This window comes from Medicago sativa, chromosome 5 (genome assembly GCF_051527215.1).
Source record: "Medicago sativa cultivar Bolivia chromosome 5, Bolivia_mono, whole genome shotgun sequence".
Taxonomy (NCBI): domain Eukaryota; kingdom Viridiplantae; phylum Streptophyta; class Magnoliopsida; order Fabales; family Fabaceae; genus Medicago; species Medicago sativa.
The window spans coordinates 47,144,002-47,212,415 of NC_140753.1; the positions used below are offsets into that span (position 1 = coordinate 47,144,002).

At 34.6% G+C, this 68,414-nt stretch overlaps 1 protein-coding gene, 3 long non-coding RNA genes and 1 pseudogene across 5 annotated transcripts; 2 read left to right on the forward strand and 3 right to left on the reverse strand.

The window, feature by feature from the left end:
- Positions 1-24,071: 24,071 nt before the first annotated feature.
- Positions 24,072-25,062, reverse strand: LOC146922493 (uncharacterized). The gene is made up of 2 exons (XR_015012484.1): positions 24,944-25,062; positions 24,072-24,433 (listed from the first exon to the last, which is right to left on the reverse strand). It is a non-coding gene; the product is annotated as an uncharacterized LOC146922493 (long non-coding RNA).
- A 3,487-nt stretch (positions 25,063-28,549) lies between these two features.
- LOC146922494 (protein terminal ear1-like) lies at positions 28,550-30,600 on the forward strand. Its single transcript, XM_085710838.1, has 4 exons — positions 28,550-28,955; positions 29,049-29,159; positions 29,281-29,440; positions 30,057-30,600. Exons 1-4 carry the CDS (start codon positions 28,636-28,638, stop codon positions 30,225-30,227), a joined length of 762 nt encoding a protein of 253 aa, XP_085566964.1. The 5' UTR covers positions 28,550-28,635; the 3' UTR covers positions 30,228-30,600.
- A 13,061-nt stretch (positions 30,601-43,661) lies between these two features.
- LOC146922495 (uncharacterized) lies at positions 43,662-44,973 on the reverse strand. The gene is made up of 3 exons (XR_015012485.1): positions 44,817-44,973; positions 44,202-44,722; positions 43,662-44,092 (listed from the first exon to the last, which is right to left on the reverse strand). It is a non-coding gene; the product is annotated as an uncharacterized LOC146922495 (long non-coding RNA).
- Positions 44,974-54,412: 9,439 nt separating this feature from the next.
- On the reverse strand, positions 54,413-60,315 carry LOC146922496 (nitrate reductase [NADH]-like; annotated as a pseudogene). Its single transcript, XR_015012486.1, has 4 exons — positions 59,242-60,315; positions 58,683-58,823; positions 56,968-57,200; positions 54,413-55,972 (listed from the first exon to the last, which is right to left on the reverse strand). The product of XR_015012486.1 is annotated as a nitrate reductase [NADH]-like (transcript).
- On the forward strand, positions 54,427-57,196 carry LOC146922497 (uncharacterized). Its single transcript, XR_015012487.1, has 2 exons — positions 54,427-56,236; positions 56,383-57,196. It is a non-coding gene; the product is annotated as an uncharacterized LOC146922497 (long non-coding RNA).
- Positions 60,316-68,414: the final 8,099 nt, after the last annotated feature.

Consider the following 68,414-nt stretch of genomic DNA (forward strand, 5'->3'; position numbering starts at 1 on the left):
ACGGCGTCGCGAGTGCGTTGTGCGGGAGGCCGTATGGAGTAGTTTCCGGTGAAATTTGGTTGTTGCGGTGGAGTCTTACGCCGGTGAGAAGGATTGGAATTGAGAGAAGTAGTGTTGGAAAATTGAGAATTCCGATTGGATGATGAAAATTGATTGGATTGAAAAAGGTGAATGAATCGGTTGTTGAATGTGATGATGAAATGGATCGGTTATGATGGAAATGGTGATGAATTTGGGTGGTTATGGAGGTTGTTATGGTGGTTGAAGTGATGAATGTGGTGGAGGAAAAGTTAGTTAGGGTGGTTTGGGTGGTGGTTGGAAGTTTGTTAGGGTGGTTTTGGTGGAGGAGAGTGGTGGAGGAAGTTTGTTAGAGGTGGAGGGAAAATTGAGAGAAAAAGTTTTGTGAAAATGATTGAAAAATAATTAGTGTAAAAAAAATGATTAGTGTGTTGAAAATTGACCAATCTTTGACTTATATAGGTGATGTGGTAAGCTTGGACCAATGAGACAATGCCATGTGTACTTGGACTTGTAACAAACTCTTAAGGACCAATAGCATTTGGACACGTGGCACTTGGACTCTAACAAACTAAAAAAGGATTAAAATGCAAATAACAAAAATACAAGGACCAAAATGGAAATTAAAACTAAAATTGAATTGAAAAAAGTAAATTGAAAATTAACGTAAAGCGAGACGATTAAAAACAACGAAGCGAGACGGGAGTTTTTATGTGAAATGACCAAAACGCCCCTAGGGACTCAAAACGACTAAAAATGACTCAAATGTAATTTTAAAATGATTTTTTAACAAGGGATTAAAGCAAGAGTTTATACAAGCGAATTAAAAGACTCAGAGACAATTTTTAGGATTTAAGCGGGGTTTTGGCACTTGAAAAGACTAAAATGCCCCTAGGGGCAAACTCGACTCAAAATGACTTCAAATGCAAATTTTGAACTGGATTTTGACATAGAATGAAACAAAGACTTACTCAACCTATTTGAAAGGAGTTAAACAAATTTTTGACAGACTGAGAGAAATTTGACATAGGAAATGACTAAAATACCCTTGCATGTGAATTTTGCAAATAACATTGAAATAAAATGCGAGAGAAAGATGCAATTGATCGAGAGACATATCAAATGACTTATAATGCAAGAAAAGAAGAATTAAACAAGTATTTTTAGGTCCAAAATTAGGGTATAACAGCTGCCCCTATTTAAGTTTCTTTGTCCGGGAGTCAAGAGACGAAGTCTTAGAGTTGACGGGACGAAGATACTTAAATATTAACATTTGCACCGCTTTTGGACATAAAAATACGTTTTCGTATTTTCAAAAACATGAATGCCATGCAACATTTCATTTATGAATGCAAGACAATCAAACCGGAATCTACGGCCGTGTCACACCACCAAGGGATTTATAGACATCAAGGTAGAAAGAATGGGCAACAAATAGACAGGTACGAGCTGCTCTTGGGATCGAACTTGGCACTCGACCGGAAACATAGACATATAGGCGGATACAAGCTGTTCTTTGGATCGAACTTGACACTTGATCGGAAGCATAAACATATAGGCAGATACAAGCCGTTCTTTGGATCGAACTTGACACTTGATTGAAAATACAAACAGATAGACGGACACAAAGCTGTTCTTCGGATCGAACCGGCCGTTTGGCTGGAGCTATAGACAAAGGGTTGATACAAGCTGTTCTTTGGATCGAACTTGCTTGTTGGATTATCACCACGTCACGTGGGAAGGTGCAACCGTTCTTTTAGATCGAACTTGCCGTTTGACCGATAACAAAGCATAAAATTTGGTACAAACTGTTCTATCGAACTTGCCGTTTGACCGATAACAAAACATAAGCCGGGTACAAACTTGTTCTTCAGATTGAACTTGCCGTCCGACCGATAACAAAGCATAAGCCGGGTACGGATCGTTCTTCGATTGAACTTGTCGTTTGTCCGGAAGCATAGGTATAAGCAGGTACAAGTGGTTCTTTTTGGATCGAACTGGTACTTGACCAGAACAAGATACAAATTGAAAGTCTAGTTTAACAAGATACCAATTGAGGGTAAATTGTCATCGACTTGATTTGCAAATAGACATGACCATTTTTGTTGGCCCAAGAGTAAATTGACATTGATTTGGATTGAATTGAAAGTTGAAATTGACATTTGACATTGGCTTGGAAATTGAAATTGACATTGACATTGACATTGACATTGACATTGGCTTGGCAATTGACATTTGACATTGACATTGACATTGACATTGACATTGGCTTGGCAATTGACATTTGACATTGACATTTGACATTGACATTTGACATTGACATTGGCATTGGATATTGACATTTGACATTGACATTTGACATTGACATTGACATTGGCATTTGACATTAACATTGACATTGACATTGGCATTGACATTGGCATTTGACATTAACATTGACATTGACATTTGACATTTGACATTGGATATTTGACATTGACATTTGACATTGACATTTGACATTGGATACTTGACATTGACATTTGACATTGGATATTTGACATTGACATTTGACATTGACATTTGACATTTGACATTTGACATTTGCATTTGACATTGACATTGGATATTGACATTTGACATATGACATTGACATTGACATTGAAATTGGAATTGAAATTGGAAATTGACATTGGAATTGGAAATTGGCATTGGAATTGGAATTGGAGATTGACATTGACATTGTCATTGGACGTCAACATTGGAATTGGAGATTGGAAATTGCTTCGAATTTGACAGTTTGACATTGAAATTGGAAATTGCTTCGAATTTGACAGGTTGAAATTGAATTGAATTTGGAATTGGAATTGAAATTGAAATTGAAATTGGATTTGACAGTTGGAATTTGGATTGAATTTGACGAGTTGACAGTTGAAAGTTGGATATGCAACATGTATGTATGGTATAGCAAGATTATTGGATGTATGAGCACATAAAATGCATGATTATGCATGTATGAATGCTTGGAATGCATGATTGGTTGGCAGTTTGACAGAGAAGTTTCGCAAAGGCAGATGAGACATTGGAAGATTGGGCACGTAGTGGCTCGTGTTGCAACATATTCACGGGGAAACCTCTTTGGAGAGACCGTCGTTGAGAGACGTATCAAAACCATGGCCGAGGGCAATAAAACTTGAAAAGGAGGACCCTTGGAAGGTTCTTGGATACAGGTCGCCGCTGCTAGGCGTGTCGGTCTTTGGGTAAACATTGGATGTTCGCATCCGTGGTCAATGCTTTTTCAATATTTCATTCTTTCCATTTTTCATTTTCAAACCCCATTTTTGCTCGAACCGCCCTTTCGGGTTTTCGATTCACCGGAGTAAAGATTCTTTTCATTGCCCCATTTTTGCCTGAATTGCCTTCATAGGTTGTCAATCGGCGGGGTGCTCATTTTTGCCTAAGCCGCCCTTTCGGGTTTTCAACTTAGCGAGCTTTCATTTGTATTTTTTCCATTTTTTTTCATTCTGTTTTTTCATTCTTGCCATTGACCACGAGATCATCTGGGAGTAACTCGCTTGTAACATGTATTGAAATAGACATTGCCATTCATTCATTCATGCATGTTTCATTGAAATGTACCCTATTGCTCGGGTTTGCTTTCAAAATAGACGAAAAGATTTTCAATTTTCAAAAGATGTTTGTTTCGGTCATTAACATTAGCAAATAGAAAGAAAATGTTTTGTATATAGCATTGAAAGTAGGAAGAAAAATAGAGTTTCAAACAATAGAAAGGCTCAAATTGATGTAGAAGAGTGAGAGTCGGCCAAGGGCATGACTTCACGGATTTACAAAGCTTGGAAAATGGTAATTTTATTGGTTGGTGATACATTGAACACGATGACCGCTACATTTCATAGAAATTTTGAATTCACAAGTACGAAGCCTCGATGAAGAAGATCATTGACGATTGCGAGTATGCCCCAAGGGGTGATGGTGATTTGCCGGATATAGTTACTTGTCTTTTATCAACCTCATTTTTGCATGAACCGCCCTTTCGGGTTTTCGGCTCATCGAGGCGCTCATTCTTGCTCGAGTTGCGTACAATCTCGGCGAGCTTTTTCATTTTCATTTTTTTGTCCCTAACTTTTGCCTGGATCGCCCTTTCGGGTTTTCGATCCACCGGGAAGCGCATTTTGCCTAGGCCGCCCTTTCGGGTTTTCGACCTACCACGCTATTTGTTCTTTTCTTTTTAGACAAAGTATTTCTTGACTATATCGGCATTAACGGGATTTGGGAGTTCAACACCATCCATGTGTGTAAGAATCAAAGCACCACCAGAGAAAGCCTTCTTGACAACATAAGTGACCTTCATAGTTAGGTGTCCACTTGCCCCTTGGGTCGGGTTGTGACTTATTCTTCTTTTCAATACAAGTTCGCCTTCCTTGAATTCCCGAGGTCGGACTTTCTTGTCAAAAGCATTCTTCATTCGCACTTGATACAACCGTCCATTAGCCATAGCATCCATACGTTTCTCTTCAATCGGATTCAATTGATCATACCGACTTTGACACCATTCAAATTTCGCTTAATTTTGCTTCCATGATTACTCGAAGAGATGGAATCTCCACTTCCGTAGGGAGAACTGCTTCCATGCCATACACAAGAGAGAAAGGGGTTGCCCGGTTGAGCCGCGCACCGTAGTACGGTAACCATGCAAGGCAAAAGGTAGCATTTCATGCCGGTCTTTGTAAGTAGTGACCATCTTCTCGAACAATCTTCTTGATGTTCTTGTTAGCGGCCTCAACCGCACCATTCATCCGAGGTCTATAAGGAGAAGAGTTGTGATGCTCAATCTTGAATTCTTCACATAAAGCTTGCATCATGCTATTGTTCGCATTGGAGCCATTGTCGGTGATGATTTTGTTGGGAACACCATATAGACGGATGATGTTATTCTTGATAAACTTGACAACCACTTGCTTGGTCACATTTGCATAGGAAGCAGCTTCAACCCACTTGGTGAAATAGTCAATTGCCACTAGAATGAAACGATGTCCATTGGAAGCCTTCGGTTCAATTCTTCCGATCATGTCAATGCCCCACATAGAGAAGGGCCATGGGGAAGATATAACATTGAGAGAATGTGGAGGCACATGAACCTTGTCGGCATAAACTTGACATTTGTGGCATCTTTTGGCATGTCCGTTGCGGTCACGTTCCATGGTTATCCAAGAATAGCCGGCTCTTAACGGCTTTCTTGACATGGCGTGACCCGAAGCATGGGTCCCAAAAGTACCATCATGTACATCATGCATTAACTTCTCGGCTTCTTGTTTATCAACACACCTCAACAAGACCATATCGTAGTTCCTCTTGTATAGGATTTCTCCGTCCAGAAGGAATTTGCTAGCCCATCTTCTCAAAGTCTTTTTATCCCCGTTGGAAGCACCAGATGGATATTCGCGATTCGCAAGAATTGTTTGATGTTGTAATACCAAGGCTTTTTATCATTCACATCTCTATCGGCTTGATCTGGCATGTTTTCAATAGTAAACACATGAGCGGGTCTATCAAGACGCTGCACTTTGATTACGAGGCACATCATTCCGGTGATTGACACGAAACATAGAAGACAAAGTAGCGAGAGCATCGACCATTCGGTTTTCATCCCGAGGGATGTGGTGCAGCTCAACTTTTGTAAAATATGTCAACAGACGTCTTGCATAGTCACGGTAAGGGATCGGCTTCTCATGATGAGTCTCCCATTCACCCTTTATCCGATTAATAACAAGTGCAGAATCTCCATAGATGTCAAGGTGCTTAATTCTCGGATCAAGGGCTTCTTCAATGCCCAAGATGCATGCTTCATATTCAGCTATGTTATTCGTGCATTCAAAGGTTATTCGAGCGGTGAAAGGAATGTGGTGCCCCTGCGGAGTCACAATGATGGCTCCAATTCCTTTACCGTAAGCATTAACAAGCACCATCAAACACCAATCCCCACTTGCTATTGGGATCCGGCCCTTCATTGATCGGTGGTTCTTCACGGTCTTTTGCTTTCGGATACATAATCTCTTCATCGGGGAAATCAAACTTAATTGGTGGTAATCATCAAGAGGTTGGCAAGCAAGATGCTCAGCAAGGACGCTTCCTTTGATTGCTTTCTGGGCTTTGTATACAATGTCATATTCGTACAACAACATCCGCCAACGTGCGATCTTTCCGGTAACGACGAGGCTTTTCAAAGGTGTACTTGATTGGATCCATTCGGGATATCAACCAAGTTGTATGATTCACCATATAATGACGCGGGCGTTTGGCAGCCCAAGCTAAAGCACAACAAGTCTTTTCAAGTATCGTGTACCGAGTCTCGCGGTCGGTGAACTTCTTGCTCGGATAGTAGATAGCATGCTCTTTCTTACCGGTCTCATCTTGCCGACCGAGAATACAACCCCACCGAATCGTCTAACACCGACAGATACATAATCAAAGGCCTTCCTTCCATCGGCGGGACAAGGATAGGTGGCTCCAACAGGTATTCTTTAATGCTATCAAAAGCTTCTGGCATTCATCATTCCATACAACAGCTGATTCTTTACGAGCAATTTGAAAATTGGACCGCAAGTAGTAGTCATGTGAGATATGAATCTTGAAATGTAATTCGGACGTCCGAGGAAACCTCGACTTGCTTTTCGGTTTGAGGGGCCGGCATTTCTGCGATGGCTCGGACTTTGTCGGGATCAACTTCAATGCCTCTCGATCGACAATGAAGCCTAGCAACTTTCCGGATCGTACACCAAATGTGCACTTGTTAGGATTCAACGGCGGCTTGTACTTTCTCGCCTTTCAAACATCTTTTTCAAATACACAACATGCTGCTCTTCATCACTTGATTTCACAATCATATCATCAACATATACTTCAATTTCTTTGTGAATCATATCATGGAACAAAGTTGTCATACCCCTTTGATAGGTAGCACCGGCATTTATCAAGCCAAACGGCATCACTTTATAACGAACGTTCCCCACGGAGTAATGAAGGACGTCTTTTCTCTATCTTCGAGTGACATTCGTATCCGGTTATAGCCAGAGAAACCATCCATGAAGGAGAATACTTTGGATTGAGCAAGATCGTCAACAAGCACATCAATATGAGGCAATGGGAAGTTATCTTTTGGACTAGCTTTATTCGGATCTCCGTAATCCACGCACATTCGAACTTTCCCATCTTTCTTTGGTACCGGTACGATGTTGGCAATCCACTCGGGATATTCGAGTTTGTCATGAGGAAACCCGCATCAATTTGCTTCTGCACCTCGGCCTTGATCTTAAGAGCCATGTACGGACGAGACCTTCTCAATTTCGTTTGACGAGGAGGACATTCGGAGTCTTGTCGGTATCCGATGTTCCACAATCTTGGGATCTAGACCCGGCATATCTTCATAGGACCATGCAAAGACATCTGGATAGTCATGGAGAAGCCGAATGATCTTCCTTTTCACTTCGGCTCAAGTGCAGCACCAATCTTGATCTCTCGCTTGTTCTCTTCGGTACCCGGGTTGATAAGCTCAATCTCTTCCCGGTGAGGGCTGAATGGCTCTTCTTTCTTGCTCAAGCGGTCGAGTGATCTCATATGGTATCTCTTCATCATCATCATCCTCATCTTCAGCTTCATATACGGGGAATTCAAAATTTGGAGGAACCATAGGGTCACCGTGTTCAACGGGTTTATTATGGTTCAATCTGCATAATATGATTGGGATGATTTTAGAAAAAATGTTTTTCATGCAAACATTTTTGAAATTAATAAGAAAATACGGATGTTTTGGTTTTTTCGGCATTACCATTATTTCCAAGAAAAATGCACTAAAAAGTAAAAAAACAAAGAGTCGTGAGAAAAACGACCACTTTTTATTGATTAACGGCAATGCCGAAACAAACACGCCCTTACAAAGATATCACTTTCGCCTTGGGCGGAAGCGAAAGGATTGTTATTTTGAAAACAAGAAACATGAGCAACAAAACACATTACATGGAAGCATGCATGACTAAGGGAACATCAATGGCTTCCCAATTTCTCACGGTGCCTCCCCGGTACAACAAATGTAGGCACATGGCTTCTTTCGGCGGCATCTTCGGTAATAGCATTGATGAACCCAAAGACCGTAGAAAGTTCCCTTTGAAACGAGCAGATGTCGGGGAGAATCCAAGGCCCTCTTTACGCTTGTTTTCCGAGAATCCGAATCACTTTGCCCCGGCCCGGCGGCTTGCCCCGCTTGAACAGGCCTTACGGGCGTCCTTTAGTGAAGCCATGCTAGCACCGGCCCTCCGGGGCTCTGCACCCTCCACGGTCGAGGCCTTGAAACGACGTCCCTTCGGCGGACCCCGCTTCAACACAAGAGAACGATGATACCTGGCTAACTAGATATGCTTCTTCACCATGCACGGTGACAATCTTACCATTCCTCATGAACTTGAGCTTCGATGCAAAGTAGAAGTGACCGCTCCGACGTCATGGATCCATGGTCTTCCGAGGAGACAACCGTAGGAAGCATTGATGTCCATAACTTGGAAGGTAATGCGAAATGTCTCGGGACCAATGGTAATTGGCAAGTCCACTTCCCCGAGAACATCTTTGCGGGATCCATCGAAAGCCTTAACCAGATAGCCGCTACCCCTCGGGGAGATCCCATGATGGCTCAATTGCCTTAGTGTGGATTCGGGCATTACATTCAACGATGATCCGGTGTCCACCAAAACGTTGGATATCATATCAGACCCACAAGTGCACCGAGATATGTAGAGCCAAGTTGTGGTGCTTCCCTGCTTCGGGGAGTTCATCATCACCGAATCCCAAACTCGTTGCAAGCGGTAATATTACTCACTATCCCATCAAACTGATCCACAGAGACTTCGTGATCAACGTAAGGTTGCTCAAGTATCTTCATCAACACCTTCCCGTGAGCTTCGAGCTCATGAGCAGAGACAAGATGGATATCTTTGATGGGGTTTGTAGCAGCTGGTCAACAATCTTATAGTCACTTTTCTTAATAAGCCTCGGGATTTCGTCCAGTTGGACTCTTCAATAGATTGGCCTGCTGGGCCGGTGTTCTTGTCAACGGGAGGAACAACCGGTGGAGTTACCGTGGCAATGGGTGTAACTACCTTCTTTTGAAACAAGGGTGGACGGACTTTTCCACTTCTCGTAGTTGTAACTTCACTAGCAACATTATCAGCGTAGCCGGGGATACGAGAGGCACCTCCACTCCGTTCTCAATCATGGTTGCATTGTATTTGTAAGGGATTGCTTTTGTAGAAGTATATGATACCGGACTGGTAACACGATCACCAAAGGTTCAACATTCCTTGTATGAGATGCGGTTTCAACGGGAGAATCATGGAACAACGGCACAATCACGCATACATCACCGACGATCAAGTATTTGTCATCCATCGGACCACTGGATATCACCTTGCACGACACAATGTACCCCCATAGGATTCCGAAGACATTACGAACAAGAAGTATGATCATGTTTGAACAGAGAAGCTCGACAAAGTTTGACATGTAATGGCACCAAGGGAGTAACGACGTTGCGGACATCCAACATGGGATCCTCTTGAGGAGCGGGAATCCTTTCAAAAGCCTCAATCATATTGACGGCGGCATGGTTTGGAAATGGATTGCCGAGGACATGAGGAGCATTATTCTCAAAAGTCAACCGTCCCTTTTCTATTAGGTCTTTCACAATATACTTCAGAGCAAGGCAACCCTCAACATCATGGCCTTGAGCACCCCGATGAAATTCACATGTTAGATCCTGTCGGAACACAGGAGGCAATGGATTAGGCGGAGGCCTGCCCGGTCTAGTGACACGGTGTCCCTTGGCCGGTAGAGTTGGGAGCGGCTCACCGTACCGCATTGGTATTGGTGGAAAGGAAGGTTTGGGTCGGGGACCCCGTTGCTTTCTTCTTGTTGTTGTTGAGCGGAGGCTGTTGTTGCACTTGCCGTGCGATGGCATTGACGGGCACCGGTGGTTGGCCCGGTGGCGAGAGGATATTCTTGGTAGAATGGCGGGAAGAAAGGATTCTCGAGAGTACCGCATGTAATGATAAGGCATAGGTAATTGTGTGGCGGCTGCAGATGGGTTACGAGACACCATCCCCACATCGGATTCTTTCTTCTTATGATGACCATTACCATACTTCTTTGATGCCTTTGTTTGAAGATTCACCTTTCTCTAGGACAATAATACCATCTCGGACGGCCTCCTCTAGACGCGTTCCCATTGTAACCATATCGAGAAGTTGTTTGGGGCAGAGACTATCATTCTCTCCTTATATTCCTTCTTCGGAGTCTTCGGGAATGTACGTGTTAACTCTTCCTCATCAAGTCGAGGAGAAACACGGCAGCTGCCCCTCTCCACCTCTCGAGCATATTCTCGGAAGGTTTCATCTCGATTTACGAGACAAGGCTTTAAGAGAGTCTCTATTTGGCCTCGGACGGGTATTGAATTCATATTGACTCTCAAAAGCGGCAGCCGGATCCTCAAAAGTATGGATGTTGTCTTTGCTCAAACTAGTGTACCAATCGCTGCATCATCCGTCAAGCTACTCCGGGAAGCAATGGATCATTAGTGCATCATTGTACGCGTAGTTAGCCATCTTTCGGACATACCGGATAACATGGTTGTGCGGACAAGAAGTTCCATTGTATTTGTCAAATTACGGCTCTTTGAATTTCTTAGGAACCTCAAATCGGGACACCAAGCATAGATCACGAGCTTTAGCGGGAGCACCATTGTTTCCTCGGCTAGCCTTGACCTCACGGAGTTCTCCGGCCAACTCCATCAACTGTCTTCTCATAGCTTCCATTGCGGGATCTTGTCCACGCGGAGTATCGACATCAATTACCTGTTGCACGGTGTGTACAACGGGGTCGGTAACAACGGTAGTCACCCGAGGCATAGCAGTGGACACGGGAATCTGTCCTTGACCGGCGAAACCGAGACACCGGCAGCGGTATTAGGAGAATAGTAAGCCGAGAGACCATAAGGACGCCCATTGGGCATAACAAAACGAGCATCGGTAGCCACGGTAGATAGTGGGATAGACGGAATTGCTTCGGTAGAAGCGGGACAGATGTGGCTGGTTGTTCTTGTGCAGCCAGCAAAGTAGACATAGTGTCATGAGCCTTAGCCAAGTCTTCTTTCATAGCAGCCAATTCGGCACGGAGCCGAGCATTTTCTTCTTCAAAGTTAGCCATAACCCTTCTCTTGTGAAATCTTGTTTGGTGAATTCTACCTGGTTGGTAAATCTTGCGACCACGAGCCACTTTTCGCATCGCGGCGGACAAAACCAGGAGGCAATGTGCACGAGAGAAGCTTTTTATAACCAATGAATGCATATGATGCATGAAATGTGTAAATGCATATGCAAAAAGATTCTTTTTACGTGTTATCGAAGGGTTTTTAGACAAATTAGAAACTTGTAAACATTACTAAACAACGATTAACACGAACCGGAAACAAATAACCAACATATAGTTTTTACAAGACGATTCCCTTTGAAATGCTAAGCCAAGGGATAGACTTTAAAATGTAAATCAACACAAAATGGAAATAACAACAGGAAATGGAGATCCTCGAAGCATAGGAAGTGGAAGCATCATCCTCGGACTCGGACTCATAGCCGCGGTATCGTGCATAGAAGTCACGGGCACCCCTAGCCCTCTTGGAGTCTCTCATAAGCAACCTATCTTTCTCTTCAATCTCCTTCTTAGCCTTAGCTAACTCTTTCTTCGGTGTCAAGACCTCATGAGTCTTCTCGCTCATCCTTTCCATCCAAAGTCATGATCAAGTTCTCGGCCTCATAGTATCTAGACCTCCACCGATGTTTCTCCCGACTCACCATAGCTAGATGCTCCCGATACATCTCTGGGTAGGTGGGAGTAGAGGCAAAGGCATGGTAGGAATAGATGCAGACACATATCTCATAGAAGGGTAAGGCATACCAATCTCCTCGGCTTGGTTTATCACCCACCGTGTATAGGCCTCGTGAGCAATACCGGACCTTACACCCATATGCTTCACCTCTTTCTTCCGAAGCTTAGTCCAAGCTTGCATGAAATCTTCTCTAATTCCGGTGGGAGCATTGGAGTAGTGAAAGAAGTAGGGAGCTGTAGCGAGATTGATGGGCTTATCTTTCATCGGAAAACCAAATTGTCGCAAAGCAAGTTCCGGTTATAGTTGATTCCACCTCGGGAACCAAGAAGAGGTACATTAAGAAACTTACCACCACCAAAGATAATTTCCTTAACCCTAGAAGCCGGAGTGAGCCAAACCACTTCATTAGGAGTGAGAGCCATAATCCTCTCGTGAAATAGACCAATTCCTCGGATTGTCGTGGAAAGGCTGCGGAAGGTGCGAAATAAACCACCTATAGAGGAGAGGCACACAAAGCAAAGAATATATCCACGACCCTTGCCGGTACGATCATGAATAGCATGGTATGTGTCGGCTAGCGAGTAGGAACCGGATTCTTGGAGTGGAAGATCATAATAGCATTCATGTCCACGAAGCCATCAAGATTCGGAAAGAGAATAAGCCCATAGATGAGAAGTGCAAGAATAGCCTCGAGAGTGTCACGACAAGTGGTATTGAGGTTGGCTTTCCCAAGAAGATACTCGAAGTGAACCCTCGGATATGTGCCTTAGTAACAAGATTCTTGGAGACATCGGTGGTCTTGAGATGGAGATCTTTAGCAATAACCAATGGAGGAGGAGGATTTTCGTGTCTGAGAAAGGTACCCCCTTAGCAATAGATAAACCCATCAAGGAAGAATAAGCCTCTAGAGTAGGCGCCAGGCGAAAGTCACAGGGAAAGTAAAGCACCGATACTTCGGATCATAGAATTGCACTAGAGTGTGCACAAGCTTCTCATCCACATTAGTATGAAGAATAGGAAGTAAAACCCCGTAACGACGTCGGAAACCGGTCGGATCCTCAATCTTGAGTGCCAAATCCCTCAAACTAGCCAAATCCACTTCCTTGAACTTGTAGGACTTAGTCATCTTCATCCCTACAATGTTTACAAATTCAACTTGTCTAAGCCCTTCGATAACAATGCATGGAAAAAGTTTATGCATGTATGCATGTATGCATGAATGCATGATTATGTTCAAGTTCGGAGAAAACATGGTGGGTTGAGATTCAAAGTCGAGGAGTCATGGGTGGACACGGCGTCCGGTGAAACTAGGGCTTTAGGATAATAGTAACCGGGTTCTAAAAGGTTCCCAAGTTGCAACCTCTCCGAAGCGTATCTCATGGTGTCACGAGACAACACTCGCTCCATGATTATCCGTGGAAGGTCTAACTTGAGTGTAGTATCGCGTGACGACTAAAATTCGAGACAACACTCGGTTTAGCCTCCGCACTACGTCCTAGAAAATGGCCATGGATGGGTTTGGTTATCTACGGTTCATAGCGTCATAGAACAATTAGAAGTAAAGTGCCTAAACGCGACAACACGCGCCGACAACATCACCCCCAAAGAAATGCCTCGGCTATGTGGGATTGATCGCATAATCCAAAACACGAGGCAACCCCCGGAATGAATTGTCGATTATATCCCTCCTAAATCCTAAGTTCACTCAGCCCGGGTGCAGGACTTTTGATATTCTCACCCCACACGTTTGCAAGAATTTAAACATTTATTCACATAGGAAAGCAAGTAAAAGAAGCAAGTAAAAATACAAGCGCAAGCGTGGAAATAAAGACTAGGCGTAACTCTCGAATCTCCCCGGTGAAGTCGCCACTGTTTTATCTTGGTTTTCGGGTGTCAAACATTGATTACGTTTGAACCTTTTAAACCGGTGATATCTTATTTTTTTCTTGGGAAGGGAAAAAGTAAGCAAAACCCTTGAGAATCGAGGTCCGGGAGTTGTTTTCGCTACGGGAAGGTGTTAGGCACCCATAACGACTATAGTATCCTATAGGAACCGTCTTTAATTTCTACGCGCGCGCTCTATTTTTTAAATGCTATTTTGAAAGTATTTATTTAAACCTAAGGGTATTCTAAGTGAAGAATTTGGAGGGAGAAGAATGTTTTTGGATTTTTATTTTAGTTGAATTGAAGGAATTTTGTTCCTTGCCTACGTACCCGTTTAAGGGATCAAATCCACCGTAGTTCTCTTCCAAAAATGTTTTTGTTTTTGTTGGTTGATTTTAAGTTTGAAAATGGAATTTGAAGAATAGAAAGAAGCCTCAAGGGCATGAGATTGGAAAATTGTGAGGTTGAATTAGTCATTTGCAAAAGAGGTCAAAGTATGATTATTTTCATTGGATTTTTGATTAAGAAAATAAAAGGAAAATTCAATGGGATGTTGGATCCCAAGGTTTATTTGAAAAAAAAAATTTGAGTGAAGTTGTTCACATTTGTTTGGAAAATTGGTTTTTTCTAAGTATAAGTCCCTAGGCATTCACCTAAACATACAATCCTAAACATACATCTAAACATGCATATTCTAGCTATAGTGGTGTGTGTGCATGTGTCGGTGCATTGTGTCGGTGTACATCTTTAGAGTCCATTGTCCTTTACATCATGCCCTAGATACATTCTATGGTCTTTGCAAAAAAATTTAAAAGGGCATAAGAAAATCACAAAATTCCTAAGCTTTTACATACTAAGTTCTTGTAAGAAAAAAAAATATATAAATTGCAAGAAAGTTGAACTAGAATATGAAATGAGATGAGCTTATGGGACACATAAGAAAGGAAAGAGTTAGTAGCATGAGGCATAATAGAATGGTGATTATAAGCAAGCAAGATGGTACTAACAAGATGACAAAAACTTAGCAAAACAAGTAGCAAAATATGCCTAAAAGTTTACCACAATGACAAGGCAAACACGTGACCTATAATCCTCATATCATGACCACTTCACAAAGTGTTTTACTTCAGTTCCAATGCAAGAATTATGAGGACATATCAAGCCAAGCCACATAGTACATTTTTAGGCATACTTTCTACTTTATTTTCACAAGAATACTCGCATTATTTGCAAGACAAGAAAGCACAATTTAAACACACAAAGTAATAAAACCATAGACATTCCCAGGGGTGGACCAATCACAAAATCAAATCTCAAGCATCCGCATCACGTAGCAAAAGCAATGCATGATCAAAGTTTGGTAAGAAAAAACTACACAAGATTTATCAAGAAAGAGTTGGCAAGAAAACAAGATGTTATCACATTTCAATCAGGATTAACATGTAAAAAACATCAAAACAACTAGGGATATCAAGAAATGCATTGGTAAATTTTTTTGGATTTTTTGCATGAAAATTAAACGACATAGTGGTTCGTATAGCAAAACACAAGTGCTCCGATAGCAAGAGAACAGGGGAAACGAATTTAACCATGAAATGAGGCCCAAGCCCAATCCAAAATGCAGCAATATGGGTTATGGATCAGGTATTGGAGCGGGTTAATGTGCTGATGGGTATGGGTCATGATAAAAATGCTACTAATGAAAAAACACATTGCTTGTTGTAAAAAAACGTGAGAATGGCACCGAAACTCAATTGTCCTCTCCTCTCTCGCACAACAGGAACACGAAGAAGATGAAGGGGAGTGTTCCGGCGCGGTGGCCGCCGGCCAAAGACGGCGGCGCCAGCTGCGTCGGACGTTTAAACTTCTCTTTTTCCGGATTCTTTTATCAAAAAACGATCCTCTCCTTCCCCTTTTTCGAATTCGAAATCAATTTACGGTGAAAAGGAAACACGCAACTTAGATCTAACCTTGAAGCCACACACATAAAACAAGAAACATACATACCTTCCTACCGATTCGGAATTGATTTGGAGCTCTTTTTCACGTTTCGTTTCGGATCCGATGTGCGGCTTTCGGCCACGTTTGGTTGTGGTACGAACTCGGTGCACTCCCTTCTTCTTCTTTCTTGCTCTAATCCGATCTTGCCTCAAGTTGAGCTTCAGCGGCATCAATACACGAGATCTTTGAGCAGCTTCGGTATCAATTTCGTCATCGGTGAGGCGAGATTTAGCTTTAACGGTTTCGACCATGCGCTTACGATCTCTTTCGAATAAACCTCAAGAATTGTAACGCTATTGTTGCCCGTGGAAGTAGAAGCATCAGCGACGGAGAAAGCTTCGTCCTCGATCCGGCTAACGGCGGCGAGAGCTTCGTCGGCGGATATTGTGCCGTAGCGTTTGGTGAGGACCGAGGGAGTGGAAAGTGTTTCGATCAAACGGTTTTTGACGGCGTCGCGAGTGCGTTGTGCGGGAGGCCGTATGGAGTAGTTTCCGGTGAAATTTGGTTGTTGCGGTGGAGTCTTACGCCGGTGAGAAGGATTGGAATTGAGAGAAGTAGTGTTGGAAAATTGAGAATTCCGATTGGATGATGAAAATTGATTGGATTGAAAAAGGTGAATGAATCGGTTGTTGAATGTGATGATGAAATGGATCGGTTATGATGGAAATGGTGATGAATTTGGGTGGTTATGGAGGTTGTTATGGTGGTTGAAGTGATGAATGTGGTGGAGGAAAAGTTAGTTAGGGTGGTTTGGGTGGTGGTTGGAAGTTTGTTAGGGTGGTTTTGGTGGAGGAGAGTGGTGGAGGAAGTTTGTTAGAGGTGGAGGGAAAATTGAGAGAAAAAGTTTTGTGAAAATGATTGAAAAATAATTAGTGTAAAAAAAATGATTAGTGTGTTGAAAATTGACCAATCTTTGACTTATATAGGTGATGTGGTAAGCTTGGACCAATGAGACAATGCCATGTGTACTTGGACTTGTAACAAACTCTTAAGGACCAATAGCATTTGGACACGTGGCACTTGGACTCTAACAAACTAAAAAAGGATTAAAATGCAAATAACAAAAATACAAGGACCAAAATGGAAATTAAAACTAAAATTGAATTGAAAAAAGTAAATTGAAAATTAACGTAAAGCGAGACGATTAAAAACAACGAAGCAGACGGGAGTTTTTATGTGAAATGACCAAAACGCCCCTAGGGACTTAAAACGACTAAAAATGACTCAAATGTAATTTTAAAATGATTTTTTAACAAGGGATTAAAGCAAGAGTTTATACAAGCGAATTAAAAGACTCAGAGACAATTTTTAGGATTTAAGCAGGGTTTTGGCACTTGAAAAGACTAAAATGCCCCTAGGGGCAAAAGCCGACTCAAAATGACTTCAAATGCAAATTTTGAACTGGATTTTGACATAGAATGAAACAAAGACTTACTCAACCTATTTGAAAGGAGTTAAACAAATTTTTGACGGACTGAGAGAAATTTGACATAGGAAATGACTAAAATACCCTTGCATGTGAATTTTGCAAATAACATTGAAATAAAATGCGAGAGAAAGATGCAATTGATCGAGACATATCAAATGACTTATAATGCAAGAAAAGAAGAATTAAACAAGTATTTTTAGGTCCAAAATTAGGGTATAACAATGTCGTATGGACCTTTGGTGAAGATTAAAGGTAGTTGTTCTTTGCAACAAGGAAAAACGACGCTAAGACTTTTTGGGATTTCTTTGTCTATTGGAAGCGGCCCTAATAATGCATGTGGTGATTTAGGGCAAGAGATAATTACCTGGGATTTTCAGATTTTCTCTTCACTTCCTTGATATCTCGGTTCTTCTATGAACACGGGAGCACCAACAGAAAATTTCTTAGAAAAATTGATGGGGTCGTCGCGTTTGATAGCCTTTGAGGAAGAGCTTTCTGCATTCGTCATGGTATGAAGTGTTTAGTGAATGAAACGACGAACGTAACGGTATGGTTTTTCCGGGAAAAGATGAAATTTTGAAAAAAAAAAAGGGTTTCTTTATTGGAGCTTCTTTGCGAAGGAGAAGAATGAACGAGTAAAAGGGGAAGGTTTGAAAGTGAGAAGGTAAAGGTAAAAGCTTCATGTTTTATAACCTTTTGATATGGACATGTGTCAACATCTTGCGCCGACAGTTTTTTACAAGGTGGTAGTTCCCAATGACTGGAACGTGTCCCACTAATTATGGTGGGGACACCAAAATCTCCTTTTTGCATTGTTCTCTAAACGGATGACGTCATAGACTTCAAAATCTCGATTAAATTGAAATGTGTCCATCGGGGTCGAAACATCTTTCTCTCCCTATCAAGAAGGTGAGTCGAAAATGATGTTTACGGGGGCAATTTGTTAGCCTATATTTTTGAAGGCTATCATTAAATGCAATCAAAGAGAGTTGACCTTGTCACCGAAGAAATAAAGATTGTTCTCGGTCTTTATCGAAGTTGGACTTCTTTGGGAGCACGTGCTTCGGTTCGACGGTCGAAACCTATCGAGGAACGGTTATCGCTTCGGATAAGGACATGCAACGGTCATTTTTAAAGGCGCGTTCGAAATTCAAACTGGATGGATAAGGCTTGTTAGTTTTTCTATAGTTATAGGTTTGAATTCGAATTTAGGTAGTTATTTCTATTTGTATAAATAGTAGTTTTTCCTAAGGAACAGTGGTCACATTTCAATCATACAAAACTTACACTCAAATTATACGTATGGAAGCAAGAAACGAGTCACAAGTTGCAATGTATGAACATGTGTACCAATTTACATTCAATCAATGCAATTTAAGTTCTTTTTCTTAAATGTCTTTACAATTTACTTGTTCTTTTTTGAACAATTTACTTGTTTTTACTTAACAAAATTCGATTTGATTCAACTTTGGGTTGAGTTCGATTGCTTTTATCTTTCTTGTTTACTTAATCTTTTAAGAACATTATAATTTCCTGGAAATAACAAAGCACAAATATGCTTCTAAGATTTACCGGTTGATCTTGCAAGTAACTATTTTTTAAACCAGCTTGTTTACCAAAAATCGAGTGTAAACAACGAGTCACAAAAATCTTAAAAAAATAAATAAATATTGTTTCGCCAATACGTTTGATAAATAAGATTCAATTAAGATCATCTACAAAATAGTAAGTGATATCAAGATTCTCGGCTCTTTGATTATGTGGAATATTTGGTGCACAAAAACAAGTTAATTTTTTATAATTTTCAACCAAACATGCACTTGACGGTTGCAACTATTTTTTCCCAACATCTTCGTGTTCACCATGCTTTTGGTACTAACCTCTTGGATACTCGTACTCATACTTCAAGGATGGTGAGTTGGTAACATATGGCTAAGGGCATCATGATTCTCAATGTTGATGGAAGCGTATTTACAAATTCATGAAAGACGGAGTTATGGAGGTATAATTTGTAAGCACGATGGAAGTTTTCAACTTGGTTTCTTTGGTAGTGTTGTTGGGATCTCAAATATCTTAAATGTTGAAATTCAAGTTCTATTGAATGGTGCAAAATTGTGTTGGAAGGCGGGATATAGAAATCTCATATGCTACTCTAATTCTCTTCATGTGGTGCGGTTGGTAAAGGAGACTACAAGGTTACACCACTATGCAAGAGTCTTAGAATTCATTAGTTTTAGTGTATCTTGCTAAGGATTGATATATTTCTATTCGTCATATCCTTCGAGACGAAAATTTTTGTGTTGATATTTTTGTTAAGATAAGAGCTAACAATTTAGATCATCTTACTACTTTTAATGAACCTCTTTCGCGTTTATCATGGACTTTACTTGGTGATACTTTAAACATGTCATTTCCAAGGATTTAGTTCTTTTCTTGCCATTAAAATTATAAATGATAGAATTCTTTTTTTTTTTTTCAAAAAATTCATATAACTATTAATTTAAATATTGAGTAAAAATTGTCTAGTTTGATTAAAATAGGTAAAATTGTTTCGATATTAATGTGTGGGGGTATGATTCTTGGATACTCCCTCCGTCCCGAGAATATCGACCCATTTACTAAAAAAAAGTGTCCCAAAATAAGCGAGTCATTTCAATTTTTCAATACAACTTTCATCATTCTCAATACAATATAACTCTAATTAATACTACTTTCATCATTCTCAATTCAATATATTCCACTTTCCTCTTTATTTACTACCTCCGTCCGTATAATTGATCTACTTTGGTTTTTCACAGTTAAGAAAAGTGTATAAATAAAGGGGAAAGTGGAATATATTGTATTGAGAATGATAAAAGTAATATTATTTAGTGTTATATTGTATTGGGAATGATGAAAGTTGTATTGAAAATTGAAATGGGTCGATTATTTTGGGACACTTTTTAGAAAATGGGTCGGTTATTCCGAGACGGAGGGAGTATACATTTTTCTTAATACGTATAAAGTAAACTGGTTCGAATATTCGGGGCCAGAGACTAACATTTTTGGCATCTATGAATATCTATATCTAATGTAATCTTAGTAATGATTGTAATCTAAAAAATGAAAAGACGCACATTTAATGCCTGCATCTGTTACAAGACGAAACGAAAGCTTCTTCTGCCACTCTTGCCCTGACTGTGTATGTTCACTCTGCTGCTGCTTGCTAGCTCTATGCTTTTTGCAGCCACCCACTCTCGTTTCTTGAAAGTTGAAACTATCCATTTTGGTTTTGCAGCTACCTATTGCCTATTGGGGAGGGACAAAGAGTACACACATTGTCGCCTTTCTAGAATGTGTGTTAGAAACAAATTTGTACACTATTTTTTGTTTTTACTGAAATCTAAACCCAAATCAAATCCAAGTAAAACAAAGTTACAAAGTGTGTGTTTGGCAACACGTTTTTAGGCTCCAAAGGTGGTTTACTTTTGCCAAAAGCCATTTTGCCCATTTTCATGTTGTTTGGATGAATGAAAAAGCAAGTTTGGGAAACGTGGTTTTTGCTCCAAAACGCAGTTTTCCTGAAGCTGAGATTCGGAGCTTCTGCGGCAGATTCAACAATCACGTTTTTCTCTGAAAGTGTAATTTACCTAATTACCCATGTTCACATAAAATTATTCTTCACTTCACCCAAATTTCCATTTGCATGTTGCCCTTTCTCTCTGGAATTCACAGCGATGCGGATCTATCTTCCCCTTGGTAACCTTGAGACTGTCACAGAATATTGAGATGGGAAAAGAATATTGAGAGATATGGGGAAGGAAGTCGATTTGGTAGAAATTAAAGATACATACAAGAAATTGAAGGATCTATAAAATGGAGATCTTGTTTTTTTAGAGAGATGGAAGGAGCTGTGAGCTATGGAGTGGCAGCCGTGGAATGGGGTTGATTAGAAAAGAAACTGAAATGTATCTTTTGTTGATAATTGTTTTTGTCAAATTTTTTGAAAATATATTAATGTTATTTTAATTGGTGCTGAAAATATATTAATTATAACTTCTTTTTTTATGGGATTTTAAAAATAATTTTTGAAGCAATAAAAATGAGATATTTAGTTTTAAATAAAATTAAAAGGATGCTTTAGAAAAATATAATTAAAAGGATAATTTGGTCATTTTACATTCAAAATCAATTTTGATTCAAATTATCCAAACAACATCAACTCATAAGAATCACTTTTAAATAAGTTTATCCAAACATAAATCAATTCACCTCAAACTCACTTTTAACCAAAATCAATTCTCTCAAACTCAATTCTATTAGAATCAATTCTCGCCACCGCCATACCAAACACACACAAAGAAAAAGTAAAAAACATTGTTGTTTGATAGAAAAAAAATTCTCCCTCCGTTTCAAAATGAGTGTCGCTTTAAGAAAAGAATTTGTTTCAAAATGAATGTCACTTTCAATTTCCAATGCAATAATAACTTTTTCTTTTCAATTGTACCCTCCAATTAATACTCCGCATACTACTTCCAAAGTATTACTTTTAAAACTAACCAATAATTAATAAGGATAATTTGGTAAAATAACCATTCTCTTTCTTTTAATCATTGCATTTCTTAATATGTGTGTAAACACCTAAAATGACACTCATTTTGAAACGGAGGGAGTAATTACCAAGAGTTAGTAGGAAAAACAAAACTACCATTAACATGAAAAAATGCATGTCAATAAACAATTTAAATAAAAAATTATTTAAAGAATTTCTTTAATAATTTATAAAGAAATCTTCTTCAACACTGTTATTTATTTACAACTATTTTTTTTTTTAAAATTGAATAATTTAAAGTAGTTTATCAAATTGTCATGAATTTTTTTATCCGTATGTACTCTCTGTCTCTCATTATAATTTAGTTTGTTAATTAATATTTTATTTATTGTTCGGATTTAGACTGTAGACCTTCAACTATTTTTCCTTAACTCAAACTAATTGAACTATAACTAATTGAACTATCACACCTAAAATTTATTTAACTTTCGTTATGTATTAATTATTTAAAGAATTTTAACCTTTTTAAACAGTATTTTATTACTTAAAATGTCAAAAGTGACAATTAAAAAGGAATGAAGTATTATTTTTATGGAAATTACTTTGTGTTGTATATGCCCTTGATGGCATTTTATTTAAAATAATTTTACTCTTTTAAAAAAAATTAAAATAATTTTAAATTTTATGAATTTTACATTTGTAAAATACTACTCCCTCCGTCCCGAATAACCGACCCATTTTTTAAAAAAAGTGTCCCAAAATAACCGACCCATTTCAATTTTCAATATAACTTTCATCATTCTCAATACTATATAACACTAAATAATACTACTTTTATCATTCCCAATACAATATATTCCACTTTCCCCTTTATTTATACACTTTTCTTAATACGTATGAAAACCAAAGCAGTCAATTATACGGGACGGAGGTAGTACTACTATCCTAAAGGGTATGTTTGGTATAGAAGAGAAGTTGTGAAGAGAGAAATAGGTAAGAGAGAGTATGAGAAGAGAGAAAAAGGTGAGAAATAGAGTAGATTTGAGGGGTTGTTTGATATAAGAGAAAGATAAAAGAAATAGAGAAGAGAGAAGTTTTGATTATATCAAAAAGTACAAAAATACCCTTGAGATTAAAAACTCATAAAAATAATTTAATTAATACACGTTATTATATTACTTTTTTTTAAGATAGTTTAGTTATTTTAATTATCAATCAGTTTGACAAATGTAATGTTTTAATAAAAAAATGAACTCACAGGTAAAGAAACGGAAGAAAAAAACACCCACCCTCTTAAGCTTGTTTTATTACCAAAAATCTACTCCCTTATCTTTTTTCATGTAATTAAAGCAAAGCAATTCAAGAAACATGTAATTAAAGCAAAGCAATTCAAGAAATTAAATAAGATAAAATCTGGTAATTAAATCGGAGAAGACAAGGGGATGTAGCCACCAGTCTTTAAAATTTCTGCAGAGTTTGAAACATGAAGAAGACAAGGGCAAATATGGAAATTTGAAAAAAAAAACCCCTTTCTCAGCCTTTCTTCGCTCATGTGAAGAGAAATAAAAACATGTGGGTCCCACGTGTTTTAACTCTCTCTCCCCTATTTCTTTTGTCTGCCAAACAAGAGAAATTGCCAACTTCTCTTCTATCTCTCTCCCCTCAACTTCTCTCTCCCCTAATTCTCCTCTACCAAACACAGTGAAAATGAGAACTAGCAGCCGTAGCTAGGCTAATGCTTTGTTTGGATGACATAAGAAAGTGAAAGGAAAGAATGAGGAAGGAAAGATTGTTTAAGGAAAGAAAAAGAGTAGAAAGAGAGAGGATTGTTTTGGTTGTTTGGAATGAGAGAAAGTGAAAGGAAAGAAAGGTGAAAACTTTCTCTTCCCTTGCATGGTTCAATAGAATGTTGAAAGGAAAGGAAAGTATATATTTATGAAATGACAAAAATATCCTCAAGTAAAAAATAAAATGGTATAATGAATAAAATTAGAAAGCAAAATAGAGTAACCTAAAACTTTGAACATAGAAGAATACTTTTTTTTACACACAAGAATACTTATTAAAAAAATAGTAAATTTATTAACAAATAAATATCCACCTAAGCATTATTTCATCTTACAATTTAGTTTTTATTAAAGTTATGTAAGGTTATTATTACCCGGAAAAAAAAAGTAGTTACCGTTAGATTTACGAAATATCAAGTTTGATGGATTTTTTTTTTTAACTAAACCAAAGGCATGCATTTAAATTTAAATAAGCCACAAACAGGCTATGGAATGTAATAAGGTACGCTGCGGCCTTCAAAAAAGGTTCCCCAATAGTTGCATAAAAAATACTAATCTTGATTGTTGACCCAAATTTCTAAGAAATGTTTTGCCTGCAAACAAAATATAGATTGTAGACATTGTACATAGAAGTCGAACGTAAAGAAAGCTGCTCAAATGTATGTAGCAGAACACCTAGTATATAAATTACTACAGCAGCGACCAAATCCGCCAAGGACTTTGACATCAATCATGCAGTGTTCCCAATATATCATCATCTCCATACGTATAATACTCTTTGTGATCAAGCTTCACCTCATTTTCCTTTAGCACTTTGTCATGGATCTACAATCATAGTCACTACCCAAGATTAGCCCCTACATGACACAATGCATATGTATGAGCAAGTTATTTGTAGTAATCTTCAACACCATCTACTAAAAAGAACAAAAATAATAATAGCCAATGTGAATGTTGAAACAAAAGGCAACAAAGACGACGCCGTAACACCCCTAAAACCCTTGTCTCACAATCAGCACAAACACCCCTAAAACCCACCACCGACATGGCTGGGCCCCCCCCCCCAAAAAAAAAAAAAAAAAAAGGCCAGGCGGTCGCTACAAAAGCCCGAGAAAACACCAAACAGCAGTGCACAGACGCACTCTCTCGCACCCCCACGGCCCTAAAACTATAACAAGAAAGGCACCCGAAATGCAGATCTGAAGGTGAAAAAACAGCAAGGCCCAAAACAGACATCCATAAACAGCCAAAAACCCAGACTATAGAAACCAAACTACCCGCACCTCTAGCAGCCAGACACACCCCACCACGGCAAAAACAGCACAAGGCATAGTAAATGTTTTATTCAATTAGCATAGATAACATACCATATTTATCATAGTAGATGTACCCTTTGGAGTGCATACAACCTTGTACCAAAGTGTGTAGAAACACATTGATATGATCACTTGCAAGTACAGAGCATATGATTGCATATATTAGGTTAGTGTAATACCATAATTAGATAAATAAAGAAAAATAACTCGGGCTATTTATACATACCTTTCAAAGCACCTCTCCGACACCAACATCTACCAATTTATCAACATATAACATCATTAGTGTAAAACCAACATGGGTAGCAGACTTCCAAGCATACTCAAAAGAAGTATAATAGCAGAGGCTTACCATACATCTTTAGCAATACAAAACTAATACTTACTTTCTAGCTACTAGTCATATATTATGACATCCCAAAAAGTTAGTGGTGATAGAGCATCATAAACTATTAGGCCATATGATGCCATAAATATATACAACACCAAAAGAAGAGTGCACATCCACAACCAATGCTCAATCGCAATTCCTTTTCAGTCATGCACACATACATCCCAAAAAAGTCATTCATGATAGATAGATAAATATATATATGATAGTACCCAAAAAAAAAAAAAAGAGCAGTACCACTGCTCTTAATCAAGCAAACCAGCATCATTCATCATTTTAAAGAGAGCTTCAGCTCTCATATGACGAGGTACCCCAAAAATCTTACGTTTTTTGTGCTCATTATCACACAAATGATCATAAAACTTCATGCGATAATCATCGAACACTCTCAATTCATCTAAAAGTTCCCATACATCAGATTCGAATAATGACGAGGTCGAGTTTGTTGCACACATTGATTCAATTTAGTATTTAAATCAACATAAACAACTAATCAAGTAAAAGGTAAAAGAGATAATTAATTCACAACAATAATAACATGAACAAACTAAATCATTAGAAAAGATCTAACAAATGGATTTAATGATTTATTTCATGCTTGGTTCTTTTAGTTATAGAGTTAAAAAGCATCAGCAGATGTATGTATCTGACTTCACAGAATGAGAATGAATAAATTGTAAATAAATCACGGATGGAAGTTTCCAGTAAAGTGGTCCAAGCGCTGTATTTATTTCTGAAGTGTTATCATCCATGTGAGGGTATATATGCAGAAAGAAGATTCATATAAGACAGAGATTAATGACTATGCAAGTTTGCAAATGGAGTGCATAAAATGTGGTTTGTAATTTTGACATAATGTTAGCAACAGCATGTGATGAGGTCTAGGCATTTTTATCTAATTTAGGAACCATTTGGATAAATAGCTTAATTGTGTGCTTACTGAATAAGTGAACAAAGTCATAATATTTTTGCAAGCTCTATCAAAACTCACATAAGTGTCTATAACTCTATGTCATAAGATAAGTCCAAATAAGCTATAAATAAGCTCTATTAAATACACCCTTAATGGGAATATAGAATGAGCATAATAGATGATAGAAAATTATGGTATAACCTAGTAGCTAAGACATTTCTTTTGAGATGGCATATGGGAAAAATAAGACCAGAAGGGAACATTTACAGTGAAAATATCATGATTATAATATAACTTTCACTGTCTTTCGCCAACATTTCATCTTTTATAGATCTTTTTTTGTTTTAGCCATCATGAACAAACCTTTTAAGGTATTCTTTATGATGGTTACTACAATAACAAAAGATGCTTCATTTGAAGATAATTCAATACATATAAAAGAAAGTAACAGGCACAAGTGAAATAGGCATGCGACAAAGCCAGACATGAAAAAAATAAGAACAGAATATTAGGAAAAGAATGCAATCTCTGGTTACAGTAATCAAGACAATTGATGAATTGTGGTCATCTTGATGATTGTTTATAACTTCGGTGTATATTTTCTTGTATAAGTTAGTTTATGTTAAATGAAATCATAATGAAATTTTAAGAGTATCATCGATTTTAGAGTTGGGTTATTTTCTATTGCCATCAGTTCGTAATCCTACTTTTACTAACGAGTCGGTTATTTGATTCGCTTCCTTGTTTAAATTAACAAAGACCACATCCATCAAACTCTGCATGTTTTTACATTTTATTGCTCAAGAATCTCAGATTAAATGGACACCCATCACTACACCCCACCCAAATGTTAAACCTTTCAACCAATATTTATTTTGAAAGGAAAAGTAGACTGCAAAAACAATTGCCTTAAACTCAGATTCATTTGAGTCTTTTAAACCAATTTTTTTTTTTTGAATCAGCCAAATTTATTAAGTCTAGCCGGTGTAAGACACACCGAGCAAGAACTAAAGGGAACAAATACAAGGTGCCGGAAATATGCGGAACACCACCCACACAAAAACGTCCCGTATACAAGAGGAACCTAATCCCAAACAAATGCACTAAGCTGCTACCCTCCCAAAGAATAAAATTCTCCTTAACTTCTGCAACATAGCAGAACCGAAAACAACAAGGAAGAACAAAAAGAAAAGTGGCGCCTGACATAAGGAATTGCATAACAGAGATAAGAATAAACTGCCAAACAATCCTACTGCCAACACAAAACAGCAACGCACACCATCCCAAAAACAAACCTCCTATAGCAGCTTCAATAAGCCTAAAGGAACCAATTGATGTCACAAACATCAGCTTCATCTCATCACCTAATAACACACCAGAACACTACCTATAACAAATCTTAGGCCTAAAAACATTCATAACCCCATTCTAAGTTTGATAAAAAAAACTCCAAAACAACAACAATATCTTGTTTCATGTTGCCTTCCCAACATCCATAATTTACCCAAAATGAAACCACCATGACTTAATATACCTAAACTGAAGTGAAAAATAGTCAAAAAAATAGTTACCTAAATCAGATTTTCTTTGAAACCCAAAACATACAAATTATTTTTTCTCACTTCATCCCAAAAGCATTCAAAGTATAATAAAATGAGGGGAGAAAACATAGAAGGAATAAAATTTCATCAAAATAAAATCAATTTCATGCATAGAAGATAATGAAAAAAACACACTTAATTCAAAATCAAAATTTTCAATAAATAAAGGAATACCCAAATGGAAGGGGGGAAAAACACAACCTTGGATTCAAGAGGATGGAACGATTCAAGAGGAATTCAAATAAAGGAATTCAAAATCAAAATTTTCAAAAAATAAGAGAGTTAGAAGAGTACCTTACAAAACAATGAGTTACAGATTGATAGCAAAGAAAAATGGAAGCATGCAACGATTCAAGTTGATGGAACGATTCAAGAGGATGGAACGATTTGGTTTCATGAGAGAAGCTGGAGCATACATGGTCACTTTTACAATATTGTATTAGGATTTAGGGGCACTTTTGTCTTTTCACCCAAAAATTGAGTCCATTCTCCCGCTTTCCGTCCAATTGAGCGCGGAAAGGTTTTTTGGGTGGGCCCCAGCCAAATCTTTCTTTCCACAACCTTTTTATAGTTGTACCAAACTGCAGAAACTTAATCCTTCCATCATCTTTCCCTCCTTTCACTATCTTTCCTTATTCTTTCCCTGGAAACAAACACAGCCTAAAAGTATCATTGTTATAGGTCATGATTAATTCAGATGTGATATATCCAAATCCCATAACTTACTTTCTTCTTGTACGCCAATGCACCGCACGCACAGTACAGAGCCACAGTCCTTCTATAAAGACCTTTTGCTTCTTCACTTTCTCTCACTTCCCTCACAAATAACAATATAATAATGACTCCACCTTCTTTCATCATCTTCCACCAAAACAACTATCTCACCAAAACCCCTTCCATTTCCACAATGCAACAACGCATTTCTCATCTTAATCCAAATGCTCAACCATTTTTTCCACAAAACCTAGTTGTTCCAATGCATAAGACTCATCAATCAAGAATGGTTTATGAACCAAAACGAACTCGGATTCAACAGAAAACTACTAAAAGTACTCATCATCGTGTTGGAACTGTTATTCCATTTCCAAAAACTATTGAAGAAGCTAAATCATTACACATTACCACTGTAATGATTCGAAACATCCCTAATCAGTTTAGGTAATTAACTATTCATCTTTTTAAACACTGATTTTATCCCTAATCAACTAGGGTAATTTCTATCTCATTTAATTTTGGTTTGAAAAATTTCAGGTTTGATAATTTGTTGATGATTCTTGATGTTCATTGCTTTGAAATCAACAAGAATGCAGATCCTGCAGATTGGTCCAAGTTTGATTTCGTTTATTTGCCAATGGATTACATGTAAATGAACATTCTAGAACCCTTTCCATTTTTTTTTGCTTTTCTTTTTTAATTTTTTTATTTTTATTTTGTCTTTTGAATAAATTGTTGATTTATTGTTTTTATTGCTGTTGTTTTTTAGGAAGCATGCTTATGGAAGAAAAATGTCTAATTTAGGGTATGCATTTGTGAACTTTACTACACCTGCTGCTGCTTTCAAGTTCTATAAACAGTTTAATGGATTTGCATGGAATGTCAGACTGAATCGAAAGATCTGTGAAATAAATGCTGCTCAACATCAAGTTAGTTTGTTATTTAATTTGGGTCTCATTTCATGAATTTATTTATTCCTTTATTAATTTGATTATTTTGAAATATTTAATTGTCTAGTGTTATTTGTACTTTCTAAAGTAGTTGTAATAGCAAGTTAATGATACTTCTAGATTAAACCATGATTTTAGTCTTATGTGCTACTTTTCCGTCACAAATTATATTTATAATTCATTTTGAAAATTTCATATGATTTAAAAAAAAAAAAATAAACGATCAATTTTAGTCTTTAAAATTTTATGAATGAAAATTAGTTAGTTGATTTTAAAATGAAAAAGTAAATTTACTAGATTACCTATCAATAATATTATGAAGAAAGATAAATTAAAAATTGAAAATTAAAATAAAAATAGTATAAATGATATAGAAAAATATAGTAGTTTGGTTATGAAGGATGATTTGGGATAAATTATTTTCCTCAAATGACTTATAAGAAGTATTAGCACAGCTTATAAATAACATTGGTTACTTATGAAACATCTTTTAGTGTATCAACTTATAACATAACACTAGTCGCATTAATTTTTTATTTTTTTTAACTTGATAATACTGTCATTTTTAGTTATTTGTGTTTATTGTTATCTGCAGGGCAAAGAAACTTTGATTAGGATTTTCTCCCAAAAAGTATTCCGATGCAAGAGCCCAAAATTTCTACCAATTCTATTCTCACCAGTGCGTGATGGTTTCAATCGCAGAATGAGTGGAAACTCTCTTGGAATACATGTTAAGGGATTGCCTTTCGCAGGAAGAAACATATGAACTAAAACCAATGAAACACCGAAGTGTTCTCTCTAGATTGTTAATGTCTTTAGCTAATTGTGACTTGGGTAGTTGGGTTTCTTGTGGTAATTAGGGTTAATCTGCTTGGGCCTGTTGTTGTTTTAACCTTGTATAGTTTGGACCTATATGTGGAACAGTGTCTTGTCTGAAGCTACCCGTGTTTTCATTCTCTCCCTAGAATTGTAGGGGTTACCTTATGCTATGATACAATCTGGGGTGAATTGGAAACATGGGTTTAAGAATTGCTCTATTCACATAGGGTAATGTCGTGATTTCTATCATCATCCTTACTATTAATGTAAATTGTAATGTTTCCGTCGTATTTCTGTGAAATCTTTGAGTTGTGTTTGTTGGTAGTACAGTTAAGGTTTGTGTGTTTCCATGTTAATATTCAGTTTTGCTTTGACTTATGAATAAGGTGGTGATACACAATATTTTCTTTGAACTAACTGTTCATTGTTTGTAGCACAACTTAACAATTTCTTGTCCTAAATCAAAATGTGATTATTCTGATTGGAGAAATGATATTTGTACAACCATTTTGCAACAATTTTTTGACATGACTTTTACCATACCAAATACTCACATTATATTTTTATTCTCTCTCCTCATTTTTCTCTCTCTATTATTTTTAACTAGTAGAAATAGAGGAAAAGAAAGTTGTTATTGAAAGTTATCATCAATGGTTGTTCATATATCATTGCTCTTCTGATTGTACCAAATCAATAGAATCGTTTCGGTATATGCTCTTCATTTATTTCAATGGAAAAGGGAGATGCTGTGTCCTCTTTTTGTCTATTTATTCTTTGACGGCCTTGGGATGAGTTCCTACATATTCATTCAATTCATCTTATGGAAACCTATTTTTCTCATAACATTCTCTCACATGAACAAATTGATTTTGACCAAACCCAAACAATGCCAACATTCCTCGGTGACTAATGTTGAAGGCCAAGAAGATAACGCTTGTAATAATTGAACCGTGTGAAATATTGGTACAATTAGTTATGTCGAATATGTATAATGTGTTTTCTGTATAGCAACTCGGAAAATATGTGTGTGACCCTAGTCATATACTTAATTAAACACATAAATTAATGGATAACTAACAAAATTTCTTTAGGTGGAAAGGAAAATAATTTAGCATTTTATTTTTATTAGTTTTCAAGTTGTGTAATTTTAGATGTTTTGACGTATAAATATCAACGAATATCAATATGTATTTTTTTTACGAATATCAATATGTATACATAGTTAAAATACTTCATCCGTTCACTATTACTCCCTCCGTTTCAAAATGAGTGTCGCTTTAGAAAAAATAATTTGTTTCAAAATGAATGTCACTCTCACTTTTCAATGTACTATTAATTACTTTTTTCCAACGGTACCCTTAATTATTACTATCCACACAACTTCCAAAGTATCATTTTGTACTTTAATTTATAATGATGACAAATGCACCAATAACTAGCGAGGCTATTTTAGTAATAGTATCATATCTTTGTACAACATTATTGCATTCCTTAATCTGTGTGCAATTGGCTAAAGCGACACTCATTTTGAAACGGAGGGAGTATAAGTAAAATTTTATTTTTAAATACATTGAATAATTAATGTATTTGGTCTTTATTATAGACTATATGTATTAATTATCCAATGTATCTAAAAACTTATGTTTTGCTTATAATAATGATCGGAGGGAGTAGGTGATTTGTCGAAAAAGGTCGGAGTTTGAACCTCGGACCTTATCTATATTATGCATCATTCCTATCAACCGAGTTAAACTCACGGCGACCGATGTGTGTGCGTATAATTTTTGCATAAACATTTTTGTTATATTTGAATATCTATATCTAATGTAAATCTTAGTAATGATTGTATTCTAAAAAATGAAAAGACGCACATTTAATGCCTGCATCTGTTACAAGACAAAACAGAAAGCTTTTTTCCTGCCACTCTTGCCCTGAATGTATGTTCACTCTGCTGCTGCCACCCACTCTTGTTTCTTGAAAATTGAAACTATCCATTTTGGTTTTGCAGCTAGCTATTGCCTATTGGGGGAGGGACAAAGAGTAAACACATTGTCGCCTTTCTAGAATGTGTGTTAGAAACAAATTTGTACACTACTTTTTGTTTTTACTGAAATCTAAAACCAAATCAAATCTAAAGAAAAAATAATTAAAAAAAAAAGAAAAACTTCATGAAAATAACCAATTTAAATAAAAAAATATTTAAAGAATATAATTAATTTATAAATAATTATTCTTTAAAAATGCAAGTATAATTTGTTTTTTAATTTGATTATTTTAAAATAGTTTATCAAAATGTCATGAAGTTATTTTATTCGTATGTACTATCTCCGTCTCACATTATAAACACTTTTAAAAAAATATATATAAATATAAAGAAAGGTGGTTGTAATACCGTGTTTCTTTGATAAGGAAAAATATATATAAATATAAAGAAAGGTGGTTGTAATACCGTGTTTCTTTGATAAGGAAAGTAAATTATTCGAGTTGGATACGAATCATAAGTACCGTGTTTAAGACGAAAGGAGTAGTAAATTATTCGAGTTGGATATGAATCATAAGTACCGTGTTTAAGACGTGGATACGAATCATAAGTACCGTGTTTAAGACTTCTTTGATAAGGAAAGTAAATTATTCGAGTTGGATACGAATCATAAGTACCGTGTTTAAGATGAAAGGAGTAGTAAATTATTCGAGTTGGATATGAATCATAAGTACCGTGTTTAAGACGTGGATACGAATCATAAGTACCGTGTTTAAGACGAAAGGAGTAATATTTGTCTTTTTTTTTTGTGGTGGCCGGGGTTCGAACCCCGGACCTTGCATATTTTATGCATTGTTCATACCAACCGAGCTAAGCTCATGAGGACGAGTAACATTTGTCTTTAAAATAAAGGAAAGAATCTTCAAAAAAAGGAAAAATGTTACTCCTATCTTGATAAATTAAACAAATTACCGTGTTTCCTAAATAAATTAATTAAATAAATTAAATAAATCATAAGTACTAAATGCTTGTTGGTACCATCTCAATATTTAATTCAAACACAATGTTGGATAAAATCATATCACTGTTTCTTGATTCGTATCAACCTAATTTTGGGTTGGTTTGACTTGATTCGTTTTAATGTCTATGCTCTTTTCAATCGTATCAATCTTCATATGAAAACCACTTGATTCGATTCAATTAGTGGTTGAATCATATCAATCTTCATAACTCCATATTTTTCCTTTTTCACATGTACGAATCGAATTATACAGAGTGTGATTTGAATCATGTCGTTGTTTTTGCCACAAATATTACACTTATCACTCTTGCATATATATAGCTAAAGAAACTTTGATTAGGATTTTCTCCCAAAAACTATTTTTAAGAACACTTGTAGGATTTAAGATCTAGATTGATAGGATGCTATATAATAATTGTAAGTTTGGTTTCCTTAAAGGATCTTGGTGGAGTATCAAGGATCTAAAGCAAAATAACGTATTTTTCACCTGCGAAGGAAATTGTGGGGGTTATTTCTCAAACAATTGAGGTTCAAAGAATCGAAGCGATGCAATATCATAGAAGATTTATTAGGTAAGAAGATCGAAGGATTGCATGAAAGCTCGAGATTCGATGAATTTGGGATTATCCAATTTCAATGAGGTTTGAAGATTGGAGGCTTTGGAGTGATTACTTAGCGTAGAAGATTTAGGACCGAGTTGATCTATAAATTCAATGAACCTTTGTAGTTTACTCTTCTAAACGTTTTCAACATCCCTTAACGAGGATGATTGAGGGAACCTCTGTAAATATGGTTTTTCTTCTTACTTTCTCTTTACTCATTGCAATATAATTTTATCTATCTTAAATTGTTTATTAGATTATTTGAAGCTTATAACAAGTGATTGAATATTTTAGAACTTAATTTTCCTACAATATCTTGAAGATACATTTAACAAATCAATCACTTAGAATAGTTGATATTTATCCGTTTTACAATGTGAAACCGAGTAATATTAATTCTCAACTAAACGAGAAAATTAGTATGTTACTCTCCTTCAAATCGTATTGAAATTTCTTGATATCCTCAAGAGTCCAATAGGCTTGTCTTTTGTTTTGAATGACACACCATCAAAAATTAGTTGCGGTTGAAACTACGCGTTGACTACGACATTTTAAACTTACATGTCAAATGATTGAATGTGCACACTCATGCACTCTTTTCAATAGTCTTAACCGTCTTCATCGAAGATGCAACTCTATTTTATGCTCCTTTGAAACGTCTTTATCTTTTTAGTAAAGTTTTTATTCTATTATTTTTAGTTTAGTACTTAATATATAGTCATTTTAAATAAATTACCATTTTATTATTTATTGTGTCAAGTAGTGAAAGGATTGAAAAAATGGGTTTATTATTCAATTAGTAGCCACATGAGTTAGCAAAAGATGTATCACGTTTTGGGGGGCTGAATAGCATAGAATAATTAGAAAAGAAGTTGGCTTCATAGCATACAGTGTTGGCCCAATAGAAATACAAAGGAGGCATGCGATTGGCTGGAAGAAAAAGAAAACAATTTGGTTTGGAAGGATATAAAAGAGAAGCTAGCCGCACATAGAAAAGGATTCACGTTTTGGCACAAGGTGGATCACGTTTTGGAAGAAAAGAAGCCGCACGCGTCGAGAGAGAGGAAGGCACATGAACATAGAAGAACTTCATCAACAGTAGCGATTGGAATTAATTTGAGGAGCAACGTCGACAACGACGGAACTCTATCGGTTTATTTTCCTTTACTATGTTGTTTATCCCTTTTATCATGTCCTGCTAATTTCCTTTGATTAGATCCAGAGATGATTCCGTACTAGCTCATGTGATGTAACCTATGAATGTCAATCTAGTTTATTCGGTATATTTTGTTCTTAATGCTTTTATGATTCGACCCAATATAATTGTTTTAAGAGATTATATGACTACGACACTAGCGTGTATCTCGGAAATATTTATGTTGTTCTATCTAACGGACAATCTAGGGATGGAGCGTTGTTAGATATTGATAATTGAATTAACGGACTAAATAGCCTTTGATGATTATAGATTCACCTAAGGAAATAGGGGATTATGATTAGATGGGAGGATTTAGGATCAAGGGATTGACCTACGTTAATTTGTTAATTCGTCGTTGACTTTGAAAAATTCGTAGACTTAAGAAACATGTTACTAATGAGTGATGTATAGATGAATCGAATGACCTAGTCATTTCTCTAAAATTATTTCAAAACCAAGTTTATATTTCGAGTTATTTATTTATCATTGCAACCAAAAACCAATTTGCCTAAGGCAACCCTCTTATTTACTTACATCTTAAATGTTAATGAAATTGCCAAGTAGAGATTAGAATAGTCCCTGTGGATACGAATTAAATTATTACTTCGATATAAAATTAGTACACTTGCTAAAAGTCTATCAAGTTTTTGGCGCCGTTGCCGGGTGACCGTTAAATCATTTCAACTTTGCAATTTTGTTTCTATTTAGGATTTACTGTCAATTATATTTTTGTATATATATTGAAAAAAAGAAAATTGAGAAAAAAAATTATGATTTATGCTCTTCGAATATATTTCTTTGTGCCGTGCTACCGAAAGATTTCTTTGAGTTTTGTAGCAATGTGGGATAGTCGATCACTGGTAGATTACGAAGAGATTGAAATCCTAAGTTATGAAAAATGCATGATATCTCTACATATAAAGGATTTGGAAACAAGATTGAGTATGTGTTGTGATTTTTGTGGAGGTTATCATTGTAGTACATTTTGCGAGGAGCAATACATAGTTAAAGAAAAAGAGCAGGAAGTGGTCAACATAGATTACGATACTCAACTTAAAAATATTCTAGATGATTTCTTGATGTCAAATCAAGTTTCATTTGAAAAGCTTGAGGTTCGGTGTAGTGATCTTGTTGAGAAAGCATATGAGTACGAGAAGAAGTTGGTTCAGATGGAGACTAATTGTCATGATATTGTGGTGGAAGAAAATCCACAGGTAAAGAGTATTGGTCTTTTCTCGAAGTTTCAACCAACGGGGGTTAAAGAAATAACTTGTGTGCAAATGGATGCATGTCCTTCTCTAAGGTGGGAGAGCTTAAATTCCAAAGGATTAACGGTGAGTGCATGGGAACACTACTTCTTTATGCAAAGTTCATGGAATTCTGCCAAACAAGAGGAAGAAGAAGGGTGATATATTCTTTCTATCATTTTTGCCACCCTAACAGTGGTTGAAACGTCAAGCTCAATGACGTTAAAGAAAGCGCTTGGTGGGAGACAACCCATCCTTTTTTTAATGTTTATTATTTTGCAGGTATTTTTATTCAATAAAAAAACAAAAAAATGAAGGAAAAAAACAAACGAGAAAAAAAGTGAAAAGATGGACAAAAAAAGAAAAAAAAAATCAGAGTCTACATCGGTACTTATTTTTTTCAATAACTTGTCTTTATCGGATGTCGGTTGTGTCGGTTCTCGGTTTGATTAACTTTAATTGTTTGCTTGTTTATTATTAATGAATTTTCTTGTTTCTTGAAATTTTCCGGTTTGATAACAGTTTGTTTCACCAATGATAACATCAAAGTTCATATGGAGGTAGTGACTTGAATTTCAAAGGCGAAGTGTACGGCATATGTGATAGGTAGTCACAACTCCCGTAAATCTAACACTTTGTAAGGTTCATAGCCAAATTTTATTTTTCAATTTACTTATATAGAGTGTTTCGTGCAACTACATTTCTAGAACTTGCATTGTTTCTCTTGTTAATTGATCTTTGTCATATACACACTAAGACGAAAGTGCTTGGTCCTATGAGCCTTTGAAGCCTACACCGATTTTTATTGAATTTATCCTTTTTGAAAGCCAATTTGAGCCGGTAGGTTTAGATCTTTTGTTCGGTGACAAACTACATATTAAGCTTTGGAGACTTTTAGGACGTGACCCAAAAATGTTATATTTGAGTTAGGCTATGTAGAGTGTTGCTAATCAATAAGTTTGGGGTTGCTATTAGAATTTGCAACCAACTAAGTTTGGGGTGGGGGTACTAGAGAACAAAGAACATTATCATGAAAAATACAAAAAAAAAAAATAATATATATATATATATATATATATATATATATATATATATATATATATATTCACTCAAAAATGGTGTATAAAAAAAAATAGAATGAAAAAGGGACAAACAATGAAAAATCTAAGTAACTTTAAACTCGATTGTCCCAAGAAGTTACAAATATTCTCTAGTACCTTTACAAATTGTTGTTTCAAGGGGTGAATGATGGATTGAATCCGTGCTTTAAATTCCGTAGGAGTGCCTAACTCAAATTTTGTGTAGCCTACTTATCCAAATATTATCCCACCTTTACCTAAGCCCCGTTATAACCCTAAAAGACCTCAAAGTGTGTAATGACATTGATTTTGATTGACGTTTAGAAACTTTTCAAGCGTATGGTAATATGTAGACCTGCATGTCGATTGAGTGTGAACCCTTATCATATTGTTGCGTGGATTTGTGAATGGTGGATGCAAGCAAGTCAAACTAGCTCAACATATGGCTAGTAGGGAGATGAACTTTGAGGTTGGTGAGCTGTTATTTTACTGTCATTTTTCATTTAACAAGTTTGTTCCTTGAGGACAAGTAACGGTTCAAGTTTGGGGTTGTGATGACGGTCAGTCATTCACTATTTTTAGAGTCTTTTTAGTAAAGTTTTTATTCTATTATTTTTAGTTTAATACTTAATTTATAGTCATTTTAAATAAATTACCATTTTATTATTTATTGTGTCAAGTAGTGAAAGGATTGAAAACATGGGTTTATTATTCAATTAGTAGCCACATGAGTTAGCAAAAGATGTATCACGTTTTGGAGGGCTGAATAGCATAGAATAATTAGAAAAGAAGTTGGCTTCATAGCATACAGTGTTGGCCCAATAGAAATACAAAGGAGGCATGCGATTGGCTGGAAGAAAAAGAAAACAATTTGGTTTGGAAGGATATAAAAGAGAAGCTAGCCGCACATACAAAAGGATTCACGTTTTGGCACAAGGTGGATCACGTTTTGCAAGAAAAGAAGCCGCACGCGTCGAGAGAGAGGAAGGCACATGAACATAGAAGAACTTCATCAACAGTAGCGATTGGAATTAATTTGAGGAGCAACGTCGACAACGACGGATCTCTATCGGTTTATTTTCCTTTAATATGTTGTTTATCCCTTTTATCATGTCCTTCTAATTTCCTTTGATTAGGTCAAGAGATGATTCGTACTAGCTCATGTGATGTAACCTATGAATGTCAATCTAGTTTATTAGTATATTTTGTTCTTAATGTTTTTATGATTCGACCCAATATAATTGTTTTGAGAGATTATATGACTACCGACACTACCGTGTATCTCGGAAATATTTATGCTGTTCTATCTAACGGACAATCTAGGGATGGAGCGTTGTTAGATAGTGATAATTGAATTAACGGACTAAATAGTCTTTGATGATTATAGATTCACCTAAGGAATTAGGGGATTATGATTAAATGGGAGGATTTAGGATCAAGGGATTGACCTACGTTAATTTGTTAATTCGTTGTTGACTTTGTGACATTCGTAGACTTAAGAAACAGTTACTAATGAGTGATGTATAGATGAATCGAATGACCTAGTCATTTCTCTAAAATTATTTCAAAACCAAGTTTATATTTCGGTTATTTATTTATCATTGCAACCAAAAACCAATTTGCCTAAGGCAACCCCCTTATTTACTTACATCTTAAATGTTAAATTATGAGGAGTAACCTATTGTACTTGAATGGTACAAATTTCAAAATAGAACATCCTTGAGATGAGTCTTAAAGCGACCAATGTGCATATTGAGCATTATTGGAGGACTTATTTGTTGAAACAAATGATATTGACTCAGTCCATTATGGAATGAATCTCGAGATGAGAACACTATAGAAAACTAGTGAAGAAGCAAGTTGATAAGATGCTTGCTAGTTGAGAACCCTTAGTGGGTAGAGCTGTTTCGAAGTGTTAAGTCATTGTGATATTATTGCAGCTATTACAAAAATTGAGAATCGTTACTACGATGGCAAGAGACGATTATTAAGGCACGAACACATAAAGGATTAGAGAGCTAGCTACTCTCAAAAGGAACGATTGGAGTATATCATGTACGTCTTGATAAATAATATTCAATCCTTTGACGAAAGAAATTGCTAGAAAGAAAGTCCTAAACACATCTAATAGGATGGGACTAATGCCCAAAGGTCACAAGTGATGGTAACCCGACCTACATGATTTGGAGATCTCAAGAAATAGGTTCAATGGGTAATAACAAGTCACAAGTGATAGAACATGCTATGTTAAAAGTAAGAAAGCATGATTCTGCGGCGTAGAAGGATGAGATAATAAGAACTCTTAATGAGATCTATACTCTATTTGGAGTGGAGTACATAGCTACATGAGTACTCTTGATAGACTCACCTATACGAATGTGGAACTAAGGGTCGGTTCCTATGGGATTCGGGGCGAGAATACCTAGAGCGTTCGTTAAGCGGGATAGACGTGCATGGCCGTAAACGCACGGGCTTTTAGAATACACCTTATGAAAATGTTTGTGTGTGGGTTCTATGTCCGAGATAGAGTTCAATGTTGTAAGCAACTCTTGTTAATCGAATTTTACTCGCTATGCAAAGGTTCAAGTTGTAGGCGACACCTTTGTTTACTAGCAAATCTTATGGAGACGTTTTTGACGTTATTTACGAAACCATTTTTTAAATTCAAGTGGGGGATTGTTGGAACATGTGTGGAAATTGAGTTAAAAAGACTAAACACAAATTCCCATGTTGGGTAGAACTAGTGTTGTGTGAATTGAAAAAAGTGGAAGTCCCACATCGGATGGAACACACACATTAGCAGTGTTTATAGTGGGGGCGTACCTCTAATAAGTGTACATAATTATGTGAACGAAGTAAGCACTAGAGAAAAAATATATATTGATATATATTTTATTATTTGGAAATGATAAATTAAATAATTAATTTAATCATTATTAGAAAGTGTTTTCTTAGTCCCCAAGTTTTGCTAAAATATTTGGGTACGCAATCTAATATATTTTAGTACTTGATCTGAAATATATTTTGGTACATAATATAATATATTTTGGTACTCAATTAAGATATTTTTGTACTAGATCTAATATGTGAATTACTTAATCACAAAGTAATATATTACTTGTTCCCAAAGTTTCTCATATTACTTGTTCCCAAATTTTCTCACTTATTAGTTGTGAATTTTCCCTATAAATAGAGAACTCACATAGTGCATTCCACACACCAAAGAGTTTCATTGAGTTGTCGGGAACTCTTTCTCTCTTCTCCCTCCGGCTTGTGTTAACGAGCTATTCTTCTCCTCATCTCATTTTTCTGTCCCTTCGGAATTAAGAGTGTTCTTAAGACCATAGTCCCTTTTCGGTTTAATGTCCCTTCGGAATTAAGAATGGTCTTAAAAACATAGTCCCTTCGGTAATATACGTCCCTTCGGAATAAAGAGTACTTTTAAGATCATAGTCCCTATTTGGAATAACAATGTCCCGTCGGAATCAAGAATGATCTTAACTTGTATATAAATATTATAACAATATTTTTTCTATTTGAGGAGAAATTGTGGTATCACCATATTTGAGTGGTCGTAGTGCCATATTTATGTTTTGGAGAAATTAAAGCTAGAATGGTGATAACACCATATTTGAGTGGTCTCGGCACCATAACAAAGTGGTAACAATACCATATTAAAGTGGTTTCGGTATTAAAAGAATGGTCTTGGTACCATATTGGAGGCTGTAATTCTCGAACGGTTTTCTACGGTGCGGTACTTAATCGAACAGTTTGTAGCCGGACTTGTTTTATCCCGGAGGCGGCGTGGTTGATAGTCCGCTTTGCACAATTTTGGACAATTGCCACGAAACGTCTTAAAGTGAGCGACTGGTTGTGACTCAACCTAGTAACAACTTCGGTAGAAAATAGAATTTGAAAAACCAAAATACAACAGTTTGGGAATCCAAAAACAACAAAAGTGCTTTCACAATAAAGATACTAACATAGAAAAAATTGTTGAGGAAGTGAAGGTTTTATCTTGGAGATGGCTGAGATTTAAATAAAAGAGTTTAGACTACAATTTGTCCCAATGGTGTGTGAATCCGAGGGGGTGTTTGGGAGATACATAGATTTTATTTTTCATCTCGGTTTTAGTGGCGATTTATATCGGTGTTTCAACATTGGCGTTGTTTTAGCAGGTATTTTAAAGTTCTCTTTATTTTTATTGGTCGGATGTAGTGTTAGGGTAGTTTGGTTCTTGAGTGCGGAGTTACGAAGGTGTACGCGTTTTGGTGTGTTTATCAATAGTATATCTAGCTCATTTTGGAATTTGATATGGGATTTTGAGTTGATGAATTATTTCGCTTGAGGTGGAGCTTTTTCAGTTGGGAGTTTTAATTTTATTGGTCTAAATTTGATGTCTTTGATGTTTTACCGAGTTTGTCATTGGTTCTTATCGAGCATAATTGGAAGATCAACAATTATTGGTATGGTGTATCAGCCTTTGTGGCTGCTCTGCGATAGTTCTCGATGGTCGGGATGTAAGTGGCTAATAGCATCTCTTGAAGTCTTGTTTGTGATTTTGGTTCGGATTGCAATTGTCAAGCATGGGCTGTATATTGAGTCTTGTGATTGCAATTCCTTATATATGTTAGACATTGCTATGTAGCTTATAATGTATTTGCAAACCTAGTACACCTTGTGTCTGGTTTTTTTTTTATCTTTATTAAATTTACCTTTCTTTGCCTTTTCAATTTTTTTTCTTCTTCTTTATGTTTCATATCATCTTCATCTTCGTGGTTAAGCTCATCGATCATAAGATAAACCCCCTTTAGAAGGTTTATACTTGATGAGGCTTTGATATTCTATGCTTAAGATTTATAAAGCTATAGTTGCGTGCTTCTTTCAAAAAACAACTTGTTTTAACACAAAATCTTTGAAAGTAAAACTTGATCACTTATATTTTTGATGTTGTAGTTCCTTGAGACTTAATTGAGATGGGAAAGGAAAATGTTTGTTTGATATGTGGTACTTCCCTAAATACCGGTTAAGATGACGGGAACAAGAGAGACTGCTTGAATGCAATTTGATATTGTAGGAGCCGTGAGAAGCGTTGAGATCTAAGTAGGACTCTTGTCATAGTCCAAGGATCAACCTCTTCCACGTTGGAGAGCTACCGATGACCAACCCGGTAATGTTGCATGTTAAGTCTTGTGATTATACCCCGATGAAGGTGTGTCTTGACATGCTTAACATGATGGTTAGGTCGAAAGACCCAAAAGGCCATCAGGTTGCCGGGAAGCCATAGAAAGATATAGCTCTAAAGATCGTAGTGGAGCTCTGTCATAACTTATTCATTGCTTAAACCACACTTTGATCTTTGAGAACTTCTAAGTCTTTTTAATTGTTTTCCAACCATTTATCTTTATTTTATTGTTCGACAAAAAAGATTTATTTTATTTTCTTGCAACCAAGTTATTGACCGAACCTTAGTATGTGTAAATAGCTAGGAATCAATGTAATACTTTTAGTCTAACCGGTTGTATGTGATTTATGTTCTCTATATTATTTTAGTCTAAATCTTTACTTATGCTTTGCCGTGATGTAGTGTGCCACAATTGATCTTTTGATTTAGTCGGACTTTAGTACGACCGACTATCGAAGAGACATGGTTTACATTATGTATATGTGATATCGCTCGAGAGATCGTGGATAGGTTTATATTCATGTATAACTTTTCGAGAATAGGCCATAGAGACAATCGACTATTTTTCAAAGAGATGCATCGGAAGTCGATTATCTCTATGTTATTTTTCGTCTTTAACCGCGGTTCGGAGACGTAAGCCGAGGAAAGGGTGGGGTTATATATGATGCATAAAAAGTATACAATCGATTAAGAGGAATCATATGAGGAATAGTTATTGAAATTCAATCCCAAAGACAACACTATATATATTCAATTTACTTTGATTGAAACCACAAAAACCTTTTATATTACCCGTTTAGATACCCGTTGATATAAGATCGAATTAACTAAGCGTGGTCTCTGTAGATATGATATTTTATTTGTTTGATGAAAACCGACATACTTATCAACTTTGTCTTTGGAAAAATACAAAATCAATGTTTTTCCTTTTATCGGTAAACATTGATGATGTTGTGGTGAAATCAAAATTAGACCATTTATAACATTTAAGGACTTCCATCAAAAGAATGAGGAAGTTTAATTTAAAAATGAATCTAATTAAGTGTGGGTGATAGATCCAAAACTAAGTAAGAATAAAGACCTTCAAGGGTACCTCTTTATGTCAAATAAGATCCAAAGCTGCATCAACAGAATGCCCCTCTCGATCGGTGAGGAACCTACCTATTTCATTTCATTTTATTACTAAGGTATTAGAGTAAAAATACATCATTTTACCTTCTATGAAATTTCAAAATTAAAAAATAAAAGATACAGTTATTGTATGACAACACATAAATTAAATGAGAACACATGGAGCCTTCTAGCCTAGGTTTTTTTGGTAGGGCAAGAACTAATTCTTCCATGCATTAAGTATGTGTACCCTATTATTGGGTCTGATACTTATAAAATAAGAAGCTTCTCTTCAGAAAGTCTACATATTCCGTTAATGCACTTATAAATTGTTGGATACAAGTTTTCAATTTTTGGACAATCGGCATCTGTTTTACATGTACGTTGTGCTGCAATGAAACAAATAGAATAAACTAATGTTACTAAAACTAGATATAAGATTATGTACAAACTAAAAAGTATCAAAATACTTTTAAAAGTGGTAAAGAAATGGCTCACCATCGACCTCTTTTGAAAAAATATGTAGGGAAAGAAATAAAAGTTATAGGCTTAAAAGTAAAATAACTCGTTTTAGGCTTAGCGATTATAAATGCATTATGATAGACGGTGAGGATGGAAAGAAAATGTGATATGCATTATTGAACGCCATTGCGATACATCCAAAATTAAGAGTGAAGAAGTCAAACTAATTATTATATTTTTTAGTCCATTATTTCATTTCTTTATAAAAATCTTAGAGTTCAAATCCATAAATGCAAGGTATGCGAAATTATGTAAAAGAAAATGAATTAGAAAATACAATAATTGGGTGCCATCATAATAAATATTTGGCAAGTATAAAATATTCTAGCATAAGGTATATTGCATAGTTTTTTTTTCCTAGTGTAAGAACTCATTCTCCCCTAAATGGTGTTTGTGTATTTTCTTCAGTCTAACAGGTCGGCAATAATTGTTAATGCACCTCCAAACACGTAAAACACTTTTTGGACAATCCTTAGTAGATTTACATTCAAAATTTGCTGTAAAAAAATGTTACTAAAATGAGATAAAAAATTGTGTACAAACTAAAAAGTAAAGAAGGATATCTTTAGAAGTTAAAAAAAATTAGCTTACCCTCAACGTTTCTTGCAATTTGAAATATGAAAAGAATTAAAATCATGGCATATACAAACTTGTAAGTTTTAGTCATACTTTTCTCTGTTTACATGTAACAAATAGAACATGATTTGATCATTTTATAGTGTATAAAACACATTCTATGTAAAAATTGTTTAATATTTTTATCGCTTAAGAATTTGTAAAAAAAAAAAAAAACTTTCATACAACTATTATTATTGTTGAATGGCTCCTGAGTAGATTAATATGTTCATATTGTCCCTTTAGCAAACTTTATGGTGATTTGATCATTCTTTTTAATTAACTATTCCGCCTTTGATGATAGATAGGGGGAATTTAAAAAAAGAAAAATTAATTGGAGCACGACACAATTTTTTATTTTTTAAAAACATAGTTTTTCACAATTTGAACACAATGAAGGATATATTTTTTAATATAAATCATTTCATAATAGGGAATGAGTACACAAATTTGTAGTTTTCATGACTTCTTAAATATTCATATAAATTATTTGATTCATTTGTCCAAACAAAATTACTTGATTAAGTTCTCGGTGGTACTACTGAGCTAAAATAAGGCGATGACTAGATGTAGCAACCATTATGGTGATCTAGTATAAAAGTTGTTGTATGTTCTTCTCTATACTTTCTCCTCTGTTATTAAATGTTGTGACTAACCATGAAGAAAAGAGTTTTTGGTAAAGAACACTGCACCCTTCGATCACTATTATAAGTAAAAATTTACATTGTAGGTTCATTCAATAAATGATGTATGTGGTCGATAATAAACCACGTACATTATTTATTGAATGAACCTACAATGTGAATTTTTACTTATAATAATGATCGGAGGGTGTACAATGAAAAGGAATTCAACTTTTTAAGAACACAACACAATTGAATCACCCCTCCCCGCCATTTCTTGTGTTTAAAAGTAACTTTAATGCCCTTAAAAAAAGTTACTTTGATTGCCATCCAAACTCGTCTCTTTTGATTGAGCACTTTACAATGCAATGATAAATGTAAAACCCTTGCTCAAAAAAATAAAATAAAATATGTAACCCCTAAATTTTTGGTAGCGAGTGTATTTTGTTTTCTTTTCAAAATTACTAAAAACTTGTAGATCAAACATTTGTAATCATCTTTTAAATTAATCCAAGTAAAATATTTTGTATTTAATTTTTTTTGTAATTAAGATGATTAGATTAGAGGTAAGCCACATTTTATAAAATGATTTCGTTACAACTGACTTACGCACAATCCAAACATTTGACATTCAAACAAATCCAACTAAACTAATTCTACAACAAAACTCCCAAAAAGAAGTGGAAATAATAAGTCTAAAATGAAACCCAAGATGGTCTATAACTAAACTAAGGATGACCGGATGCGGGAGACGAAGGCTTTTCCGATAATAAAGGTCAAGTTGTAATTTTGACAATTTTTGTTTAAATAGAATTGAAAGAAAAAAAATCTAACACCATTTATAGTGAAAAATAATTAAGTTGTAGTTAAATATACGAGCATATGTTCAAACATGACTTTTACCTACGACACTTAGACACTTACATATGGACAATGAATAATTGACGTCAAAATTGTTGTCTTCCAAACTTTCATCTATAGAAAAATTACATTTATTGACTGATTTTGTCCGTAGGTAAAAGTGTTATTTTTTTTATCTTACACCCCGACAATTATACCCCAATCCCTACAAATATTTGAGGCCTCCGTGAATTGGAGGCCCAACTCCATAAAGGTCCTTGCTCTTGCCCAAGAACGAGCTGCCGGAGACCCAATAGTGACACCAAGACACAATGCTCACGATAACCAAGAAAAGTCATCTCTTTGTCATGTCTTCACTTTGTCGTGATTCTCATGTAATTTGTTATATTTTTTAACGTGGATTGGCTTCATTTTGTTAAAACAAGTTGTTACGGCAAGATGTGGTACTCGATGTCCTAAACATATAGTACGACATCTTACATGCGCTTGGCTCATGGTACTAGGCACATCTCGCCATGTGGGCCAAGGCGCCGTTTCGACTTTTGCGCCCGAAAGCGGCGTTTTTAGCCCAAAATCAGGTGGATAATTTCCCTATAAATATCGCCTTCGTCATTCACAATTTCTCATTCAAAACGAAGCGATTCAAAAGGAAGGCAAGCACTAGGAGCTTCCGGGGAGGAGTTTCTCTATCCTCCCTCCAAGTTTTTCTAGGGTATGTTTTATTTCTTTTGTAATTTTTCTTTAGCTACCATGAGTAACTAAATCTTTTTAGGTTAGGGTTCTAAGATGAACCTCTATTTTATTTGTTGGATATTTATTTAATTTAAAGTCTTTATTCAATTATTTTTTGTTCGCTATTTAGTTTTATTGTCGTGTGTAAGATTTGTCTCCTCTCGGAGCATAAACCTGATTTAGGTAGTGACATGGCCTAATATTGATATTTATATTTGTCTAACCAGTAAAGTAATTAATTAGTAACTAGTGAGACAATGAAAGCTAGCACACTTAGGAAGTACTTAATATTGATGAAGGTGACATACCTAATACATCGAGTGAAATGAGGTAGTAAGTAGTTAGTAATTAGGGAAACTATGATTCACGACTTAAATCAGCCTAATAACTCCATTCTTTTTCCTTGGTAAGGTAGACAATGATAAGGCTGCCCGTTTGTAAAACTGCCGAGAAGGAAAGTTTGTTATGTGCTTATAAGATTCATAGATGAGGGAACCTTTATGAACATTGGGAGGTCAAACCTTTGGAAATTTAGGAATTCAAATTTAAGTTTATGTTTCAATTACCCCCGAGTGAGATAGATCCCACGTGTAAAGATCATCGTGTGATCGCGGTGCAACTCAACGGCGGAGGGATAGACCTAAATCGGCCGATATAGTAAGACCCCGCACGTAAGGATCACCGTGCGACCGGCGAGATGCGGCTTGACAAACCGATTAGGTTATCACGTCCCACAAACTCATCATTTAAATAACCTTTACATGAATTAACTCGAATAAGACTCGGCTGTTACGTAAATCCAACAAATGATTATAAGGGATTCAAAGAATCCTAACCGCCGATAACATTCGCAATCAAAACAGGTAACTTTTCTCTCGTTGCAAACAGATTAACTTTGCAAAACTCTAAACTCTTATCTTTTATTTTATAATTTTGTTCTCAAATAAGTAATGCGAATTGTTTAGACGAAATGACAATCTCTATACATGCGATGCTCTTCTTATCACTTTATTACTTGGTAAACGATTTGGTACACTTGCTTAATCCGGCCATCAAATTGTTAGGTTGATATCCACTCTATAGAGGGATTGAGCTCTCGTCATCCATCGTGGGCCGCCTTGAGTCCTTCTCCACTGAAGTGGGTGGTGTACCTACACGTGCTCTAAGGCCTAAGTCGGTAAGAGGTTCAAGAGATAGAGTGCAGCTTAAAATAGGGTAAGAAGGGTGATACCAAATTCAATGCTAAGCAAGGGTATATATAGTAGATAAGTAGGGTTTTGGCTATCAATCCTTCACCTTAACAATTGTCCTTGAGTGATAGGTGTGATCATCCGGGTGATCCTTTTGCATTAGATTCAGAATGGACGGTCGGGATTTGGTGGTCCACACCATTATAAAGTGAGATTGAATGTGTGTCCATGTATGATGTTGCTCGCTCTCGAGTCTTGGATCGAACTCGAGTCCAAACCACATGGACCTTAGCTCGATCCGGAACAATTTTATTGTTATTTTTATATGAATCTAGTTACATTTCATTTCACCATTTATTCAATTTTATTTACTTAGATGACTAAAATAATAGTTACATTCATATTCCTATATTTTTTTAAATAATTTACTTTATTAACCAAAAAATAATAATAATTTATTCTAAATTTTATTTGAATAATGGAATCACATTTTTTTAACTTAACTTTTGTTTTCGTCAAATGCATTGTGGCTAGAAATTCACCACTTAAGGTGGATAAATGGGGAATCTAGATTTAAATCGCGACTCATGCATACTACAATGTCTCTGTCGTCACCTAAGCTTGAATTTTGGACCTTTCAACTCCTTAATCTTTAACCCAAAGCAGGTAAGCTATATCCATCCACTCGGCTTTGTCAACCGAGAGATAGCACTTGTGTACCATAATGGTATATATCATTGCTCAATTAGAATGTGTCATGTGGTACACCCTTTAAAAAATATATCAAATAAAGTATTTATAAAGTAACATTGGTAGGTGACACACTTTAATTGACCAATGTTATATACCATTGATACCTTAATGGGACACAAGTGGAATCCGTCAACCGAGTTGTTCTCACCGAACAATTTAATGTTTTAAAAGTAAAGATCTAGCAATTTACTTAAACTTAATGGTTTAAAAGTAAAAATCTACCCGTGCTTTTTTCTTTTTTTAAAATCTAGCGATTTACTTGAACTATCCAATTAGAAGAAAATAAAATTATAAACTAATGATCTGGTTTCGACGGCATTTATTTATTTGACGTTATAAAAAAGATTTCGACGGCATTGATCATAAGATTCATAAAAGATTATGAAAGATGATTCCATTGTTTAGCAAAAAGGACAAAAAGTACGCGCTTGCTTAATGCTCCGTATTTGACTATTTCCCTGTGTCTTTGGAAATCATTTCCAAATTGCTTGGATTCCAACTTGATGAAGTATTTAATTATTTTTATTTACAATTTTCTACTTATATAAACACACATACACTTGCTTCAGTGGTTGGGACAGTCAGACAACTAGCTTACATGTATTAGCTAGCAAGATTCCTTCAAAAAAAATGTATTAGCTAGCAAGATCTTTTGATGTTAGTCAACAAATTCAATGATGTAGACTTGTAAATTTGTGATATATTATTTCTAGTTCAAAATTAAATAATAATCCAATACTAAGTTTTTTTTTAAAGATCAAGACCAACCGTTCTTTAAATAAAATTTAGTTAAGCTATTGTGTTATTTAAATTAAACTAGTGTGTGAAAAATATAATTAAATAACAACACAACCTTGTTGTTCCTCAAAATAATATCGTTACAGCATTTTATAAAATAACTTTGTGCGTTAGACAGTTGGCAATGGAGTGTATCACTGCTTGACAGTTTTGGAAAATGTTACAACTCTAAAATCTTTGACATCATTTGACACAAGATAATTCCTTTAAAAGTCAGCCTCTTTGTTTGACGTCATATTCATAATTGCATTGCTACAACTGATAATCTTTTGTGGCAAGGTCTACTTTAGGATCAGCATCAGTTATGCGCGGATGGTTGTGGATCAAACGAGGACAATAATCATTTGTTCTTGCACTAAATTTTTTTTCAGTTCTATTTGGATTTGGTTTCACTTTTGCTAGGGTATGTTACGATGAATCCAACCCTCATCACATATCAATTATATCAATTTGGTCATCTTGGAGGTTCATCAAAACATCATCATTCAATTATGTAAAGAAAGAAACAGTCGAATTTTCAAGCACAAGGAGCATTCTCTGCATCAATTGCTTGACACAATTAAGCTATCAACATTTTGGCGGTTGAAAGTGAAATACAATATTTTCTCAGTTGATTACCCAACAATGTGCTTGGGAGCTATAACATAATCTGAAATTTGAATTTCTCTCTTTTACCTGACTTTGTAATATTTTGATTTCGCGTTTCCAGACTCACCTTATACTAAGTCTTGGCTTTTTGGTAAATATAATTCCATTTTAACTTTTTAAATAATAATAATAATAATAATAATAATAATAATAATAATAATAATAATAATAATAATAATAATAATAATAATAATAATAATAATAATATAATAATAAAGATAAGCATGTAACCGGCCATCTAGCTAGTTTACATAAAAATATACCGAAAAATCAACAACACGCAGCAAAACAATTCAAATAAGAGTAGTGCTATCAACACTTTCTTTTCAACACTCTTCCAAACACTTACTTTCTTATTGGTTTAAATAAAGGCGAGTCTCACACTTTGAAAATGGTTTTCACTTAAAGTGGTGGAACATACATTAATTTCATTCAATAAGATAGTAAGTGTTAGAGAGAGTGTTAAAAAGAGAGTGTTCCTAGCTAACCTTCCTCGCTCGGTCAAACAAAAGTAAGTAATAATATTGAAATAAAAAACAATATCATGAATGGTGCTTAAAATAAGGCTAAATTATATCCCTTAATAAGTTTCAGCTAACAATTTCATAGTTTATCATTTTTCTATGGTATTTTGATCCATTTATATATGAATTTTCAAATATTAAATCTAAAATTCATATAAAAACATGAGTGAAAGATTATAGATTTAAACACTAAAAATTTATATTGACACTAGAAGTTAATATGAGTCAAAGAAACAACGAAAATTGCTTGTTGGCAAAGTTATCAAAAAATTTAATACTATTACAATTTTAAAACTAAATTCAAATAAAAGTCTCTGATTAAATTGCAAAAAATCTTTTACCATCTTATCTAACTGTTCCTGTTTTTTAGAGGATGTGTTCCTATTTTTCAGCGATTCCTTTTTTGAAAAGCAAAATAAATTATTTTATCAATTAAAATAAAACATATGGACAGTATAAAAGATAAGATACATGGGAGCTAACAGAGATTCCTTAATGGGACAAAAGAAATATACGTGAGAAAGGGCATATGTGTGTTTGTGGAAACTAGATGACATATAGTTAAGTGACCTTTCCGCATACCAAACAACATATGACCTCATGCAAATGTGAAGGGTGAGGGTGTGAATGAAGCTGTGCCTCTTTGAGTTAAGAGTCGTCCAGAGCCAGAAAATCCATGCACTCAACTAAGTAATTATTAATATCTCTTTTGAGGGGTAGCTAAATTAATCTAAGTATGTCGATTTTGACATAAAATATCTAAGTATGCCTCTTTCAAAACCAAAAAAAAAAAAAAGAAATATTAATTAAAATAAATAAAATGATAAATGTCCCAAACAATCCTTGACAAATATGTAGAAATTTTTATTATATTTACTCTTTATTTTTATTACTATAAAAAATATTTTACTAAAAGGAGTAATGGTCCATTTTTGGACCATTTTTGAGAGATCAATCCAAGTTTTTTATGTTGAAATATCTCATCATCATTAGTGGTATAGTAGGGTGATAGAAGATATTTTTCAACTTGTCCTAGTTGTTATAGCTTAGTGGTTTGATTATGAAGGTATTTTATGTGAAATCTTTGATTTGAATATGTGTGTTTATTTGAATATATGTTAGTCACTAGATCAATGGCAAAACAATAAAATATGAAATGTGTTATTTGAACAACTATTTTGTTTACGACTTGTTCGACAGTCATATATTTAAAAAAAGAAAGTAAATATTGATACGAAAACCAAAACAATAAAGAGATAAATAAGTTATTCAAACAAATATAATAAAGATATTATAGTGTAACATTGTTAACGCTTTAGTGAGAATAAGTTTTATGATAGAGAGAGAAATTTATGAGTTACACTATAATAGAGAGAAAAACTTGTTTATTTTTTTAGAAAAATAAACAAATATATATACCAAACTAGAAAGAAAGAAAAACTATACACACCACAAGATTACTAAAGTTTGAGATATTATTATTTCTTCAATGGATGAGAGTTCTATATGTATAAAAGTTAACTCAACCTTGTAATCTACCAAATCTTTTTTGTTTTTTTATTTTACAAGATCAATCTTTTTTGTCCTTAGTGAGTTGATAATTATTGAATACACTTAACCTTTCACATCGAGAGCAATTACGTCCCACTAATTCACTTGTTATAAAATTATTCTTAATGGACTTACTGAAATTATTATAATTTCGCGTAAATCTTAATGACATATTAGTTGTATGAACAAATAATTTGAGATGAGTTGTCTTGTAATGAAAATTACTACATGCTATTTTAAGATGGGTCAAGATTCCTAAATATACTTGTCAAAAAAAGATTCCTAAATATCAAAAGTCAATATTATGACATTGATTTGCTAAAAAAAAAGTTAGAATTGTAATTTTGGTTACTATAGAGTAAATAAATATAGACCCCTTACACTAAAATATAGACCCCGACACTAATGTCTCTTTAACATTTTTTTCTCGGTCACCAAATAATTGTCACTTTAAAATATTAGTTCAACATTTTTTTCTCTCACTATTATACTTTTATTTATTGAATTTACTTCAACTTAACTAATCTACTAACCACAATTAATAAAGGTATTTTAGTAAATAATATTAATTTATCATTGAAATCAACACAATTAATCATTTTTTTAAAAATTGTGCACAAACATTAAACGACTATTATTAGAAGGAGAGAGTAAAAATTTAAAAGATGCTCTTTTACACACTCCCTCCGACTCAAAATATGTGTTTTTATTATTTTTCTTTGTCTCAAATTATTTGCCCATTTTACCATATCAATACAATATGTATTATTTGTTTCCTCTAACATACCATTATTATTGCATTTGATTCATTTATCTACTTCACTAACTATAATTAATAAAAGTGTATTGGTAAATAAAACAAATTTTACAATTAAAATCAACATTAGTAATCATTTTCTTAATAATCGTGTAAAACTAAAAATGACACCTAATTCGGGATGGATGAAGTATAAATTTTACCCTTTTTATTTTCTGAACTAAAACTTCTTTTTAAATACACCAAGTCTCAAACCAAATATGCCTCGAAAGGACACTCTTCAACATAAACTCATTTCCTTGCATGTGGAGACGAGCCTATAGCACACAATAAAATAATCTCTTAGGGTAGGGTCATTCCTCGAAAGAAAAGCATATGAGGCCTCACTTTTTATTGGAAAATGATTAGTAGACCACTCATATTTTCATATCACCAATACACCCCCACATATTTAAGAGGAGAGAGATGAATGAAATGGAAGAGAGACAAAGTGTTTGTGGGGTGCAGTACATGTCACATGTTTATGTGGAGGTTTAAGTGTGTATGTCACCTATGGGTGTGCATGTATCACCACTCCTTTTTATTTTTTCAATTACTTTAACATTGCTATGTCTAAACTAAGTGCAAGAGCGACCTTTAACCCGTCACAATCTCAAATTTAACTAAATTAAGCACACTCAAAATGGAAAAAGGATGAATAAGAAAAATCAATTTATTATTAAAAATATTTGATTAACGTGTAGTTTTATTTGTGTGCCTAAATAAGTTAGATTTATAGTTATGACGATGTAAGAATTATCCTCGGGTAGCCACTGGACTTATCCTATAAGTTGGTTTTATATTGGCCATCACTTGTAGTACAAGCAACTGTTCTGTTGGTTTGTGGCTGCTTTGCACTCCTTGTGCTAGTTAGCCTATAATTAATATATTCTTATAATCATAAAATATGCATATACTCTTAAAAAAAATGCATAATTCATATAACAATTACTTTCAATTTCAAATAAGAATTGAGATAAAACAATTTAATACAAAAAACCTATTGAATGATTTAGAAACATTAAAATCTATCATATCGAGATATAGATGAAGCTGATTAAAATCAAGTTTATATCAGATATTTGTACATGAAAAATGGAAATGGAAATTGGACATTATAATTTGTATTTACATTACTAAGCAGTCAAAAAATCTTGACTACCTAACTACATCAAAGCCTGATCAGAAGCTAGCAAAGAGTAAAGCCTCTTACAAATTTTCATTTTTTTCTTTTCCTTACAAAGAATGAAGTAACCAAACTGCAAACAAATAATAACAACTGATACACTTACACATATAATAATACAATTATACGTATACCATACACAATATCTATTACTTGCCCTAGAACACAAGCAAATCCTTCTTAATATCATACCCCATTTTTTCCAAATTAGGTTGCACAGCAAATTGAATCATAGGTGGTGGCCCACAAGCCAATGCCAAAGTATCCTCACCAGCCAATGGAATATGCTCCCTCATGATACTCTCCGTGATGAATCCCACACTATATTCCCACCCTTCATTTGCATTTTCCACAACATACCAAATCTTGAACCTATCACTGTAATTCTTTGCCCACTCATCTAACTCTTCCCTCAATAATATATCATCCTCCGTCCGGTTGGCATAAACAATGTACATTTCAGTTTGATCATTGGCATCCTTCAAAATCGAAGTTCGCCACTTGATAAACCGGTGTGATTCCGGTCCCACCGGCTAAAAATGTTAGTTTCTTTGCAAATCTTTGTTTCCCGTGGACCGAAAAATTTCCTCTACCAAGATACTCAATGTGTCCCACGGGGCCTTTTACTTCCAATGTCGAGCCAATAGTGAGGGAGTCTAAATATTGAGACATGATTCCACCATTAGGAAACCTGGGGTGCACGTTTTTGAAGTAAATTTTGACAACTAATTCAAAATACCCAATTTCATCGACGCTACTTGTTGGCGTATAAGCTCGCATGACCAATTTTCCATCGACGGTAACACATAGGAAAATGTGTTTCCCGACGGGTAGTCCCAATAATTGATCTTCAGAGGGTAATGCAAAACGGAAAAGTCTTACATCATGTGAAATTGAGGTTTTTGCAATGAGCTTGCATGGGATTTTCTCACGTGGGTTAAGAGCCATGATTTCTTTAATAGGGGCAAGATGGGTAAATTCAGTATTTCCATGCATGGAGTTATTTGGTGACGATGAATCCGAGGTGTAGCCCGTGGCAACAAGTTCACCGATTCTATAATCTTCGAGCAATTTCTTTGCTTTGTCCGAATGGATAGCTTCGAATTCATCGGTACAATCAGTGCCAGCATTGATTAAGATGCTGTCTGAGCCGCCGGGATGGTCTTTAAGGAAGCGGGTGCAGTCGTAGACATTGCCGTGGACGATGATCCAAGCAGAATCAAGGGTTTTGTGTTTTTTAACTTCAGAAAGGGAGTATGTTTTTGAAGATGTGTTCATGAATGGAGTAGAGATACTTTTCTTGAGAATTGGTTTGGTTTCTTGTGATCTTTCTAAGTGTCTTTCTTTTGCCATCCAACCACCTGATTGGTTACCTGGTTGTGTTGGGTGTTCAAACACTATGCCAATTTCTCCTTTGTGGGGCCTACACACGTTTGTTTTCACCCTGAACCAACAGTTGTTCATCATGCCCTGTAAATTGCCAACACCAAAAGAATTTCATTAGTGTGTAGCTCTTGAAATATCTAGCTCTATTATTTTTAATTGAAGTGACAATATTAATCAATTATTTTGTGTTTATTTTAGCCAAGTCATTTCATGGGAGTTAAGCCACATACTCATAAAATAATGATGCCATTAACTGGGCCAATGATAGGTACATAGGGTGCAAATTGTATCACAATGATTTGTGGTCTTTTTTTATGATTGGTTTATGGCCTTTAATTAATCATAGTTGTGTATTTCCTCCGGTCTCAAATGTAAGCGACGTTTCACTTTTTAAGCTCATTTAATAAATGTTGTATGTGGTTCATATTATAGACCACATACATAATTTATTGAATGAATCTAAAAAGTGAAAAGTCATTATATTTGAGACGGAGGAGTATTGAATGAAAATGACACTTTTAACTTTGACAAACAAATTGAACATATATAAAATTCACATCAAATTAAAATTATATTATTCATTTAATTCATATAACGGTATAAAAAAATTATATTGTCAATCAATCACAGTTGTAAGCTTTTGATTCTACCAAATGATGTATATGTTTTTACACTAACAGTATGTCAATATTAAACTTTAATATTATCCGTAGAACAAGTCTAAATTGGTTCCTATGAAGAAAAAGGAAACCATATGTAGAATATTATGGTATCATTTTTAATCTGAAAAGTATCAATATGACATATTAGGCTGCTGATAGCAAAGTGAAGGCTCACAATTTTTTTATTCTGCAAGTAGAATATGAGATCCAATACTTGAGGAGCAAGTGGAGATTAATTACTATATATCTTAGTTGGTCAATTTCTTTGGAAAATTTGTTTTCTTCTTAAAAAGCAACTTGTTTTCCTAACACTAAATTTATAGTACATAAAAAAATATTTCATTTAACATACAACAAAATAACCAATATACTAGCTATATATCTTAATTTAAATGGAAAAAAGTATGAAAAATTTACCATAACATTCCAAATAAGATTTTCAGGTTGAGTGTTGAGTGCCTCATCCCATGCTCGTACAGCAATCTCTTTGGTACCAAGAAGGTCTAACACCTCAACTTCTAGAGACCAAAAGCACCAACACCAATATTTTCCATATTTTGTTGGTTTTTCTGGATGGTCCAATGTGCACACGTGCCATGTTTCTCCACCGTCCATTGTTACCTCAACTCGTGTCACTTTTCTACCACCCCCTATAACAAAGTACACCACCAATGTCAGTTTTCAACCAAAAGAGATAACACACTCATGTTTCATTTCACTGCCTACCACGTACCAAATTATACAACTTGTCAAATAGAAGTATCAAATTTGTTGTTTTCTTTTTAATTTTAGTAGTAACCAAACCATTTGAAAGACCAACCAACCATTTTGATGTATATGATTGTGTCAAATGGTGTCACGATAGTTTAAAAAGATACACGATAATAGTTGCCAATAACAATAATAAAATTAACTTTGATTGTAATTTTGATCTCTCACGTTAAGGAGAATTGCATCATCACTAGAAATAGATGTGACATATATGACAAGTAGAAAACTTTGACATTAGGACTCAAAAAAATCTAACAGATATATGAATCTCATTTGACATTAGGACACAAATAATTAAGTCCACAAAAAAAAGGACTGTAATTATTTAACTTTATAAATTAAATTGATATTAGTTAATAGTGTTAATGCAAAAAAAAAAAAAAACTACTCATGACTATCTAAAATAAAATGAGTGTTAAATTATATATTTACGGGTTAATAGTGTTTTACCCCCGTAATATAGGTCATTTCCGGTTTTACCCTCTGTAAAATATATTTTTTTGGATTTCGTCCTTGTAATTTGAAGATTTTTGGTTTTGGACCTTCATGAATTTTGACGGTACAAAATTGAAGATATGTCGGGGGTAAACCGAAATTTGCTCAAATTAACAGGGGATAAACCGAAATTTTTTCAAATTACAAGGAGGGTAAACCTAAATTTTCTCAAATTACAGGGAGTGAAATTTTCCATGAAGGTCCAAAACCAAAAAATCTTCAAATTTCAAGTATGAAATTCAAAAAAAATATTTTACAGGGGGAAACCGGAAATGACTTATATTACAAGTAAAACACTATTAACCCTATATTTATTTATTCAACTGATTCTCTGAGCTAATTTTGGAAATATATCATCGCACGTTAGTTTTTTGTTCTTTTCCTTGGTTCAAGTATCTCCTCTTAATTTATTAACCAGATGTAACGTAATTTTTGCTGTTTATTTGTATTAATATATGTTTAAAATTTAAATATAATCCCTCAAAAAAATAAATAGAAACTTCAAATGTTTTCATAAAATTTAAATGAAATTCTTGCAATTACGTATAGATCCCATGTTTAGACAAAGACAACTTTTTTGGTACAAAGACAGATCTAAAAGTATCATTGGTTGTTCTTAAAAAATTTATTAAAGAATCTGTCAAAAATAATTGTTGTTCTTAATTAAATTTATTAAAGAATCTTTCAAAAAAAATGAAAAAATTGTTTAATGGAGATTCTCTTTCTCGTCAAACCCTCAAAATATCCCAAATATTCTATGCAAAGAAAGAAAATTCTTATTCAACTGCAAATTTTGTGGCACAATTCATGCTTTCCATAACATACGAAGAATATTTCCTTGAATGAAAACATCAAATTAAACTCACCTGAATATGAATAACCTTTCAGCGTATAAGCCCTCTGCGTAGTCCATGAGTTTATAGGCAAGATCTCATCGTGACATGGCGTCGTAATCACGGAGTTTATGTTCAACTCGTTAATTATATATTCGGGCTTGTACCACCAACCTGTGCGGGACACACACAAAAGTTAAGAATACAAGACAAAAGCCTTAGGTAGAAGCAAATCAAAATAATGTCACATGTATAAAGTTGCACTTTAACATAAAACAATGGCAAAAAAATAATATGAAAAGCTTGTTCCGATGTTTGACAAGTGTCGTATCCGACACCGGTATTTATCATTATGTTGAATTATGTCTTTTCACAAAATTTTATTGACATCAACGTGTAATGTCCGGTGATCGTGTTTGTTTTTCATAATCGTGTTTTCAGTGAGTAATCAACAATTTAAATTAAAAAAAGAAAATCAAAATATGTCTTTATTTGCTAGGTCATCTCGATCAAAATCATTGATCGAGATGTGTCGATCACAACTTAACCGCAAGTTAAAACTATGCTCCAATAATAAGTAGGATAAATCTACCTTCTTCATTGGCTTGTTCGGCATCAACATGAGAAGGAAGAACCCTATTATCCTTATAATGATAATGACCATCACATTCATCAGTAGTAACAACAATCCTCTTAAGCCATTTCACCATCCTTCCACCGATAAAACCCGGTATAATAACCCTCACCGGAAACCCATGATCCGGAGCCAAAGCCTCACCATTCTGCATGTAAGCAAGAATAACATCACGAGAAGGATCCATCGCAATTTCCCTCCTAATACTAGTTCCATATTTCGACCCACCACCACCAGGTAAATCCTCAGCACCGTAAAAACAAACATGAACAGCACCCTTAGAACGTGTTTGAATCCCACACCGTTTAAGCACGTGGTGCAGCGAAACACCGCGCCACACGGAGTTGGAAACAGCAGCGGCACCCCAGTTAAAACCAACGCTTTGTTTCACCATGTTTTGTTCTTTACGTCTGTTACCAGCACAAACAAGTGTAACGGGTAATTCCCGGCTTGGAAACTCACGAACGAGCCGGTCCATGGTGAACCGGGTTGGGTTTTTAACTAAACCGGTTACTTCAACGGTCCAATCCTCCCAACGAGCTTTTGGGACAGCACCGTGGTTACGTACGTAGTGGATTGGAACTGGAGTGATGAAACCGTGGTGCATGAGACGTGGGAGTGGTGGTTCTGAATTGAATGGGTGTTTCCCTGTGAGACGGACCATGGAAGCGTTTCGTGTGACCCAGTTGTCTAACGTTCCTTCATCGCGTGGGTCGAGAATCGACGGTTCAACTTCCAAGTTGGTTTTTCGGATTAATTCTTGGAGATTCGATGCGTGGTCGTTTTCATCTTCGTCGTCGCTGCTGAAGGGATCTATGTTTACCGGGAAACCCGGTTTCAGGTCATGGATGAAATTGTTGCTGGGATTGAAGGTGTGAACGACGCCGTTTAGGTTACGGAATTGACGGTTATCAACTGAAGCTGCCATTATTATTATGGAGAAGAAAATTATGGGTTTTTTATTTGTGAAAATGAGAGTTGATTCCTCCTTCCTTTCTCACTTTTTGGGTAGTGGAGAAAAGGAATTTGGTCATTTGAATGAGGGGTTTGATGGGACTTATATAGAGGGAAATAGAAGGACAGTGTGTGGCTTTGCTGCAAGGCAACCTTCACTATTAGAGAGGTAGACCCCACTTATCGAATTTTTGGGATACTTCATTGGCTGACAAAAAAAAAATTGAATAATAAAAATACCTACAAAACTTGTGTGGTTTAAAGAATTTTTGGTTTAAGGATTTTGATAAATGTAGAAAATTATCAACATATATAACCATTTTACTAAATTATCATTAATAAGTATTGGTGTTCTCCGTAAAAGTAGAATATAGACAAAATTATGCAAATAATAAGTAAACCATCAAATTAGTCTCTCGTGTTTATAAGTTGTTTTCAAATTAGTCATTGATTTTGTCAAAAGTTTCTCAATTAAATTTTTGTTTTTGTCACATAACAAATGACTTAATTGAGATATTTTTGACAAGAGACAATATTAGTTTGAAATATTAATAGAGTTATAAACTATATTGAGAGTGACTTACGAATACAATGATCAATTTTGTGGTTTACTCTAGTATTTTAACTTAATTTTAAGTAACATTTTCGTATTATATTTTTTTTTTAAAAACATTACACAATTAACCTTTAAGTGAATTCTATTAAAAGAAAAACTACAATATCTTCTTTGATCTTCTTCCTCCTCCATGTTAAATAGCAAGAATCTCTAACATTAAATCCAAACTCAAAAATTGCAATCAATGGCTTCATCACGCACACAAAACTCATACGCCCAATCTTTTCGGGTTCCTTCATCTTCGGTCGACGTGAAAGTTTATGTGGGTTAAAACATACTCCCTCGGTCACTATTATAAGCAAAAATCAATTTTTAGGTTCATTTATTAAATGATGTATTTGATCAATAATACGTACCAAATACATCATTCAAATGAATGAACTTAAAAGTTGATTTTCGCTATAATTGCACCGAGCGAAAGATAGTTTGAATAATGACGAAAATGGGTCCCAATAGACCAGGAAGGAAATTTTGGTGTTGAGGAAACTTGTGGTGGGTATTCATACATTTTCATATGTATTATGAGTTTTATGTGTTGTATCTTCTTTCTTCCTCTTTCATCTCGATATGCATTGCTTTGATCTAATTTTTGTGTTTATTCATTGATTAGAACTAATTTTTATGTTTTAGAGGGGTTTTGTGTTTATTTATTATGTGCAAGCTTCTGTTAGATTCGTCTTCTTCAATCACGTTTTAATCTTCTTCAGATTCACAATTTCCTCTTCTTCACAATCGTGTCTTCACGTTTTCAAATTTTATTATGCATTTTCGTTATGTTTCGCGTTTTCAAGTTTCAGAGTGTTCACGATTGTGGGTTTTTTAGAAAAAAGTGTTTCTAATTTGTGTGAAAGGATTAAATGGTAAAAGGGTAATTCTGAAAGTAAAATAGAAAAATAAATGAATAATATAAACTATATGTTTTTTTTAACATAAGGGTAACGTTGAAACCGTTTAAAAACATAAAGGATGAAAATGGGAGAAAAGATAAAGAACGTTACCATTACCTAAATTTATGTCATAGGACTATTTGCGTAATTTTGCCAAAAATAATATATTACTTTAAAAACAATGTACACAAAATCAATTATAGGGAATAATTATAACAATTGAAATTGAAAACCGAACATCAAGTACGTTCATATTGAAACATTTTTTTCGTTAAAGAGAGACTCATTTTAAGAGGAATGGAGTAACAAACAATGATATGTGTACATACATACTCCCTCATGTCTTTTTTATAGAAGACAGATGAAGAGAAAGTATTTTTTCTACATTATAAACTAAATACATCAATTTTAGTTGACTTTTTTTAGTTGACTTGTTGAAATTTCTTCTTTAGCTTAATTGCAAATTTAATTCATTGTTTGTACCATTTTGGGGATTTTATCATTTGATGAATCTGACAATTGTGTCACTCTTTCATATTTTTCTACTAAAAAACTTGTTTAATGTATTAAATGACATGGTATATGATCTGATGATGTAAAAAATCTACATCAACAAAATTGTAAAAAAAAATCCTTAAAAGTTGATATAAAATATGTCATATAAACATATTTTTGATCAAATGTTCGATAGAGAAAAACTTTAAAATTGAAAGATCAATTCTGCAAAATGTTGAAGCCTCCATCCTTATTTTAGCACGAATAATTTTGATATCAGACAATCTGGTTGTGTATGTAGCCTCCATCCTTATTTGCCCAACATCACTAAATTAAAAGCCATTAAATCTTTGAACTCCATACTTCATGAATTTTGTGTAAATGAGTTTATCTCAATATAGCTCTCAACAAGAATATGTTAATTCTATTAAAAAAAATCATGAGTATGTTATTTATTAATCATTGTAAAATTTTAGTATTTTCTATCAATTTTGAACCGTACTAGTTGCAGCTCTCAACAAGAATATGTTAATTCTGTTAAAAAAAAAACATGAGTATGTTATTTATTTAATCATTGTAAAATTTTAGTATTTTCTATCAATTTTGATCCGTAATAGTTGCAGTCAATTGAATTTATAATTGTAACAACAAAAAAAATGAATTTATAATTAAGACAAAGTGCGTTTTATCCACTGCAATTTGATCCGTACGTTAAGTTGTTTTAAAAGAAAAAGAGCAATGCTATATCTCTAGAAAAATATCATCAAGAATTCTTCAAGAATAAAGAATAGCCAATCACAATGCACTATTTGCCACAATTCAAGGAGGTGTGGCTGAAAAATAGGAAGTGGACAAATAAATCATCCAATTAAAATTTGCCAACTATTTCTTGAAAAATTCTTGAAGCTATTTTTCTTGAGAAGTAGCATTTTCCAAAGAAAAAATATTGAATGGCAAGGAAATTACGTCAAATCCCTCTAAGATTCACACAATTAATCAACACAATCCATTTTACTACCGGAAATGTTTCCTTATTACAAATATTGAAAATGTATAATTAAAACTTTTTTTTTTTGGTACAAAAAAAGGTGAGAGAGGTGCAACACAAGATATAATAATAGACAACAAATGGTAATTATGAGTATCATTTTGGTATGTGAGCGAAGTTACAAGTACCACCTATAAAACTCATACAAAACTCATTGAGTTCGAACTAAGGTGAAGATGTTTGATTTAATAAAAATCTTTTTTTGACAGCTTAAGTTACACGTTCGAGACAATGATAAATAGAAGTACAATATAATTTGAAAGTTTAGTAGATAATATTAATTAATATGAAGTTGAATTAAAACAAAATACACTAGGTAAATATTGAGTTTCACATTTCTAAAATAAATTAATTGATAGAGTGTCATTTTCATTTTCAAATATAACAATCATTACTTCCTTTTTCCAGTTATATAATTTATTTGATGCAATGATAACAATGAATACATCAATATTAAATATGATTAATTTTATTAAATTATTATTTCTTTACTTTTATTTATAGTTATATTTTTTTTCTAAATTTATGTGAAATAAAATTTTATGTATCACTCATTGTGGAATGAAGTGAGTAATTAATTTTTTATTTCTTTCTTTTTACAAAGTGATACTTATTTTGTAATCTATATTTTATATAAAGGGGGGTACATACATTTGGTGTGTGTTTATTTTATTTTCCGCTCTATATAAACTATTTTATTTACAATCTTCTTTACTTAATTATATTATATAAAAGAAATTAATTTCTTATAACATTTTTGCTTCCAATATTATCATTTGCCTATTATTATTTTTTACCATTTTATACTTCTTTTCAATTCAAATAACTGTTTTTTTTAAATTATCGATAAAATTTAGAACTTATATTATTGTTATCGGTAAAAGTATAAAGACATACATGTTAGTACCCGTATGAAAGCATGATAAATTATAAAGAGAGTTTATATAAACATCTAATCATATTTTACTTTCGAGACTAGATATTTATGCAAGTATTTTGAAAGAGATGTTTTTTGGGCATTAATAGAATTAATTTTTTTTACAAGGCCTTAATATAATTAATATGATGAGCTACACACACACACACACAATAATAATAATAATAATAATAATAAAAATAGAATCTTTATGATGAAATTAATTTTATGCATTGTCGGTGTAAAACCTTTTTACATCTTACTACATGCAGTAACCCGACTTCCTCAAAGTATTCATGATAGAATTGACCAAACCACTCGCAATTTTATTTGGAAGAATACAAATAATAAGAGCATTCATTTGGTTGGGTGGAATAAAATTGCTCGACCGAAAAAACTTGGAGGCCTAGGCATCGGGACGGCAAGGGAAACAAATATTTGTTTATTAGGACATGGTTCAATCTTCAAAGAAATTATGGGTTGATATTCTCTCCGACAGTGTATGTCGCAGTTCTAATATCCTCCATCTACTCGCACACTCTAGTGATTCTATTACTTGGTCATCTATCCTTCGTGCTAGAAATGTTCTCAAAGATGGCTTCTCTTGGCGTGTTGAGTCATGTTCTTCCTCTTTTGGTCTTGCCCTTGGAGTTCTCTTGGTTTCATACGGTCACTTGCACCCTACATTGACATTCATGATTTACAATTGTCAGTTAAAGATGTATTCTCTTTTGTCGCCCCCATGCACACATCCTTTACACTCACCGCCTTCTTTAGCCATAGACCTCATCAATAATATGCAACTCAATTTCAATGCCTCTCTAGAGGACACATTCATATGGACTCATAGCAAAAATGACATCTACACCGCTAATAGTGGATATTCTTGGATGTTGGCTCGCATGAATCCGGTAATCACTTCTAACTCTCCTCCTTCTTGGTCTTGGATTTGGAAATTACAATTGCCAGAGAAGATTAAATTCCTTTTTTGGTTAGCTTGCCACAATTCAGTACCTACTCTCTCTATGCTAAATCATAGAAATATAGCTCATTATGCAATGTGTAGTAGGTGCGGCCTTCATGATGAGACTTTTCTTCATTGTGTCCGTGATTGCACCCATTGTAACCATTTGTGGCAACATGTCGGATTTAATCAAGCTGTTTTTTCTCCAATGAAGATGCTATAAATTGGATCAAGGATGGGGTGATGGGCCCTTTCTCTTTCCTTTTGCAGCAACAATTTGATGTGCATGGAGGAAGTAACATGATGTGCTTAGGCAATGAAAACTGGCCGTACGTTAAATTATCCTTCAACATTCAAGGTATGGTTGATACCCTAAAAGCTTGTTATCCTTCCACCTCTAATATTGTTGATGAAGACCAATTCATCAAGTGGAACAATAATAATCATTCTTGTGTCATGCTTAATGTTGATGGAAGTTGCCTTGGATCTCCTACAATAGCTAGTTATGGAGGAATTTTAAGAAATTATGCAGGTTTTTTCTTGTCGGGCTTTTATGGATACATTCAAAATTCATCCGATATATAGTATGCCGAGCACTATGCCATCTATAAGGGTGTCTTGTTGGCTAAATAAATGGTATTACCGATTTTGTTTGCTACTCGATTCTCAATGGAGGTTTCATGCTTATGCTGTTTTAATTCAAGACATAAAAGAATTATTGGAGTAGGGAAATGTTATGGTCAATCACACCCTTAAGGAAGGGAATCAATGTGCGGATTTTTTTGCCAAGCTTAGTGCCTCTTCGATGTTGAGTTTCTTTGGCATGAGTCTTATCTCGGTGAACCTCAAGAACCTCATCCAAAGTGATGCGGCTGAAATTTTCTTTTTGAGAGAATAGCTCTCTCTATGTTCTTTTTTTTTCTTGTTTTGTTTTTGCCTTGTACAAAATAAAAACCAAAATACACATGATGCACTTTTGTAGATTGGTTTCTAAAATATTTGTATAAATATCTAATCAATAGAATTTGATTGGATGCAAATATAAAAACTTTCACATTATCGGTATATACAAATTAAATTCTTATTATGGTATCCTCTCCTCCAAATAATAAAAATATTATGATATGACACTATAATAAAATATTAATCACCCTCTGGATACAAAATTTACATCAATATAAATAATTACAATTAAATTCAAACATACTATAATAAAATAAAATAAAATAAAAGAGAACATAAAAACACTTGGCCCTAGTTTTGTAATGAGAGAAACTTCACATTTACTCTAAGTTTTCTTTCTCTTTCATCATCGAGGAGGGTGATTTTAGGTTATTTTTTGACCTAGAATCACCGCATCATTTTTCCCATTTATTTCAATCTAAATAAGTGATTTCCACGTATATCAAATTATTTCTTTTGTGTTTTTTTTTTTTTTGTGATTTCGTCGTTTGAGTGCGGTGTTGTGTTGTTTGTCGTCTTGTACGACGTTTGATTTCGCGTCTTGTTGCGGTGTTCGTTTGGTTCCTATTAAAAGATCAACTTCAGTCAATCACAGTTCAATCAATGATTTGATCGTCAACGTTGCGAATCCGGAAGCATGTGTATTCGAGTGATTTAGATTTTATCATATTATTTGTAGGCATTATGTCGTTGTATGCTATTAACTTGGATGATGTGAATTTGTTCGCATTCATCATTTACGTTTTTAGCGATATTGATCTTGTTATTGTATATGATGTATTCTATCAATTTGAATGCATGAATATCATTTTGCTTTTGTAAATAAAAAAAATGTAAATAAAAAAAATAGTAAATTCAAACATGTGAACTAATTGAATAGAATGGAGGAGCTCACAATAGGGGGCAATATTACAAGTGGGAAGTGGCGCATCGTTGCACCCAACAGCCAAAGGACCCGTCCCAAAACAAGGAACTGAGACCGTGAGAGAGGTTGTGGTTTACAATTTGGCAACAACATGGCAAGAATTATTTATCACATATTATGTGTTTTTCAAGATTATACACACTATTTTGTTTGTCAAAAGAAACTATTTATACACATTTAAAAAAAAAAACTGTGTTAGCTTTTGTGATAAAAATAGTATTCTTTACTAAACTACAATTATTTATATAATATAAGTTAGTAAAATAGTTAGGTTAGTTGATATACACTTTTTTTTTTTTTTTACTCTAGTGAAGATCAATAGATCGAAGAATTCATTTTTTTTTTTACTTTATGAATGTAATTTCAAATAGAAAATAATATAATGAAACAAAAATTTTAAATCTAAGGCTCAATATTAGACCAAGGGAGTAAGACAAAGTCAGTAACCAGGGAAGGCTACTTGCTGAATTATGGGGTTAATAACGGATAGCACTGTGTGACACAGAGTTGAATGACATTGGTGACATTGGAATCACAATGTCACAATGTTTGTGAAAGAAAGAGAAACACAAACATTGTGACATTGTGATTGACCAACGTCAATATTACCCAACTCTACGTCACCCAAGTGTTATCCGATAATAACCAACAATGGTTTTTCTTTATTAAAAAAAAAAAAACCAACAAGGTTGGCCCTTAGGTAATGGCTGGAGTCACCTTGGTGTGTGGTGTTGGCTCTGTCTCTTTATCACTCTTTCTCACTGTCACTCACTTTCTTGAATCTCAGCCATATTTATAAACTTTTTTTTATTACTTCATTTCCTTTTTGTCGACCAAAATTACTAATTGTGGTAAAGTTCACATCTATCATTTTGATCTAATTACTCAGCTCAGCTATGATGAAAGCACAACTTGTCTCCCTCACATATGATCTGAAAATAGTCTATATTTTGTTTTTGTTTTTTCGAAAAATGTTGATTCCTAATAATTGTCACTTTTACTTTTTTTCTTCCTTTGTTTCAAAATACTAGCTCCTTTCTTAAATATAAAACTTTTTGGTCAAGTCATAGGAATTAAAAAGTTGATAATAGTATTTAATTTGTTTGTAATTCATTATTGTTTTTACAATTTAATCTTTTAAAAGAAAGTTAGTTTATGTTTTCAACTTAGTATTTATTAACATATATTTATTAACGATTGAAGAAAAAAATCTAAAATAAATAAGGGAAAGTATGTTAATAAAGAAAGAGTTATGTTAACTTGTGCTTAGACCATCCACAATGGTAAGGTCTTAACTATTTAAGACCCGTACCTAATAGGTACCCCCATTGTGGAGAAATTTTTGGGGTCTTCTAAGACCAGG

Coding starts and splice junctions, on each gene's coding strand:
- LOC146922494 (XM_085710838.1), top strand. CDS start 28,636: ATGACTCCACCTTCTTTCATCATCTTCCACCAAAACAACTATCTCACC. Junction 29,160..29,280: donor TATTTGCCAATGGATTACAT/GTAAATGAACAT, acceptor GTTGTTTTTTAG/GAAGCATGCTTATGGAAGAA. Junction 29,441..30,056: donor TAAATGCTGCTCAACATCAA/GTTAGTTTGTTA, acceptor TGTTATCTGCAG/GGCAAAGAAACTTTGATTAG.